The following is a 72,089-nucleotide window of genomic DNA, read 5'->3' as shown; positions in this document are numbered from 1 at the left end:
CTAGAAAACCTTAAGATAAGAATGAATTGAACGAATTATTGATAGATTGTGTATATGCTATATGATGTGTGGTTTGGTTTTTGTAAATAATTTTCTATTGGAGTTAGTTGGTTTTGTGAAAAGATTTAATGTTGGAAGTGGTTTGATTTTGAAATGATTTGATACTGAAAATAATTTGAATGATTGAGAGGTGTTTGGTTTGGTGGTTGGGACCCTTGAAGGGAGTCCAAGTTTTAGAAAATATGCTGCCGAAGTTTTTATGAAAAATTAGAGGCTTCATTTGAAGTATTTATTTAGAAGGATTTGGGTTTAAGGATTTTATGATTTGATTTTAAATTTGATTTATTTAGAAAAGAATGAATTAAGTTTTGAGTATGAATTTTTTATGAATGATGATGACATCGAGACTAATTGTTGACCCTCTGTCGCAAGATGTGATCGGACACTTTAACTCCCCGGGTTCTCCCATGGGCATGCATATATATATGGATTTTGAATATTATATTATATTTGAGATTGGAGTTTGACTCCATGGAATATTATATTTGAGCTTGGAGTTTGACTCTATGGAATATTATATTATTGAGCTTGGAGTTTGACTCAATGGATATTATTTTTGAGCTTAGGGATGCGCGCACAGAGGGACTGTCCAATGGTTAACTACCAGGACATGTCGGGTTGGCTGTATAACTGACAGATGAGACTCATCAGCCATAGGACAGGCATACATCATATGCATTTCTTTGTTTTTCTTGATTGTGCATCGTTTTGGTTTGCTTAACTATTTAACTCTGCTTATCTGCTACTTGTTCTACTTGCTGTAATTGCTCCTCTATCTGTGTTTTTCTTGCTTGAATTGTATGTGTATGTTTTCTGAGAAACCCTCTTAGCGGAGGTGTGAGGGGGGTTGTTCCACCGGTGATTCGGAGGATTGGAGGAAATAGAAAGTGAAGTGTTAAGTTAAAGTTAGATTTAGAACTTGAATACCTTAGATAACTTACTTAATTTATGCTTTAGTTGGGTCTTTAAGCTGAAATTTGAGTGTCGAAGTTCTAGGAACGCCTCTAGCTTTTCCGAAACCTCTTATATTAACTACGTGGGTACCTTTACCATGCTGAGAAGCTCCGGTTCTCATTCCATATATATTCTGTTGTTTTTCATATGCAGGTCGAGAAGCACCTCGCTGAGCGTCTGGAGTTTCCTATGCAAGCAAAGTGTGGTTATTATGGGATGTTGTATTTTGTTTTAATGCTATGTATATATGTATATAGATTCTCCTTTGTATATATTTTATGTTTGTCCCTCCTAGAGGTTGACTTGGAGAAACAGGTATTTATTCTGTAGTTTGAGTTAATATTTGGGTTGTGTATATATATATATACTCTGGCTGGCCTTAGCTTTGCAGGTCGAGTCTGGAGCTTGATATCTGTGTTTTGGAACTCTGATCTATATATTATGTTTATAGCCTTCTTTTCATCTTACCTATCCATTTTACGATTATCCACGCGAGCGTGAGACGATTTTCTGTTTTCGCTTTTGTTTAGCTTATTCTTCAAGGCTCCTAGATATAATTTCTTTTAACTATATTTATATAAGTCTTTTCTTTTAAAGGTCGTAATATCTCGTCACCTCTGCTTTATGACTTAAGCGTAAGGCTCTGTGTGGTAGGGTGTTACATTATGGTATCAGAGCAGTTCGTTCCTATAGAGCCTGAGAGACTGACTCACTATGCTTCTGGGCATACTTTGGGTGTATATATATATGCTAATTTGGATATCTAATTGATATATGTGGCATATTTGTTTATGCGCATGCATTTGGAACTTTGAAGTATTAGACTTGAGATATTGAGACTGATCACCTTGATATCACTTGTTTGGTGTGAACAGGAACTAAATGAAGACTCGTGGACGCACAGGCAGTCGAGGCAGAGGCCGAAATAGTAATGCGAAACCTGAAACCACAATGAATAATCCTTTGAACTTTACGAATGCCCTGGAGAACATGGCGGCTGCTATGCAGACAACGGCTGAGGCCCTTGGTCAGCAAGTTAATAACGGAAATAGGGGTAATGGTGGAAATGGGCCTATGACTTTAGCAACTTTTTTGAAGATAAACCCACTAACATTTAGAGGAACCACAAATTCCACAGAGGCTGATAATTGGTTTCAAGTGATGGAATGAGCCTTGTGAGCGCAACAAGTGCCTGAAGATCAATGTGTTGAGTTTACTACTTTTCAGCTGATGGGTGAAGCTCAGTATTGGTGGCAGGAGACCTGACGCCTTCTGCAGCGAGATAATGTTGCAATCCCTTGGGATGTATTTCAATCCGAGTTTTATAAGAAGTATTTCCTAAAATCAGTAAAGACGGTGAAGGAGCTTGAGTTGCTACAGCTGAAGAAGGGTCCATGTCAGTGACAGAGTATACCAGTCGATTTGAGGAACTATGCCAGTTCTCTAGGATTTGTCAGGGTGCTCCGGAGGATTTTGAAGAATGGAAATGCATAAAATATGAAGGTGATCTGCGGAATGACATCCTGAGTACAGTGGGCCCGATGGAGATCAGAGTTTTCTTTGAACTGGTAAATAAGAGTTGAGTTACTAAGGATTGTGTGAGATGTAAGAACCAGATTTTTAGTAAATAGACTTTTCTGGATAGAAAAAAATGAAAAATAAAAAGAAAAAGAGAATTACGAGGTCAAACTTGGCTTTATGAGGGTTATTAATCCCTCTAAGTCAAATTTGACTAATGGATATTAAATACTATCTTATCATTGGCTTAGTTACCACACCAGAAACTTTTGAGCTACAAAAATGCTTTTAGTGACGATTGTGCGCACACCGAAAAAAAAATTCTAGTAACCGAAAACCTCAGAACTAGTGATAAAAGTAATTTCTATTCAAGTAAATGTGTCTCTAGCTTTATAATAGCTATCTCTTCATGATTTACTTCTTTAAGAATAGTTATTAGTCATTAATTGTTTTACTGTCTAGTAAAAGTTATCCGAACTGAATTTCTGTCTAGTATTCCACAAATGACTTCTAAAGGCCCCGAATCCTCTTGCTTGCTACCCTAGTAACTCGGCCCCACTCTCTTAGCCTCTAGGCCAAGATTATCTCAGCCTCTCACCCCTCTCTGCTGTGTTTTTAACCACAAATAATTAACCACGGTTAACTGCAGATAAACACATCATTATGATGTTGAATGTGTTTCCTCGAAATCACGTCCCTTCTCTCTTGCTATCAGCCCATTTATGTCTAATTTTTCCAGCCCTCTTTTACCACATTTAATTAGGATAGTCTTCATATTTTTATTTAAGAAAATTACCAAGCAAAAATTCAATAACATTTTACCATAAAGAGAGAGATAAGAACCGTAAGTGAGAGAGGAGGAACAGAGAAATTCTACACATCCTACCTGCATTTTCAGCACCTTATATCACCATTCATACACTATTCTTCAAGTGTTCTTCAAGGACTCAAACCATACAAGTACAAACTATTGTCCGTTTTCACCAATCTTTGCGTTTATACCGAATTTGGCTAGGTAAACTCTTGTTCTTTCTCTTTTTCTTTTCCTTTTAAAAATAAATAGTAACCATGATGAATCCTTACTCTCCTCTATGTATATAGAACTCCTCTTGAAGCACCCATGGAGCACGCCTAAGGAATTAAGGAGTTTCGAGCTCACCGTAGTTCAATTTTGACGTTTTGCGACACTTTAGGCCCAAAAACGAAGCTCACCACCACCAGCTGTGTTTCTGCCCGTATATGCACGTTTTCTAGTGTGAGAAATGTTTACTAACTGAATTACATAAGAGGTAAGGGTTAGGATTAGTTAGAGTATGGTTGTGCTTATTTTCAATGCTTATATGAGTCGCTTTGTGGTGAATTTTATGCTTATTTTGAATTTCTAGAAATTTTGTGAGTTACCACTATTTTGGCTTGATAAATATGTGTAAAATACTGTTATATTACCTCTGGATTTCATGTGAAAACAGCTGGAAACATGGAAGCGCTTGGGGTTTAGGTTTCAAGTTTAAAACATCACAAAAAGTGAAGAAAAACATAAAAACTGCACCTCTGAAATTTCAGTCACTAAGAGCACGAAAATTATGGTAAAAAAGAGTTAAAAAGTAGTTACAAAAATAGTTTTAATCCTATGGAACAAAGGAGGAAAGGTAAAAAGGGTGTTATGGTCATTTTTGGGTAAAAAGAGAGTCAAAAATATAATTTAAATGAAAAATAAGTAAAATTGTGAATTTAGTGTCATTAAGGGTAAAATAGTAATTATATAAATTAGTTGGGTCAAGATTATAATTATAAAAAAGTTTCGGGCCTAAATAAAAGCTTTAGTAAAAGTTAGAAGTAAAACAGTAAAAAGTAGTAACTGGAATAAGTAAATAAAATTAATAAAGGGTAAATTTGGTTTTAGATCCCTTAGGGTGAAAATTAGCATTTAATAAAATTATTAGGAATAATTTTAATCATAGGCAACTAATAGGATTAATCCAGTAAAATTTTGATGCTAAATAAGGTTAAACGGTAAAAACTAGAGTACTTAGGGGCATATTAGTAATTTCAGGCATAAAGTCAAATTAAAAATGAATAATTAATTTAATCAAGGAGAAAAGGTATGTTAGAAAAATATGAAGATACAATGATAAAATAATAACATTAGGGGTGAAAGCATCATTAAAAACCTAATGAAAATGGTAAAAAGAAAAGTTAAATAAAAGAGGGCAAAATGGAAAAATGTGACAAGGCTGAGATATTTTAAGGAAGATCCGGGAACAAGTTTTTATAAAAGAAGGGAGGAGAAGTCTCTTAGAAAGAAATTCTGTTGAGATGTGCCGCGGAAGAAGAAACTGTACACCCCAAGGTGTTGAGAAGTACCTGGCAGAGCGGACTTCCATACCGCCTGGTCAGAGACTATATGAACGTGGGGACGCCCGCCATATGGACTGCTACTCACTGGGAGCACCTTATATTTTTGGACCATTCTTTATTAGTGCCGCAATTGTATTACGGGCACCAGTGCGCGACCGACCCAGTGGAGTAGCCATATCCGGACTTGGGCCGGGTAACGTCGGGCTGCAGGTAGCCAACCGACGCATGAGATCATGACCTATGTAGGACCAGACATGCATCATACTTGTTTGCTGCATTCCTTTGCTTGTGTCTGCTTATTTGTATATGTGACTGTTATACTGTTATATACTTGTGATTACATCTGTTTGTATGATTGATTACTGTTGTGACCTTATAAACGATTCGACTTAGACTGCGGATCCCCTTAGGTTTTTCGTATAGTACCCTACTGGGAACCTTAGGTTCTCACCTCCTTTTTTCCATGTCCGCAGATAGGGACCGGCGTGATCTTCTTTGAGTACCCAGCGTATGGCAGATACGTGGACTCCGCGACGGGGAGTGCGGTGTTTTGGGGTAGTTCGCGTACATGCACCTACTATCTTCCCGACCGTCCTTTCTCTCACCCTCTACTTAGCCAGGAGTTTGACCCTGACACGCCTTATGATACACTGCTATCCGAGCTTCACCCGGGTAGAGGCCAGTATCCTTTTCCGCCTTACCCTCTGAATATGACAGAGCCAATACCGCAGTCTCCGATCATTGACATACCTGAGTATCCACCATGGTTCAACCCCGATGAGGATCAAGTAGTTCCTGACATACCTATGCCCGACACTCCACCACCATCCCCTATAGCTGAGCTAGGATTCGACGGGCCAGGAGTTCTTGAAAGCTCTAGTTCTGCACCTTCAACCGAGTTTAGCTCAGAGGCATGGATTGACCATATGATGGCAGATCTATACTCTAGTTCTTTTGAGACCGGGGAAGAGGACTCCACAGAGGATGCGAGCAGCAACAACATCACCGGTGCGTCAGAGTGATTCCCTCACTTTAGCATACTGTGATAGTAGTTTCTGTAGACCCAGTATCAGCAGCAGTGTAACAGCCCAGATCACCTGCTAGCACGATATTGTCCGCTTTGGCACACAAGACCTCACGGTTTTGTCTTTGACGATAGGGATGATAGCCAAAGTCCCCCACACTCACTCGTCAAAATGCGTCACGCTAGGGAGAGGTATCCACACCCTTATAAGGCATGCTTCGTTCCCCTCTCCAACCGATGTGGGCCTTACAATCCACCCCTAAGGGAGTCCAGTGCCCTCGCTGGCACATCGATCTGGGTTCCACCTCTGATACCATCTGTAATAGCCCAGACCACCCGCTAGCACGATATTGGCCGCTTTGGCACACAAGGCCTCACGGTTTTGCCTTTGACGATAGGGATGATAGCCAAAGCCCCCACACTCACTCGTCAAAATGCATCACGCTAGGGAGAGGTATCCACACCCTTATAAGGCATGCTTCGTTCCCCTCCCCAACCGATGTAGGCCTTACAAGCAGCAGTAGTAGTAGTAATGGTAGTAGTTTTAATAATAGTGGTCCTTGCCCTCGCTCTTGAATATTCTTTTTAGAGGGCTATCTCTTTTCATTTATTTAATAATGTAGAACGGGTCCTAGTCTAGGGTGGCTCTTGTGAGTCGGGGCCTGTAAGCATTAAAGATGGAGTACGTACATAATATAATAAGTAATTAAGTATGAACTTGTCTTTTGTGATGAATTAAGCCTCTGGGCGTCTCATGTATGATATGAGTATGCTATGCTATGCTTTTCCGTTTCTTGTATTAACTGCTTAATTTACAATTATTCCGATATGCGTGACTAAATACACGATTCTCGACTAGCGCTACAGGCTCATATGTATACACCTAATATATGGTCTAAAATATCTAAAGTTAGCTAAATAGTAGTACCTAGCTACTAGCCTTGGTCATGACAGGCTAGAAGTTAGGTTGTTACACGAGAAAGGCAGTATTGGACAAGGGTGATCACCGAGCTTTTGTTAGGAGAGATCAGGGAAGGAACTTCGCGCCTAGAGGACAAAATTTTAAGCAAGGAGGCTATGTTCCACAACTACGTCAGGGCCATAACACCTTCCAGAGATTTAACAATAACAAAAATCAAGGAAGAGGCAAAGAAAAGTAGATTCAGAATCCTCCCAACAACTTGACATGTAAGAGATGTGGGGCATATCATCCGAACACTTTGTGCAGAGTTGGACTGGGTGTATGCTACTACTGTGGTGGAGCCGGACATCTGGCCTAGAATTGTCCAGAGAGGAAGAGACAGGAAGCTGAGAGAGTTCAGCAGCAGGGACATGTGTTTACCATGATGGCGGATGGTGCTGAGAGATCAGACACTTTGATTAAAGGTAATTGTGAAATTGGTGGTAAAATCTTAATTGCTTTATTTGATACTAGGGCATCATATTCGTTTATATCGTTTGAGAAAGCTAGTGAGTTAGCATTGAAAATAACCATGTTAGCTGATAAACCCCATTTTTAGGGTTTATCTTGTACTTAATTTAGGGGATTTTATCAACTTTTCTCACATTTATTCAACGAAATGGCATGGTTTCATGACTTTCTCCTAATTTGTGCTTAAGAGTGAAAACATACTTTTTAGGCATTTAATTTGCTAATTTTAATTCACCTTTGATTCCACTAGATGCCTTGATGAGTTTGTTAGTGAATTCAGGTTTAAGAGGCAAGGAATGGATCAAGGGAGTGAGGAGAAAAGCATGCAAGATGGAGAATTCATGGAAAAACAAGGATTTGGAGTGCATACATTGGCGCGCACGCGTGACATGATGCGTACACGTGGGAAGTAAAATGCCAAGCGACGCGTACGCGTGACCCATGCGTACGCGTCGCAACTCGCACGTGACCTCATTAAAGTGAAAACACTGGGGGCAATTTCTGAGCTTCTCAGGCCCAAATCCAACTGATTCCAGAGACTAAGAGGGGTCAAAGGGGAAAGCAATTAGGAGTTTTTGCCATGCTTTAGTTAGTTTCTAGAGAGAGAAGCTCTCTCTTCTCTCTAGAATTAGGTTTGATGTAGATTAGGATTTCTTTAGATCTAGGTTTAATTTATGCTTTGATTTACTTTTCTTTTACAATTTCTTGTTCCTTTTCCTTTGCTTCTCTAGTTTAGTATTTTACTCTTTGTATTTGTTTACCTTGTTGTTGATGCACTCTTGTTTCTTTCATTTTCCTTTTAATGCAAATTATGTTTTATGTTCCTTTATTGTTGATTTGAACTGTTGTTGTTAATTTCCTTGCAATTGATAGTTGTAGATTTACATTTCTTGCAATTTTATCTTGCTTTCCTTTTATGCCTTCCAAGTGTTTGATAAAATAATTGGGAGGATGTTAGGATAGATTTTTGTGTTCTTGGCTTGGGATGGTAACTTAGGTGAACTTGAATTGCTAATGTCTAAGCGATTGATAATTGATGTCTATTGACTTCAAAAAAAAAGTACCTCGCTAACTAACTATGCTTTTAACAACGAATAAGGCTCATATAATAAATAATAGATAATAATTAGGATCACAAATTGGTAGCACTCAGTTTCTGGTATGTCCTAGGCGTACTGAAAATTGGGTCGTTACAATTTCTCTAGCTTCCACTATGTTAATTAGTGAGGTGGCTAGGACTTATGGATTAGGATTGATGTAGCTCTTTGACTTTCCTTCACTTGTTAGAGGATGACTTAATGGGATTGATCCTTGCAATTATCATATTGTGGTTAGTAACAAGGATAAAGATCCTTAACCATCAACCCTTTCCAAGACCTTTTTATCATTTGAATTTCATTTACTTTCTTGCTATTTATTTCTCTTGTCCCTTATTCAAAACCACAAAACACCTTGCCATAACCAATAATTGAGCACACTTCCCTGCAATTCCTTGAGAGACGACCCGAGGTTTAAATACTTCGGTTATTTTTATTGGGGTTTATACTTGTGACAAACAAAATTTTTATTGAGGATTGTTTGTTGGTTTAGAACTATACTTGCAACGAGAATTTAATAGTGAAATTCTAAACCATACAAAAAATTCTCTTCATCATTAGCCCATGACTTGCAAGTACATACTCCTGCCTTTGAGGCTGTCGTAACTAGATTAGGTTGTCAACAAGTTCCGTTCCGAATTAAGCACCGAACTTTTGTCCATGATTTAATTTGTCTGCCAATGACTACCCTTGATCTCATTCTGGGATTACACTGGTTATCAAAGAATCATGTTCTGCTCGATTGCTTTGAAAGATCACTATAGTTTATGTCGGGAGGTTCAGAAGGACCGGTGGTGGCGAATGGATATTACTTGAATCCTGTCATGGTGAATTGTAATGGAAGTAAGTGTTCGGGATTCATACTGTTGGCTGCCAGTGTATCAAGTGATGAACAAAGTTTGAACCAGATTCCAGTTGTGAATGAATTTCCAGAAGTATTTCCTGAGGATATACCTGAATTTCCTCCCTCCCGAGAAATTGAACTTGCGATTGAGCTGGTTCCTGGAGCAAGACCAATTTCAATTGCGCCTTACCGAATGTCACCTTTGAAGCAGGCTGAACTTAAGGTTCAGCTGGAGGAGTTAATGAATAAGAACTTCATTTGTTCGAGCGTTTCTCCGTGGGGAGCACGGGTGTTGTTGGTGAAGAAGAAGGATGGAAGTATGCGGCTATGTGTAGATTACAGACAACTGAACAAAGTAACTGTAAAGAACAAATACCCATTGCTGAGAATTGATGATCTAATGGACCAATTGCATGGAGCTGGTGCCTTTTCTAAGATCGACTTAAGGTCTGGTTATCACCAGATAAGAATGAGAGATCAAGATATCCTGAAAACCGCTTTCAGAACTTGATATAGTCACTATGAATACACTGTGATGTCATTTGGGTTAACCAATGCCCCTGCTGTGTTCATGGACTATATGAACCGGATATTCCGTCCTTTCCTGGATAGATTCGTCATCGTCTTCATTGATGATATTCTAATCTACTCTAAGACTAAGGAGGAGCACATGGAGAACTTGCGGATCGTGCTGCAGATTCTGAAAGAGATGAAGTTGTATGCAAAACTTTCTAAATGTGAATTCTGAAAGATTGAGTTGAAGTTTCTGGGTCAAGTAGTGAGTAAGCAGGGAATAGCTGTAGATCCTTCTAAGGTTGAGGCAGTAATGGATTGGGAACGACCTACATCAGTGACGGAGATTAGAAGCTTCTTAGGTTTGGTAGGATATTATCGAAGGTTTATCGAGGACTTTTCACAAATTGCATTGTCTTTGACAAAGTTAACTCGAAAGGATGCGCCATTTGTTTGGACATCGGAATATGAGGAGAGCTTTCAAGCTTTGAAGCAAAAACTAACTACAATGCCTGTGCTTGTGTTACCTGAACCTAATGAGCCTTTTGAAGTGTATTGCAATGCTTCATTGAAAAGTTTGGGGTGTGTGTTGATGCAACACCAGAACGTGGTAGCTTATGCATTGCGTCAGCTAAGACCTCATGAGATGAATTATCCATCGTGTTTTATTGTCTCTGAATCCTAGTGCATCCTTATACGTAACCATATTTTCTACTGTATTCTAGTGAGAGTGGCTGAATTGGTGGCTGAAAAGTGGTGTATAAATAGCATTTTTGAAGAAAAATAAAGTCATAACTTTACTTTCTTGTTTGATTCCTATATTATCAATTTACTTTATCACTCTTAACATAAATAAAGTTTAAAATTACTACTTTAAAAAGTGTTATATATATAAAAGTTGGTAAATAATATTTAAGAAAATGTCTTTATTGCAACCACAAGTTATAATAAACATAAATAAGATTATTAAATTTTTTTTATTCTCTAATCAGTTTTTTCGTTGTGTGAATGCTTTAAAAATACTCTAATTTTGTTCGCAACAAAAACTACAAATTTGGCAAAAAAAAATAGATAACCAACTTTTGCAAATTTGGCACTTTAGAGCCACAAAAGAAACAATATATTACAATCATAATTTACAAATAAAGGATGAAAGACAAATCTCAATAAAAAATTACCTATTATTATTGTGCTTTGTTCATGTTTTGCAGCTTGCATTTCAAAATCTTGTTCGATATTCTTAAATATTTTTATTTCACTTGTCAACTTAAATTTTATGTCAAGATCACCATATACATATTTAATTTATATCTAGTAGGCTAGATGTTATCGGTTTACGTTTTTCAAATTTATCAATATTGAACTGAAAAGTTAGATTTAATAAATATTTAATGTCATAAAGATTTTTGCGAAGCTGTAAATCTTAACGAATACCTAAAATCTTTAAGTAAGGCTCCATAATCTTCTTTCTTCTTTAAAATATTTTGGTCATGTATTCTCTAGCCTTATGACTAATTTGATAAAAAAAATCAACTGCAATTTTATTTTCACTATCCACAATATACATCATACAAACAATAAATTATAGTCTAACAAGTTTAGTTCAACTGTTAAAGCAAGATAAGTAATTAAGCCTATCAACACAATCAAAATTTGTTAAACTTCAGCCAATTTATGCACAATCGACCTTATCCAGGTCAACTTTTAATATGGAAGGAGTACTACCAACTACTAAAAAATGGCTAGGACAGAGCTCAAACTTGAACCCCCATCATGTGATGTATTAGAATTGAAATCATGTCTCCTAAATTAATTTTAAAAATATTATCTTAAAAAATGTGGAACTTGTAATACATTTTCTTTATGTCTAGGAATGCGTGAACATTTGGAGATGAGTGATCCAACAACATTGGATTAGAAAAGGAGAACGGATCTTCTCCGGTGGAAAAAAAATTGACACTGTCCAGTATTTGATCTCAACCCTTGATAAAATCAACCGTCCTAATTATAATTATAATTATGACTTTATTTTATTTTTCTAGCATTCTCACGTACTAGCTTCTTTTACTTTTATTATCTTCCCGTGCTTATTTTCTTTTCACCATCTTCTCTGGAAAATTAAATTTCTGAACTTCTATTATATTCTTCTTTTCAAGCAGTTGATTTTTAATGATGTCTTGTGATGCTAATAGAAGGCCATTACAGACTCAGGTTGAGGATAACGCTTCTTCTCCTTCGACATTGAGGTTTTGTGCTTTCATTATCATTCTCATTTTTTTATCTAATTCCCTAACTCAAGTCTTCTTTCCCAATAATTTGATAATATGTTCAGTTTGACATTACTTTTTTTTTCAAGCTATAATTTTTCTGATTGAAAATTAATAAACTGTGCTCTATGAGTACTTTTTTTTAATGTTTATGTTCTTATAATTGAATCTTTAAATTAGTTTTTTTGTTACAATTAAAAAAAGTAATTTTTAATATTTTTTAGTTTTTTTTATTTTAGGATGTCCAATAATTCTACTATTTTTTTGAATGCCCAAAATATGGATGTAGAATTTTATTGGCTACCTAAATTGGAAAAAATCTTTAACATTGTAGAAGAGACATGGCAATTTTGGATTGATTATGGTGGCAGGATGGGATTTGGTGGACGCAAGCAATGTTCTAAAAAAAATGCAGATAAAAAAAATTCTAAGTCTTAGGTTCGTCTGTGTCAAAGAAGGTATTCGTAAATCAGACAAAAGAGATTTTTTGACGGTCATTCCTAGACTTGAAACAAGGACTAATTGTTTTATAAAATTAGGAATCAAATATATTAAAGACATTGAAAAGCATGTGATTCATGATTTCTTTTTAGTGAGCATAATCATCCTTTACATCTTCCACATGCAACTCACATGTTAGCATGTGAACGAAAAATATCTTAGGTTCAAGTTCGAGAAATTGAATTGGAAAATGACTCGAAAATCACACAACAGGCTTCATTTGAATTGATGAGTAGACAAGTTGGTGGAAGAGAAAACATTGGTTATACACGTTTAGACCAAAAAAATTACCTTTGTAGCCAAAGAATGAGAAGCATGACATATAGGAAGGCAGGTAGCTTGTTAGCATATTTTCAATAAGAATCTCTAGAAAATCTATCATTTAGTCATGCTATTTAGTCAGATCTGGAAGAACAAATAACAAATATTTTTTGGGCTGATACAAAAATGATTATAGATTATGAATATTTTGCTGATGTGGTTACTCTTGACACCACATATAATACGAATCATGCTTGTAGGCCTTTGGGTGTGTTTGCAGGATTTAATTATTTTAGAGGGGTAGTAATATTTGGAGCTGCACTTCTTTATGATGAGAGTTCAGATTCATTTGAATGATTGTTTAGAAAATTTTTGAAGACACACAAAGACAAGAAGCCTCAAACTATTTTCACAGATCAAGCTCCTGCAATGGCTAGTGGTTTGGCTAAGGTAATGCCTGAAACATATCATGCTTTATGTTCTTGGCATTTGATGCAAAATAGCATAAAACATCTTGATAATTTGATGAAGAATAGTTTTTATTTTCTGCAAGACTTTAAAGCATGTATGTATGAATATGTTGATGGTTTCAGTGGCTAAGAGAAGGGGGGTTGAATCTTAGCCCCCTTTTTTATGTTGCTAACGCTTGCTGAACTCAGAGGAGACTTTTCTGTTTTAGCTCGTCTCTGAACACGAGACTTTTTGTTTTTGCTCGTCACTTGCCACGAGACTTTTTGTTTTGTCTCGTCACTTGGCACGAGACATTTTAGTTTTTGCTCCTGTGCAGTAGAAAACAGAAATGGAGTTGGAGAGAAGAAAGATTACACCCAGATATATCCTGGTTCAGCTGCTAAGTGCAGTGCAGCCTACATCCAGTCTCCATCACAAACATGATGGAATTTCACTATAATCAATCTGATTACAACTTGTAAAGTGCTAACCCAACTTACAAGGGGATTCCCACAGAATCATGAAACACAACATAGATGAACAAAGGAACTCTAAGACATCTATGGCTTTTTCTTTTAATTTTGCACTCTCTGCCTTTTTCCGCTCTATGGCTTTTTCATTACAAACCTCACTGTTTGCCTTTTTCCATGAGACTCAAGACATGACAAAATTAAACAGAAAAATACAAAACAGAATACATTGAAGGAGAAGATAAAACTGTTAGCTCAGGTAGCTCTGAGAACACTGTGCATTGCACTCTCAAATTTTCTCCTTGCTTCAAACAGTGACTGTCCACCCTTATTATAGAAGAGGGAGCCTCCACTTATTGAAGCTAAAACCGAACCAACTTCTTCCTCCTTCAACAAACAGAAACCGGTTCGGCCACATAGAGAGAGAAGAGATAACCATGCAAGACCCAACATGCAATTACCTCTGGACCTTTCTTGATCATCACCCTTCATCAATCCGAGCTCTCCATTCTTGGCTTGCTCTCCAAGATGGATTTCTGGCCCTTGATGCTTCATGATGATAATGACTTCATCTGCTTCAATCTCTGCCTCAACCATCACTTCGCCACTCTAGCTACTCCCTGTGGTGGTTAAACAGAATCAAAGACAAGCCATGCTTCAAGAATCTCCTCCATGCTGGCCGAATCTTCTTCGTCCATTTTTGAGCATGAAAGGCTCAAGATACATCACCAAATCTAACCAAATATAGTGAATATCTCAGCCACAGCTCATTTTTATTTTAGTATGTTTTCTTGCCATCATTAGCTTGATGGTCTTGATGCATGCAACTTCTTCTTTTTGATAGTTGATGAACATTGCTTCCATTGTTTCCTGGACAAGGACCGAAAGAAGAAGAAGAAAGAGATGAGAGAGAATGTGAAGTTAAAGTAAAAGCAATTAAATGAAGATGAAACATATTGATAGATTGCTTTTACTTCCCTTGATTTGAGTAGCGTATAGCATTAATCATAATGATTCCCATCAAATCAAAGTCAAGTTCTCTCTCATGTTTCCAAAGCTAACATATTAGGATTTGAAATCCATTCTTAACAAGAGATGGAATCCGTTGGAGAGTATGAAGCCATTTAGCTTTCATTTAAACTTGGTTTCGGACCAAGCTTGGAAACTTTCATCAAAATAATGTTGGGCTTGGTAGCATTAGGATTTAATCTGGCCCAAATGGTTAACATTTGCTTTCTTGATGAATTTGATTTCGGATCAAGCATAGGAAGCATTCATCAAAATTAAATATGGGCTTGGCTATAATAACATTGAGCTTGGCCCATCAGTAAAAATTCAGCCACTAAATATAACACATGCAGCAAGGCTGATTTTTAATTTGAGCTAGCAACATTTTTATTTTCTGGCCCAAGGTAAAATCTGCACCACAAAATTATTAATTAACATATGTTAAGTGAAATCAAATTAATAATTTTGTAATTAAATATTTCAATAATGTTTGTTCATCATCAAAATTAAATAGGAGTTTTCCAAACTCATCAATCTCCTCCTTGATGACAAACATTATTAAAATTGAAATGGAAAGAAATTTAAAGATTGAGTAAAAAAATACTCCCTTTGATTTTGAATTTCTCCCCCTTTCTAAATGTCACATTGCTCTCCCTTGATGTGTGCTTATTTTACCAAGGGAAACATTAACCTGTAACATTTGAATCAAGCTTCAAGTAACAATGTTATTTAGCATATTTTATGATGCTAAATGCTTGATTTATGAGCAGTTTTAATTGATAATCAAAACTCATTTGATATCATAAACTAATTTACTGCTCAACCTTTTTTCAAACAAAAATTTATCAAATATTTTCCAAACATTTCCTGTTAGTATATCAGAGCAAAACAAAATGATGGAAAAATATTTGAAGTACACATGATCAAAACAAGGCAGTTTTAATACATTACACAATTTAAAGGAACTGCCAAAAATAAGTTTTCCAAACCAACCAGCTTATCAATGCTGAAACAATAGCCAGGCATCAAAGATAACTCAAACATCATTATAAACCAAATGCCAAATGAGTATTAACTAATCATGATAAACCAAATGCTTCATGCAGTTCAAACAGCAGTGACCATAGTAAAACAGATGCTATAACAACATTCATTCTTTGAACAAGGGTGATCATGAATTTTCCATTTTGAAAATTTCATCCCCTGTTCCCCTATTTCTCCAGCCCCTATTTCGTTCCAATTTCAATTTTGGAAACACATAAATTTCCTCCCCCTTTTGTCATCATGGGGGCACCTGCACAAAACATGATCAACACAGCAAAATATTCAAGAAAAAGTAGCAAGAGTATATGACAATATCCTAGAGATTATCCTAGAGCAGGGAGTATCAAGTCATGCTCATACAAAAAACAGATTGAGCCTAATGGAGCCAATATCAAACAGAGTAAAGAAACAGTCACTAATCATCAGAAAAATTAATTTGTTCTTCAGCATTTCCGTCACTATCATCTCCCAAATCTTCTTTAAAACGTTCCATCATCAGATTAACCCTTTCTTTGCAATTGTTCCAAGCTTTCTCACTTTCATAAGCTTGTTTGCGGGCTTCTTTGTGGGATTTATACATCAGATCTGCCATGTTCGAAAGTTCTCCCAAAATCTGTTTGATGGACTTAATTGTTTTGGAAGATTCTGGCCTGCCTTCATACTCACTATCCGATGCAGCAGATTTTCGCCCTTTGGTGTCCTTAGTTGCTCCTCCTCCTCTAATTGAAGACACCTTGTTTTCTACAGCCTCATTCAACAAATCAACTTTAAAGTACTAAATATTCTAGTTAAAAACATACCATAAGGCAGGTTAGCCTTTCTGGTGCTTCTAACAGAATCCCACATGTGCCTAATCATAATATAACCAAAGGATATAGGAGTAGAAGTAACCAAAGCAAATAAGATGAAACAGTCAGAAAATATTACTCGGTTGTGTGAGCCACTTTGGGGAGTCAGAATATGAGTGATGATCCGGTGAAGCAGGGAATTGACCGGTCCTAGAGCTTTATGTGTTGGAATGGTGCCATGCAATCCAGAAAGGTTCTCGCAAATGTGCTTGAGAACAGTTTTGTATGGAACGCCAACTTGTGTGTCCCATTTTTCCACCATGTACGCTCGCGGTCCTTCATCTTTGAACCCAAGGGCCGCTCCAATTGTCTCAGCATCAAGGGCTATTTGAACCCTTTTGACATAGAAATGAAGGGTGCCGTCAATGAGCCGCATATTGGCATAAAACTCTCGAACAAGACCAGGGTAGACTGGTTTCTGGATGAGAAGCAGAGGCTTCTAGTTGAGGAGTTCAAATAGAGAGGAGATATTGATACCCTTGTTGGTGAGATTTTCAAGGCTAACAAGATAGGTTGTGCACAAATGACGCTTCTCCATAACCTCTTTATGAAACTCAAAAGAGGTGCAAGAGTTAAATCTGCTTGGATCAAAGTGGGAGTGAGTCTTGCCATACTTGTCTCTGAATTCCATGGATTCCAAGTTTGGAGGTTCAGTAGTGTCATTGAGTGCAAACCCCTGATTCTTTTGAGAGCTTTTTCCAGGAGTAGTCCGTTTCGGTGATGAGAGTGGAGGTGAAGGAATGGGAAAAGTATGAGATTCTTGCTCTTCTTCCTCTTGGGGGGTCCTTGTTCTTCCTGTTTCGTCCTCTTCCGGAACTCTTTTGGGCCACTACCTTTCTTCTCATGGCTTCGGTTTGTTTGGTTGGAGGTGAGGGAGAGGATGAGGAAGTAGAATGTATGTGGATGTGAGTGTGAGTTTGGGGTGTTGATGGTTTTTGAGAAAGAAGAATTCTTTCACTCTTTCTTGGCGCGGTTTTCTTTTTCATGGTAATGGGGGAATGAAATATGAAAGGTTGGGGGTGATAACCGAATTGAGAGGGAGAGAGAGACAAGGTGGGTGAACACATTTAATGGGGTTCGAAAAGAGAATATGGAGAGTAATGACCATTAGTGGACGGTTAATGACCATAATGGGTGGTTATTATCCAAAAATGATTTCCCTTTTAACTTTTGAAATCTAAAACTGAAAAGTTGTTGCCTTAAATCAAGGGATTAGATGGATATAGGGATTTGATTTGACAATAACCACTTCCAAGGAGATTTGATGATACAAGAGGAAGTTTCTTATTTGTAGAAAGATAACTGATAAACCCCATTTGTAGGGTTTATCTTGTGCTTGATTTAGGGGATTTTATACCCTTTTTACCCACATTTATCCATTGAAATAGCATGGTTTTATAACTTCTCCTTTAATTGTGCTTAAGAGTGAAAACATGCTTTTTAGGACTTAAAATAGCTAAATCTAATTCTCCTTGATTCCATTAGATGCCTTGATATGTTTTGCTAAGTGATTTAGATTTAGGAGGCGAGGATTGGACCAAGGGAATGTAGGAAAAGCATGTAGAAATGGAGAACTCATGGAGAAATAAAGGAAACGCAAAAGCTGTCAACCCGACCTCTTCGCACTTAATCGGCCATAACTTGAGCTACAGAGATCCAAATGATGCGGTTTTAGTTGAATTGGAAAGCTAACATTCGGGGCTTCGAAACGATATAAGATTTGCTATGGTTGAACCACGCATGGTGACGCGTACGCGCATAGTACGCGCACGCGCCGTTGCTGCCACCTGGTTCACTTAAAGCAAAACGTGGCCAGCGAATTCTAAAGCCTTGTGGGCCCAATCCAACTCATTTCTGATGCTATTTAAGCCAAGGATTGAAGGGGGAATGAAGATACTTTTCATACTATAGAAGTTAGTTACCATTAGTTTAGTTTTAGCTTAGTTTAGTAGTGAGAGTTAGTTTCTAGAGAGAGAAGCTCTCACTTCTCTCTAGAATTAGGATTAGGTTTAGTGCAATAATCTTAGATCTAGATTTTAATTCATGCTTTCATCTCCTTCTACCTCTCAATTCTTTGTTGCTACATTCATCTTCTTCTATTCTTTTGTTGTAATTTCCTTTATGTTGTTCTTATATTTTGTTGTAGATCTAGTATTGTTCCTTCTACATTCTTCCAATTCAATAAGAGGTAATTCATAATAAATGTGTCTTCTTTGCTTTTCTATTGTTGATCTCTTATTTTTGTAGTTGTAGATTCCTTTAATTCTTGCAATTAATAATGTTTACTTCTATTGCACTTTATGTGTTTGTTGAAATGTCTCTTTTAGTTTTAGTGTAGATTTTGTTCCTCTTGGCCTAGGTAGAGTAATTAGTGACACTTGAGTTATCTAATTCCTTTGTTGATTGATAATTGGAGAGATTGCTAATTGGTTTGGAGTGCACTAAAGCTAGTCTTTCCTTGGGAGTTGGCTAGAACTTGTGGCTCAAGTCAATTCATCCACTTGACTTTCCTTTATTTAGTAAGGGTTAACTAAGTGGTAGCAATGAACAATTCTCATCACAATTGAGAAGGATAACTAGGATAGGACTTCTAGTTCTCACACCTTACCAAGAGCCTTTTATAGTTGTTAGTTTACTTTTCTTGCCATTTATAATTCTTGTCTAAAAATCCTAAAAACCCCAAATATAACTCACAACCGATAACAAGACACTTCATTACAATTCCTAGGGAGGACGACCCGAGGTTTGAATACTTCGGTTATTAATTTTAGGGGTTTGTTACTTATGACAAACAATCTTTTGTATGAAAGGATTATTGTTGGTTTAGAAACTATACTTGCAACGAGAATTCATTTGTGAAATTCTAAACCGTCAAAAATCCGTTCATCAAAATGGCGCCGTTGCCGGGGAATTGCAATGGTGTTATGTTATTGGTTATTGTATATATGTGAATAGTGTGAATATGTTTGCTTTTGTTAGCTCTTGCTAGTTTTAGGATTTAATTTTCTTGCTTCTTATTTGATTTTGTTTTCATTTTTCTTCTTGCTATCATGAATTCTCACCTTGGCTATGAGTGTGATTACAACTATGTTGTAGGTGATGGGAGCTACAATGAAGATGTGTATCAAGGATGGGACAACCAAAGGTGGGAGGAGCCATATGCATATGATCAATCCCCATGGCAACAACCTCCACCAATGCACTATGAAGAAGAGCCATTCTATGATGCATACCAATCAAATGGCTATGGTGAATCTCCTTGTGATTTTCAAGAACCACCACCATATGCCTATGAGTCATATCCTCAACATGAACCTCAACCACACTCACAAGCCTATTTTCAACAAACACCTCCATATGACCATGATCCTTACCCACCATACCAACCTCCTTTTGAACCATATGAGCCATACATGGAATCACAATTTCAAGATTACTACTCCCAAGAACCACCTCAATACACACCACCACCGTACCAAGAAGAACCACCTTCCTATAATGAACCCTTTCTCCAATATGATGAACCCTCCCATCCACCCCAACCTCTAATGGATGAAACCCTCGATGTTCTTCTTCAAGGACAAGAGGAGATGACAAGGGATGTGCAACAATTCATGACCGCCTTGGATGAGATGGTAAACCGGCTAGCATCCCAACTTTTGGACACTCAAAGAACTCCCATGGCTACATGTGGAGAATCTAAAGAGGAACATAGCATGAAGGAGAGATTGAAAACTCCGGTGGAAAAGGAGGAATGCCACTTTGTATTAGAACAATTGGAGGAGCCTATGATCATTAAAGAAGAGGAAGAAGTGGTTGAAGACCTAGGAGATGCAGAACCTCCATGGGAAGCTAAAATCATAGAAAATCCATCCAAGAAGATTGAATTTGATGTCGAGGAGGAAAGTGCACAACCTCCAAAACAATTTTTGAATGAAGACTTGGAAGGAATGAAGCAAGAATTGAGTTCCCTTGGTGATGAAGATCATGCATCCAACCATCTTGGTGGTGAATCCTTTGAATTTGAAGAACCTTCTCCCAATGAGATAGAAAGCAATGTGGAGGTAGATTTCTCTCAACCTCCCATTTATGATTTGAGTGATGGGGAAGAGTCAGATGAAATTGATGAACAAAGGATTGGAAGTGAAGAAGCTTATGAAGAGGTGGAGATTAACAAGGAAGAACACAAGGGAGTAAAGCTTGCTAGCACGTTGGAGATACCTCTCCCCAAGCCACCACCATCCATTCTTTCATTCAAGTGGGTAAATTCCTTATACTCAAGCTTTATTATTCCCCTTGAATATGGTTTGCTTGAGACGGATGGTCAACTTAGACATATTTGTGGCTTTAAAAGCAAAAAGGAAATGGCTAGTGGTTGGAAACATTATTCTAGGCTCATTATGGTTGCATGTTCAAAGCTTAATTGCAAGGTTTGGTGTAGAGCTAGATTGTTTGGGTCTAGAAGAATGTTTGGTCACTTTATTGAGAATTCTAAGGTCATGCATTTTGGGAATAAGATATGGGATCCGAGAATACATGAGGATCAATTTTGGGAGCCCATGGTTTGTGAAGAACTCCATCAAGGCTTGAAGATATTAAAATTGAAGAATGGAGCTTATTGGAGATTCAAGCATTGGTGGATGTTCAAGGATAGCTTCAAGCACAAGCCACCTTGAGAGGAGCGCCCCATAAGTCCAACTTAAGGACAATAAACAAAAGTGCTAGGTGGGAGACACCCCACCATGGTAAAATCCTTTCATTTTCTCTTTTGTATATATTGGTAGAATTAGTTTAATTTCATGTTTTGTTTAGTTAGTTGAGTATGTTTGGTAGTTTAAGTATGTTAAATAAGGTTTTATGGTGTTTTGGTAGCTGTTTGGAGGTTTGGAATGCTTGGATTGGTGCAAAAACATAGAAAAAAATTTTTGAAAAACAAAGCACCATCCACGCGTACGCGTACATGGCGCGTACGCGCACTTCCAGCATTTTCGACCATCCACGCGCGCGCGCCATGCGTGCGTACGCGCGGATTGAGAAGTTCCAACCTCCATACATTTTCCAGAGAGTTGTGCCTGCGTCGCGCCAACGTTGTGCCTCTGGCACAAACCCCACTTGCGCACACGCGCACACGTCGCGTACGCGCCACTATCGAAATAAGCCAACAACGCGCGCGCGCCATGTGTGCGTACGCGCGGATTTCTTTCTCCCATCCACTTTTCTTTTCTTCTCCTCTTTCCAATTCTTTCCTTCTCCTTTCTTCTTCCCTTCTCCTACCCCTCATCCAACACTTCCAAACACCATGGATAACCATTTATTTTAGTTAGTTAATTAGTTAGTTAGTTAGTTGATTAGCTAGTTTTAGTTTAGTTTTCATTTTATTTTCTATCTTTTCATCATAAGTGTTGGAGTATTGACTTTGTTTACTATACATTGCTATATCCCTTATTGCCTAAATGCTATTTTAGCATGAATATTTTTAGATAATCTTTGTTGGATTCTATGATTGAGGTTATATTTTGCTACTTGGTTTTGAGTTCTTCATGCTTACCTTTTGAAAAATACTAAGTGATGAGAATTGTCTTCGAGCTTATAACTCTTTTGAATTGCATGTTGTAGCTAGCCATCATGTGATTTGAACAGTATTCTTTGATTAGGCAATCTCTTGATGGATGATGTTGAGCATTTACCTTAATGCATTATATTTCATGATTATATCCATCCATATGTTTGACTTGAATGCTTTCATGCTTCTCTAATGCTTGTCTTACCTTACAAGCTTACTTAAAGCATCTCAAGCACACTAGGATAAGTGAAGTGCATACTTCTTTTGTGACATAGCTTTTATGCTAATGTGTGTTCTAAACCGCGCAATTTAGAATTCACACACCTAATAGTTCTTAATGTCACACTAATTCACTCACCTCATTCCAACAATGTATGCTTCCTTGCTTTTATATCTTCTCATCTTATGGTGTTGTATTTTTGTTTTTCATAACGAATGCACCACAAGCAACCATGGAAACGGAAGAAAGAACACATAGCAATCCGGAGAGTCGTCGTACCCCCTTCCTCATCTTTAAGTGCACCGAGGACGGTGCAAACTTTTAAGTGTGGGGAGGTCGTCCGACCGATCGGCGATCTTGGGTGACAAATTTCTAATTCCAATACTTTTGCATTTCATTTTAGGTTTTTAGGATTTTTTTTTTACTTTCATTTTCTTATTTTTGCATATGTATACACAATAAGCTTAGTCAAAATAATGAAATTTTTCAAGGATTTCTATCTATAGGGCACCTCAATTGATTTGAGTGAAAACTTTTCATAGAACTTGCTTGAATTATATATATTGTGGATCATGTTTTTGAGCTAAGAACATAAACAAATGAGATTTGAGCCTAATAGCGTGGTTACATCTTATAACCACTTATTTTTCCTTCTTGTGTGCATTATTCTCTTTCTATGATTGTAATCTTTGATTTGTTTGATTCTTTATGTCCATTATTTTGTGTATTCATGCATTTATATGATTGAGGCCATCATTTCATTAGCTCACTTACCCAAATGGCCTTACCTTTTATCTTCCTTTGTTAGCCAAATTTGAGCCTACGCTTAACCCACTTGTTCTTATTTTAGCACATTACAAGCCTTTAAGTGAAAAACAATAATTGTTCCTTATTTGGATCTTTGATTAGCTTAGGCTAGTGTGTGTGAGTATCATTCAAGTGTGGGAACCTTGGGACATTGGGTGAATAAAAGGGTGTATTTTGTATTGCTATTAAAAATATTGGAGATTGGGTACATACACATGTATTGCTCAAGTGTAAAACCTTATGCATTGATGCTCTTGTATATAGAAAGAAAAAAATGAGAAAAATAAAAGAAAAAGAAATAAAAGTGAAAAAGAAAAAACAATATGGAAAAGAAAAGAAAAGAATAGAAAAAAAAAGAAGAAGAAAAAAATAATAAAAAGGGGACAAAATGCCCCAAAGTGAAGCTCAATAAGATCAATGCATAAGTGTTGCGAAATGAAAAAGAAAATGCATGAGTATGTGAAAAAGTGAAGAATGGGTAGTTAAGTTAGAACTTAATTGTATAGGTTATTATATGGGTTAAGTGGAAAGATTAAGCTTATCAAAGATTCAAATTCCAAGCTCACTTAACCAAATATGCATCCTACCTTGACCCTAACCCCATTACAACCTATGAAAAGACCTCATAATATATGTATGCATGCATGAAATATTTGTTGATTGTTAGAAGAAAAACAAATCTTATAAAGCATGATTAGGAGAGAATTGAGAGAATCAACCCTAAACACTTGAGTAAATAGAGTGCAAACACTACCGGTGAGGGTTTGATGCTCAATTACATGTTTTCACCTATGATCATAATTTTCATGCAAGTTTGTAAAAATATTTAATAACTCAATTCAATTGTGGATTAGACTTGCTAGTCCTTAGCCCTTGTGCATATATGTTTCTTGGGAATTGATTTATTTTGACCAAGCACTTGCATTCATTTAGATAGTTGCATATAGGTAGATTGCATTTAGTTAGTTTCCATTGAATAAATGCCATACCCTTACTTCATTCTTGGTTTAAGCATGAGGACATGCTTGGTTTAAGTGTGGGGAGGTTGATAAACCCCATTTGTAGGGTTTATCTTGTGCTTGATTTAGGGGATTTTATACCCTTTTTACCCACATTTATCCATTGAAATAGCATGGTTTTATAACTTCTCCTTTAATTGTGCTTAAGAGTGAAAACATGCTTTTTAGGACTTAAAATAGCTAAATCTAATTCTCCTTGATTCCATTAGATGTCTTGATATGTTTGCTAAGTGATTTAGATTTAGGAGGCGAGGATTGGACCAAGGGAATGTAGGAAAAGCATGTAGAAATGGAGAACTCATGGAGAAATAAAAGAAACGCAAAAGCTGTCAACCCGACCTCTTCGCACTTAATCGGCCATAACTTGAGCTACAGAGGTCCAAATGATGCGGTTCCAGTTGGGTTGAAAATCTAACATCCGGGGCTTCGAAACGATATAAGATTTGCTATGGTTGAACCGCGCATGGTGACGCGTACGCGCATAGTACGCGCACGCGCCGTTGCTGCCACCTGGTTCACTTAAAGCAAAACATGGCCAGCGAATTCTAAAGCCTTGTGGGCCCAATCCAACTCATTTCTGATGCTATTTAAGCCAAGGATTGAAGGGGGAATAAAGATACTTTTCATACTATAGAAGTTAGTTACCATTAGTTTAGTTTTAGCTTAGTTTAGTAGTGAGAGTTAGTTTCTAGAGAGAGAAGCTCTCACTTCTCTCTAGAATTAGGATTAGGTTTAGTGCAATAATCTTAGATCTAGATTTTAATTCATGCTTTCATCTCCTTCTACCTCTCAATTCTTTGTTGCTACATTCATCTTCTTCTATTCTTTTGTTGTAATTTCCTTTATGTTGTTCTTATATTTTGTTGTAGATCTAGTATTGTTCCTTCTACATTCTTCCAATTCAATAAGAGGTAATTCATAATAAATGTGTCTTCTTTGCTTTTCTATTGTTGATCTCTTGTTTTTGTAGTTGTAGATTCCTTTAATTCTTGCAATTAATAATGTTTACTTCTATTGCACTTTATGTGTTTGTTGAAATGTCTCTTTTAGTTTTAGTGTAGATTTTGTTCCTATTGGCCTAGGTAGAGTAATTAGTGACACTTGAGTTATCTAATTCCTTTGTTGATTGATAATTGGAGAGATTGCTAATTGGTTTGGAGTGCACTAAAGCTAGTCTTTCCTTGGGAGTTGGCTAGAACTTGTGGCTCAAGTCAATTCATCCACTTGACTTTCCTTTATTTAGTAAGGGTTAACTAAGTGGTAGCAATGAACAATTCTCATCACAATTGAGAAGGATAACTAGGATAGGACTTCTAGTTCTCACACCTTACCAAGAGCCTTTTATAGTTGTTAGTTTACTTTTCTTGCCATTTATAATTCTTGTCTAAAAATCCTAAAAACCCCAAATATAACTCACAACCGATAACAAGACACTTCATTACAATTCCTAGGGAGGACGACCCGAGGTTTGAATACTTCGGTTATTAATTTTAGGGGTTTGTTACGTATGACAAACAATCTTTTGTATGAAAGGATTATTGTTGGTTTAGAAACTATACTTGCAACGAGAATTCATTTGTGAAATTCTAAACCGTCAAAAATCCGTTCATCAATAACTACCATAACTGTTAAGGTGGGGTCAACGAATTTTTGGTGGGGCCCATAAAATTTTGAATTCTGCGCTGCCTCCCCCTTGACCACAGCTCTTCCATCATGCCATTATTTTTATCTCGTCCAAACCTACGAGCAAAAACTGAACAGAATCACAAATTCACAGATTTTCAATAAAATTTAAATCAAATATTCCCAAACTTTTTCTCAAGCTACAGAATCTGTCTTCACAGAGGGGTTTTGTAAAAATATCAGCAATTTGGTCTTCAGATTTTACAAATTGAATATCAATAGTTCTCTTTTGTACATGTTCTCTAATGAAATGATATTTAATTTCAATGTGCTTTGTTCTTGAGTGCAAAACAGAATTTTTTGAAATATTTATTGCACTCATATTATCACAAAATAGGGGTATACTATTGATTTTTAATTTGTAATCTTCCAATTTGTGTTTTTAACCAAATTAATTGAGTGCAACATGCAGATGCGGAAATGTATTCTGCTTCAGCTGTGGATAAAGCCACTGTGGCTTGTTTCTTGCTTGATCACATGTTGAGTGAGCTTCCAAGGAAGCAACACATGCCGGACGTGCTTCTTCTATCCACTCTATCTCCCGCATAATCTGCATCACAAAACCCTACTTCACAAAATTCATCAGATTTAGGATACCACAAGCCATAATCACAAGTTCCCTTAATGTATCTAATGATGCGTTTAACAGCCGTAAGATGGAATTCTTTTGGGTGAGATTGAAATCTTGAACATACACCCACACTTTGAACAATATCCGGTCTAGAGGAGGTAAGGTACATGAGTGAACCTATCATTCCTCTATACTTTGTTTCATCCACATCTCGACCATCATCATCCTTTTCAAGTTTTGTGTTGGGATGCATTGGTATACCCATTGCTTTGGAATTTTCTAGGCCAAACTTTTTAATAAGTTCTTTTGTATACTTTCCTTGGTAAATAAAAGTACCACTAGGAGTTTGTTTAATTTGGAGGCCAAGAAAGAAAGTGAGCTCTCCAATTAAACTCATTTCAAACTCACTAGTCATGAGTTTTCCAAACTCTTCACACAAGGAAATGTTGGCCGATCCAAATACAATATCATCAACATAAACTTGAACAAGAAGTATATCATCATTAGATGCTTTAATGAACAAAGTAGTGTCGGTGGTACCCCTTTGAAATTTATTTTCCAACAAGAAGGTACTAAACCTTTCATACCAAGCTCTTGGAGCTTGTCTAAGACCATAAAGAGCCTTAGTTAATTTGAAAACATGATTTGGAAACTCTTTATGTTCAAAACCGGGGGGTTGTGCCACATACACTTCTCTATCAATAAATCCATTAAGGAAAGCACATTTAACATCAATTTGAAACATTTTGAAACCTTTATGGGCGGCATAGGCAAGAAGCAACCGAATTGCTTCCATTCTAGCTACCAGAGCAAAAGACTCATCAAAATCTATACCCTCTTCTTGATCGTAACCTTGGGCCACTAATCTAGCCTTGTTACGAACAACTTGTCCATCCTCACCAAGTTTATTTTTAAAGACCCACTTAGTACCCGTTACCTTTATACCATCCGAATAAGGTACTAATGTCCAAACCTCATTCTTGTCAAATTGAGCTAGCTCCTCTTGCATGGCCTTGACCCATGATGGATCTTCAAGAGCTTGTTTGACATTGTTGGGCTCCATTTGTGACAAGAAAGCAAAGTTGCTAGGTTCGGTTTGCCTTTTGGTGGAGGATCTTGTTGTTACGCCATGAGAAGGATCACCAATGATGAAATCATGAGGATAACCCCTCATAGACTTCCATTCTCTAGGCTTTCGGACAGGTGTAGAACTTTGATGAACTTCTGGTGGTCTCACTGTTTCAGTTGCTCATGCCTGTTCAGGAGACAAAATGGAAGTGTCTCCTCCAATCTGACGAGACAGAACCGGGCTGACAGATTCTTCATTCTAGACAGATTTGGGATTTTCTTTGCTTGTTCCATCCTCTTCACAATCTGAATCAATATCCTTCACAATACTGGGAATTAAGTTAGAATCACAAAAAGTAACATGTATGGATTCCTCTATTGTCCTATGTTCCTTGAGATAAACTCTATAGGCCTTGCTTGTGGTGGAATATCCAACAAACATTCCTTCATATGATTTTGGATCAAATTTTCTAAGATTTTCCTTATTGTTAAGCACAAAACATTTGCATCCAAAAACATGAAAGTACTTAAGATTTGGAGGGGTTCCTTTCCATAGCTCATAAGGCGTTTTCTTTAACCCTTTTCTAATGATTGTTCTATTCAAAATATAACATGTTGTGTTCACAGCCTCAGCCCATAAGAATTTAGGAATTTCACTCTCACATAACATAGCCCTAGTCATTTCTTGAAGGCTTATATTCCTTCTTTCAACCACCCCATTTTGTTGGGGGGTTCTAGGGCATGAAAAATTATGAGAAATCCCTAAGTCATCACAGAATTTTTCAAAATCTTGATTTTCAAATTCTCTTCCAAGATCACTTCTCAAATGGGCAATTTTCAAATCTTTTTCATTTTGAATTTTCTTACAAAGGGTGGAAAAAGCATGAAAGGCATCATTCTTATGAGTAAGGAAAAGTACCCAACCAAATCTAGAGTAATCATCTACCACCACAAGACCATAATGTTTACCTCCTAAACTTTGAGTTCTAGTAGGACCAAAAAGATCAATATGTAACATTTCCAATGGCCTTTTGGTTGAGATTCCATCTTTTGATTTAAAAGAGGATTTTACTTGTTTGCCTAATTGACAAGCGTCACAAGTAAGATCCTTATCAAACTTGATGTTTGGGATTCCTCTAACCAAATTTCTTTTGACTAGCTTAGAAATTTGATACATGCTAGCATGTCCCAACTTTCTATGCCAAAGCCATTTTTCAGATTCAAAAGATGTAAAGCATGTTACATTTTGTTCCTTTAAATCCTCAAGAGTTAATCCATACACATTGTTACATCTTTTATCTTCAAGAAGAACATTTCCAGTTTTTTCACACACAACTAAACAAACAAATTTCTTAAAGATAACTTCAAAACCCAAATCACAAAGTTAACTAACACTAAGCAAATTATGTTTCAAGCCATGTACAAGGAGAACATCATTTATACAAGAAGAAAAGTTTTTACCAACTTTCCCAACAGCCACAATTTTTTCTTTTGCATCATCACCGAAAGTGACAAGTCCTCCATCATAGTCATCAAGCTTTATGAAGAAGGTTGCCTTTCCGGTCATATGCCTAGAGCATCCGCTGTCCATATACCACGTATTTTTCTTCCTTTTGGATGCTAGGCACACCTGATCTATGTGGTCTGCCATGAGACATGTTTGTGACTTGGTCTCAGTTTCTTCATCATCATCATCAGAGTCATTCTCCAAGTCTTCCCATGTGGCCATCAGTCCTTTCTTCTTTCCTCTTTTCGGCTTTTCCTCCTTCTTCAGCTTGGGACAATCAGATTTGAAATGCCCCATTTCCTTGCAATTATAGCAAGTTACCTTGCTAAGGTCTTTCTTTACTCTCCTTGTGCTGCTGCCTTTGCCTTTGAGCTTAGCCATTTTCCTGAATTTTTTTGCAAATAAAACAAACTCATTTTCAGAAGAGTTATCACTGGATTCATCATCCAGAGGGTTAGTCACAGAAGAAAATGCAATTCCTTTCTTTTTTTGTATCCTTTTTCAAATAGGTATTTTCAAAATCAAGAAGATTTCCTCTCAAATCATCAAGTGTCATGGAGTCTAAGCTACTGCTCTCAGAAATAATTAAAGCTTTAGTTTCCCACTCTTTTGTGAGACATCTCAACACTCTTCTCACTAGCACAGAATCAGAATGTGTAATTCCCAGAGCATCTAAGCCAACAATGATAGCATTGAACCGTTCGAACAGTTCATCAATGGACTCTCCTTCCTTCGTTGCAAACATTTCATATTCTCTATTTAGCATATCTGTCTGAGTCTTCTTGACAATGGTGGTTCCTTCATGGGTGATTTGTAATTTGTCCCAGATTTCCTTTGCCGTTGTGCATCTTGATACCCGTCGGTACTCCTCGAAGCTGATAGCATAATTGAGCAGATTTATTGCCTTGGCATTTAACTCCACCTTCTTCCTATCTTTCTCGGTCCATCTTGCTTCTGGTTTGAGAGAAACAACTCCTTCTGCACTTGTGATAGTTGGAAATTGAGGCCCTTCGAGAATAATCTTCTAAAGTCTGTAATCCACTGCTTGTACAAATATCTTCATCCACTCCTTCCAATAGGTATAGTTTTTCCCATTGAAAAGAGGAGGTCTATTGCTTGATTGACCTTCAGTCAGATTGTAGGACACCACATTTGTGCCACTGTTTTCTGCCATGAGAATCTTTACTCCAAGCTGCAAAGCTTGATCTCTTTGAGACCAAGCTCTGATACCAATTGATGGTTTCAGTGGCTAAGAGAAGGGGGGTTGAATCTTAGCCCCTTTTTTATGTTGCTAACGCTTGCTGAACTCAGAGGAGACTTTTCTGTTTTAGCTCGTCTCTGAACACGAGACTTTTTGTTTTTGCTCGTCACTTGCCACGAGACTTTTTGTTTTGTCTCGTCACTTGGCACGAGACATTTTAGTTTTTGCTCTTGTGCAGTAGAAAACAGAAATGGAGTTGGAGAGAAGAAAGATTACACCCAGATATATCCTGGTTCAGCTGCTAAGTGCAGTGCAGCCTACATCCAGTCTCCATCACAAACATGATGGAATTTCACTATAATCAATCTGATTACAACTTGTAAAGTGCTAACCCAACTTACAAGGGGATTCCCACAGAATCATGAAACACAACATAGATGAACAAAGGAACTCTAAGACATCTATGGCTTTTTCTTTTAATTTTGCACTCTCTGCCTTTTTCCGCTCTATGGCTTTTTCATTACAAACCTCACTGTTTGCCTTTTTCCATGAGACTCAAGACATGACAAAATTAAACAGAAAAATACAAAACAGAATACATTGAAGGAGAAGATAAAACTGTTAGCTCAGGTAGCTCTGAGAACACTGTGCCTTGCACTCTCAAATTTTCTCCTTGCTTCAAACAGTGGCTGTCCACCCTTATTATAGAAGAGGGGAGCCTCCACTTATTGAAGCCAAAACCAAACCAACTTCTTCCTCCTTCAACAAACAGAAACCGGTTCGGCCACATAGAGAGAGAAGAGATAACCATGCAAGACCCAACATGCAATTACCTCTGGACCTTTCTTGATCATCACCCTTCATCAATTCGAGCTCTCCATTCTTGGCTTGCTCTCCAAGATGGATTTCTGGCCCTTGATACTTCATGATGATAATGACTTCATCTGCTTCAATCTCTACCTCAACCATCACTTCGCCACTCTAGCTACTCCCTGTGGTGGTTAAACAGAATCAAAGACAAGCCATGCTTCAAGAATCTCCTCCATGCTGGCCGAATCTTCTTCGTCCATTTTTAAGCATGAAAGGCTCAAGATACATCACCAAATCTAACCAAATATAGTGAATATCTCAGCCACAGCTCATTTTTATTTTAGTATGTTTTCTTGCCATCATTAGCTTGATGGTCTTGATGCATGCAACTTCTTCTTTTTGATAGTTGATGAACATTGCTTCCATTATTTCCTGGACAAGGACCGAAAGAAGAAGAAGAAAGAGATGAGAGAGAATGTGAAGTTAAAGTAAAAGCAATTAAATGAAGATGAAACATATTGATAGATTGCTTTTACTTCCCTTGCTTTGAGTAGCGTATAGCATTAATCATAATGATTCCCATCAAATCAAAGTCAAGTTCTCTCTCATATTTCCAATGCTAACATATTAGGATTTAAAATCCATTCTTAACAAGAGATGGAATCCGTTGGAGACCATGAAGCCATTTAGCTTTCATTTAAACTTGGTTTCGGACCAAGCTTGGAAACTTTCATCAAAATAATGTTGGGCTTGGTAGCATTAGGATTTAATCTGGCCCAAATGGTTAACATTTGCTTTCTTGATGAATTTGATTTCGGATCAAGCATAGGAAGCATTCATCAAAATTAAATATAGGCTTGGCTATAATAACATTGAGCTTGGCCCATCAGTAAAAATTCAGCCACTAAATATAACACATGCAGCAAGGCTGATTTTTAATTTGGGCTAGCAACATTTTTATTTTCTGGCCCAAGGTAAAATCTGCACCACAAAATTATTAATTAACATATGTTAAGTGAAATCAAATTAATAATTTTGTAATTAAATATTTCAATAATGTTTGTTCATCATCAAAATTAAATAGGAGTTTTCCAAACTCATCATATGTAGATGAAACTAATTTCAAAGGAGCATGAGATAAATTATTAGATGGCTATGATCTTAAGAAAAATAAGTGGTTGATGAGCTTGTATAAATTATTATATAAACAATGCATTTACTATTGGCATGCGAAGTACATAGCTTAGTGAAAGTTTGAATGCATACCTCAAAAATTGTACGAACCAAACTTAAACATAATTTAATTTTTCAATCACTTTAAAAGAGTTGTCAATGATAAGAAATACAATGAGCTACAAGGTGAATTTTAATCCAAATAAAAATTATCCAGGTTGAAAATGGTAAATTCACCATTATTGCAACAAATTTCAGAAGTATATACCTTGTCATTGTTTGATCTTTTTCAAGAGGAGTATGACAAATATTCTGCAGCTTGCATAAAAGAAGTAAATGAGAGAGGTTTTGTTTATGAATATTTGGTTACATTGTGCAATCAGAATAAAAAGTTTAAAGTAACATTTGATTCTTTTTTGAGTTCAATTTCATGTAATTGTAGAAAGTTTGAGACTTTTGACATTTTGTGGTGTCACGCAATCAAAGTTAAATTACTGCTTAATCAGTATATTTTGAAAAGGTGGACAAGAGGAGCAATGAGTGGATTAGTAAAAGATATGCATGGAAGAATAGTTGAAAAAGATACTTGTCTTACTTACTAGCACACAATGGTTTAAGCAAATCCATCCTAAGTTAGTAAGAAAAGTCACACAAACCTCTGATTGTAAAGAAGCATGTATCTTTATGGAAAAAGTTGTGGAGGAGTTAAGTAAAAATGTTGATAATATCTACAAACTAATTTGGGATTAAAAGTCAACAAGGCTGCTTCTTCCCTTCCAATTCAATGTACAAACCTTCAACCCTTGGAAGTAGAGGTGTCAAAAATTTCCAGGAGGCAGGGATCCCTGCGGGGACTGCCCCGAATGGGGTCCTAATAGTAGGGAATTTTCTCCGTGGGGATGGGGATGGGGAGCGAAATTTCTCCGAGATAGGCGCGGGGACCCGAGTGGGGATCCCCGCCCCATCTCCGATAATTCCCCGAATTTTTGAACTTACTGAATAACCCTTACTTTATTTATAATATAGGATTTTTTTTTTAGTAATTTCACTCATTGAAAAATCCTAACCCTATTGTTCAAGATTTTATTTTATGGACTATGATTTGCTATGTTATATTTCTGGACTTATAATCTTGGATAAGATATGTTTGTGTGTTTGTAATAATATTTTGTAGTTTGTTTTTTGGTTTTTTTGATATTTTTTATTATAATTTCCATATGAATGTTAAACATAGGGAGATGGGGAATGGGGTCCCGCGGGAAACGCGGAAAACGGGGATGGGGACAATTATTCCCCCATGGCGAAGAATGGGGTGGGGACGGGAATTAATTCTGGGGCGGGGACGGGAAGCAGGGAGGCATCCCCCGCCCCGTCCCGCCCCTTTGACATCCCTACTTGGAAGTCAAAGGTTTGAAAAGAAAAAATGGTGTGAGAAATTTTAGGTGCCCAAAAAGTTGGATTGAAAAGCAACTAAAAATAAGAAGAAGAGTCAAATTAGCAACACTTCACAATAACAACAAGACAAGGTAGTTTAGTAATTTATTAAACAATGCTACCTGTGAGTGAACAAAAAAATTGGCACAAAAGATATAGAATTATAAATTAAGTAGTAAAATAGCACAAAATATATAGAGTTATAAATTAAGTAGTAAAATAAAGTAGATGGTATGAGTACAATGTTGAGTACTTTAAATTTCTATGTTTTTATATTTATTTTTATTTTATTTTAGATTATTTTAACTCTTATAAATTGTTCTCCTTCTCATGTTATACAGGTCATTAAGCTGTATGATTCAATATCTCAAAAAGATTATCATGGTTTTAATAGGTTATTAATGGCAAGTTTCTTAACTATTTGTAAAATAATACTTATATATTATTTAACATGATTGGATTTTTTTATTGATGTTTAATATTACTATGATTATTTATATCTAATAGAAACCGTTGGATGTATTTCTTCAACCAAATACATTTGTGAACAATTAAGAAAATTTAAATTTAAGATAATTTTTAGTTGCAAAATATCTCAATAAATAATTAGTTACATTATTGTAAATAAATTAGCATAGTAATACTTTATTTACTTCCTTCTCTTAATAATAATTTTATATTTTTTTTTTTTTGTAGAATTTTAGATGCATGCTAAAAGAGCTTTTTGATACCAAATATATTTGGATTGCTATTGATCTTATAAAATATTTGACTGAATTATTGGAATAAAATTATGATAAATCTCACAAAAATAAAATGGTGTAAAAGAGAAGAATCTGTTATTTTTAATTTATTTTTTGGGATATTTATCTTAAATTTTCATATTATAATTTTACTATTTTGATTGATTAGAATTTGTATACAATCTTTTTTCTCTCTTTCAATTGGTATGTTTATAATACCATATCACAAATTATAGAACATATACAATTACTTTGAACAGTAAATTCATGCACAATAAATTTATCTCTACACCAATTCATACTCAATATCCTATTATAATTTTGAACAGATGTTTTCTTCTCATGCTTCTCATCTTCAACATCAGAATTTTCATGAGTCAGACAATTAAGTGTTATCATGTCTTGGCAGAACTCTTCACAAAAGCGTTCGCTTAAACTGATTGGATCTTTGCCTAATTCATTTGCTTTGGCAATGATCTACAGAATTAGCAATTATCTACCAAATTTAAAAATTACAGACTCAAATCCTGTCATACCAATTAAAAGCAGTGGCTACTTTGCATAACAAAATAATATAATTTAAATTCAATCACCACTAAATATTATTAAGGTCTAAATAATGAAAACAGGGTACTATTTGAATGGCCAACATTATAGACAAGTAAAGTCATCGAATTTTATTATAAATTAAATTTTTAAACCATAAGATGATTGCAGGAACAATAAAACTATTTACACAGGCAAAACTTACAGCACATATCCTCTAAAATCTCATTGTTCTCCTATACTTATTTTGAAGTGACACTAAATGCCTAATTCAAAAAACAGAATTTTAAAAATAATTTTATTTGTGGAAAAAAAAGACATCATTTTCAAAACTCAAAAGCAAACACAAATAAAAAAATCAAAAGAATTGAATAAAATATCATAGAATAGCAAACATAACCAAATGAATTTTTTTATCTACTGTTATGTTTCTTTTTCAGTATCTAATCGCAACCAAAGAAAAATATTATATATACCACAACATTATTATCCAAAACTTAGACAACCAAACTATGGCAATTTAAAGAAAAAAAAAAGAACTAATTTTTCTCATCTTGTTATCCACATCAGTAATAAGACACTTCAGGTACCTGCCTAATTGCAAAACCAACCACACAAATTTAAACCAATTATTATCAACAAGGATTATTAACTTAGGAATTTAGTGACTGAGGGAGAGAAAGAGAGAAGTACCTAAAAAGGTCTCAAACCTTAGATTTCACTTTATATTTTAAAAGCTCTCTCTTCTTTTTCGTTGTGTTGTGCAGTCATACCTCGGGAGATGGAGCCTTCATATTCTGGCCCTTTGTTTTCGATGCAAGATTCGTATTCGCCTTCAATGGCTAAGATTCTACTCACAGAGCTGCTGAAGCAGGAGAAAGAAAACGAGGATTGAAGCTTCTTCTTGTTGTTGTTACTACTGAAAAAGAGAATAGGACGAGTGGAGTTTGGAATTGAAGAGAAGAAGAAGGGTTTGAAGAATTTGAGAAGAGAGAGCTTTTTCTTATTGTTGTTACTGCAGCAGAAGAGAATAAGGTTAGTGGAAAGTGGAATCGAAGAGAAGAAGGGTTTGTAAAATTTCGGAAAGTAATATTCATAATTATAATTATAATTAGGACAATTGATTTTATCAAGGGTTGAGATCAAACACTGGACAGTGTCAATTTTTTCTTCCACTGGAGAGGATCCGTTCCCTTAGAAAAGTTTTAATAGTATATTAGAATTGAGATTGAGTAGGTCTAACTCAACCACAGAACTAGTTCATAAGGTGAATAATGCCTCGCATTTATAAATTCTCTCGAAACTTTATTTTTGAGAAATGTGAGACTTGAATTACTCTTTAGAGTCCTTGTCCTATTGGCTTAAACTTTTGAGAGAAGTAGTTTCATGACATAATGATATCAGAACTTTTATGCTTAAAAGTAGAATTCAATCCTTGTTGATTCTAAAAGAAAGAATTTGAGTATAATAAAGAGTAAATGGTCAAATTAGTCCCTAAAAAATCACTCATTCTCTAAATTGGTCCCCAAAAGATTTTTTTAATCAAATTTGTCCTTCAAATATTTTAAATTAATCACGTTAGTTCTTTTATTATTTTAATTGATGGTGCCCTAATTTGTTAATGTGACATGTTATGTGATACTACAACACATACCTAGGAATCTTAATTAACTATTAACATGATAAGTTTATGAAATTAGATCAAATCAAAATCTAATTGAAGAAAGAACTTGAGGCATTGGAATCCCTCAATTTGGAGTTTATTTGATCTAATTTCATATATTTATCATGATAGCTACCAATTAGGACTACTAGGTATGTATTGTGGTATCACTTAACTTGTCACATTAATAAACTTTGATACCGTTAGCAACAGAAGCGATGGAATGACTAAAATGACTAACTTCAAATATTTAAAGGACGAATTTGATTAAAAAAATCTTTCAAAAAATAATTTAGTGAATGAGTGATCTTTCAAAAACTAATTTAACCATTTACTCATATAATAAATAAAAAGAGAAAGAGAGTCTATATAGAAATTAACATAAATCTAAAAGAGACTCTTATATAAGAAGACGTATTAAAAATATAACTATTCACATAAGTCTCTCTTTCACTGGGTCATGTTTTATTCTTTAGTATAAAATATGTACTATATATTTTATTTATATTATAATTGTATATGTTATAATTTATAATTGTCAAAATAAAATTTATTTCATATATTTAAATTTTGATAAATATTAGTATGATTATGAACAATTTTAAAATTTAAATTGTATACCATTTTTTGTATTTTTTTCTTATCTATTTTAAACTTATGAATAAAAAAAGACAATCAGTGCACAAATATTCCGTATTATCATAAAGTCTAGAAAAGACCGCACTTAAAAAGTATAATATATGCATTCTAACCTAATAATTATTTCAGTAGCTATTTTCATAATTTAAATTCGTAACTTAAGTCACATGAAAATAGCTCAATCGTTACTCCAAGGCTCCTTTTTAAACTTACCAATAAGAAGTGGGTTTAAAAATCTTAAGCCCTTCTTGGATCCCTTCTTTTTCTTTGCGCTTATCCCCTTCCCAAGCCTTTTCTTTCTTTTCCCTTACAACTTGCGAACATGCTGTTAGTCTTTAGATATTTAAGGGATATATACATCATGATAGATTTTGAAGTTAATTGAACAAATTTGTTGAAGGAATATATAAATTGAAGAGCAAAATATCCATCCTCATTGCCATGGCATTGGAATATTCTAAAATTAGAAAGATTAAATAGAGGTCAGCTTTTTGGTAGCATATTGTCACAGTCTTGAATACACTTCAATGCTACCATATCGATACTCGAATTTATTCAACCTCTTGAGCTAAACCAAGTCAACCTAAACCTCAATACTTAACAAAAAAGCTAAGAACACAAGAGGACATAAGAGAAAAGAAGTTTTGGTAGAAAGAATACTTTATTTTCTAAGTATTTGTTACAAATGACTCACACCCAAACTCTAACTCTCACCCCTATTTATAGCCATCCACCTCCTCAATAGATGGTTAGGATTAAATCTAATCAACGATCCAGATTAATCATCCAGAACCTTCACTACAAATATCTATTTTATAACATTTCTCTAAATACTTCTAGATTATTCCATACTACTCTTCATACTTCTATATACATCCATATATATATCCACACTCTTTTATAATATGCTATGACCTTCCAGAGACTTCTAGAACCTTCTAGAATATTCTGAGACTTCTAGAACATTCTAGATTATTTTGAAACCATCTAGAGCATTTTCAAAGACTCCAGAAAATTATACAAACACTGTTAAATCTAACCTTCTAAAATTTACCGTGACATTCTCCCCCACCTATTACGCAGACGTCCTCATCACATTCTATTCATAATAGCGCTCTAAGTGTTCTTGGAATTGCCACAGATCTTCACGAGCTTTCCAACTAGCTTCAGTTATCGGGAGTCCTTTCCACTTGATCAAGTATTGGATACTTGGTGATACTCCTCTGCATCTCAAAATGCGATTAGTTAAGATCTCTTCTATTTCCTTATCAAAAGATCTAATCACCACGGGTGGAGCACGATTCGAGTCACCGCTACTCGATTCCTCTCGGTCTCCATGATATAGTTTAAGAATACTCACATGGAAGATGAGATGGATCTTCATAGAGGGAGGGAGTTGTATTTTGTAAGCAATCTTTCCAACACGCCCAATCATCTCAAATGGCCCTTCGTATTTGTGGATCAAGCCCTTATGATCCTTTTGAAAGTTTAATCATTACCTTATCTCCTACTTGATAGCTCGCATTCCTCCTTTTCTTATCTGCCAAATTTTTCATCCTCTTTGCAGCTTTGTCGAGGTAAGAACGAGCGATATCTACTTCTTCTTTCCAAGACTTAATCAGATGATAAGCTCTAGGGCTCTTCCTTGAGTAAGAGGAAGAAAGAGAGTGTGGTGTAAGTGGTTGTTGTCCAGTCACAATATCGAACGGAGTCTTTCCTGTGGACTTACACCTTTGCAGATTGTATGAGAACTGAGCAATGTTTGGGAATTTTATCTAATCTTTCTAATTAGCGCTTACGAAATGCCTCAAGTAACACTCGAGTAAGGCATTCACTCTCTAAGTTTGTCTATCTGTTTGAGGATGGAAGCTTGTCAAGAAGTGAAGCTCCAATCCAAGAAGTTTGAACAGCTTTGTCCATAGTCGTCCTGTGAAGCATGAGTCTCGATCACTGCTGATGATCTTAGGTAATCCCCAGTACTTCGCCACATTTTTTAAGAATAGTGGCACTGCTTCCTCTGCAGTGCAATCAATAGGAGTAGATATAAAGGTATCATACTTCGAAAATTGATCCATTACCACGGATAGATCCAAATTCTTCGAACTTCGGTAAGACAGAGATGAAATCCAAAGATACACTTTTTCACAATCGCTCTGGTAGAGGCAGAGGCTCCAACAACCCACTTGGTATCTTGTTTTCAATCTTATCTTGTTGGCACACAAGACAAGTCTTCACATAACTCTTGACTTCATCTCTCATTTGAAGCCAATAATAGGAAGATTCAATGAGTGTCAAGATTCTTCGCTGACCTTGGTAACCAGCCCACTTGGTATCAAGGTATTCTCTCACCAACTTTTTTCTTATATTTTTTCACTTAGGGATGCATAATCTTCTCCCTTTGGTGTAGAGAAGGTCATCTTCTAGCTAACATCTTTTAGACTTACCTTCTTTAGCCAACTCCATCAAACTGCCACAGCCTTGGACACACTCCAACACTATCGAGCTGACACTTGAACTTACTCAACCTTTTGAGTTAAGACCAAGTCATCCTAACTCTCAATACTTAGCAAGAAATCTAAGAAGGCAAGAGTACACAAGAGAAAGGAAGCTTTGGTGGAAAGAACACTTTATTATCTAAGTAATTGTTACAAATGACTCACACACTCAAATCCTAACTCTCACCTTATTTATAGCCATCCACCTCCTCAATGGATGGTTAGGATTAAATCTAATTAACGGTCCAGATTGATCATCCAAAACCTTCACTGCAAATATCTATCCTACCATATTTCTCTAAATACTTCTAGATTATTTTATACTACTCTTCATACTTTTATATACATCTATATATATTCACACTCTTCTAAAATATTTTATGACATTTCAGAGTCTTTTAGAACTTTCTAGGATATACCGGAACTTTCTAGATTATTCTAGAATGTTCTAAAATCATCTAAAACATTTTAAAACACTCCAAAAACTTATACAAATACCATTAAATTTAACTTTCTAAAATTTATCATGATAATATGTTTTAGATATTGATAAATTATCCTGGATTTTAATACCCTTTTGTGTATTCTATGAGTATATCAATTTCTCGCACATAATCCATATTTATTTTCATGGGGAATAGGAATGTTTATTTATATATTTCAGCCACCACACGCCCTCAATGAAATTTAATTTAACTATTTAAGAAAAGAAAAGAGAAAAGAGAAAAGAGAACAACAATGAAATAATAATACAAACATATATTGAAATATATCTATGCTATTGAGTGTGTCTTACAAGAAAAGAACACTCAACTCTATATATTAATCATAACATATAGTAAAACTCTAATCTAAACAAATAAGGAAACAATCATAAAAAACAGCAGATATACATATCACACTACTAATCCTAAGAGATACCCTTTAATATGCTGAGTATAATAGAGATATCATAAAATATTCTCTTTTATTTCTAAGGATATATAAATATCTTCCTTTCTTAGTCCTCCATGATATAAAAATGTTCCCATGAAAATGCTTTGAAGGTCCGAAAGATAAGATAATGCAAACACTATATACTATCATCATCTATCATTTTTATTTGGAAACACTTATTTTTAGTTATACAGAACTTGTTATTATAATAAGAATCCTGGCATCAAAGGTGATTCACATGCAGCTGCAAGTTGACTCCATGAAAGATTCCATGATTGATCAATGAATTCTGTGGTGGTGGATGATTCTAGTTCAAGTTCAAAGCTTGATGGAAAAACATGCTCATCTATTACTACCCTTTGTCTTTTGGAACATGATTGATGCTCTTCCTCTTCTTCTACTACTACTTCAGGGTGTGTCTCAATAATAGATTCTGATTCCTCAGAGAGAGAAGGGAGATGTTTATTATTATTGTTTGTAGCACAAAATGATGATGGCTTGGAAGATTTTCTAGTGATTGTTGTTCTGCTTTCATGGCTTTGTCCAATTCTATCAAGGTATTTGTCTTGTGCTTCAATTTTTTGCTTCAACCTTCTCTGAACCTTCCAACCAATTTGAAACAAATTTAAATTTGTCAAATAGAGAAAAATGGATGTGCTTACAATATCTCATTGCTTTGGATTCAAACTTTTAAGGGCTAGCAATTTTAGTATTTTTAGTTATTATTGATCAATACAAATATTAAATTATTTTTAATAAATAAATTTTATTAATTTATGTATAAAATTTTAAAAAATATAGATACAAACTGTATTGATTTATGTGTATAAATTACGATAAATATAGATACAAATTATATACTTCTTGTGTGCACAATTTCTATAAATATAATTATAAATTATTACTGACAAAAAAAGATAATATTTACTGATCATATATTATTATTATTATTATTATTATTATTATTATTATTATTATTATGTAGGAGTGATATCTACAAAAATTATTCACCACACAAGAAAATGATAATGAGAAGAAGCATCTCAGGGCTGTTTTTTTTAATAAATGTATAAAATATATTAATCCTCAAAATACTTATTTGGTTAAAGTATTTTAAAATTATATTTCTATTATTTTACATGGGACCATAGATTTTTGGACTATTTACGATTTACGAAGAGTGCCTATAAAATGGGTTAACTTATGAGTGACGCATGCAAAATGAGTTGTTTGATTTCGTGGGACTCTTCATAAAATAATTCAAAAATTAATTTCTCGTGTGCCCATGTAAAATGACACATATTTTAGGAATTAATATATTTTATATATTTATTTTAAAAAAAAATACACATCTCATGGGAACCCTAATAAAAAAAATATATTTAAAACGTGTAACTTTATTTTATTTTATTTTTTTACAAGTTTTTACTCTCTCAGACATCCCCAACTTGAAAAAGAAGTTACAGAGACTCAAAAACAACAACAAAACAAGCATACCAAGAAATAAAAACAACAACCACCACCAACAAAACAACAAGCAACAGACAACAAAGAACACCAAAAAAAGCATACTCTAGACTTACAAAACAACATTTCCTTACACAAAACATGCAACCTTACTTAAATACACTTTCAAGTCATTTAATTTTGGATGGAGTTTAGACTTGCTGTTACAAGATTATCAATTTTATCATCTCACTCGCACCTCAGCTTATAGCGTAGATTTTTCTTCACTCTCTTGACATTTCTGCCTATTTTAAAACTAAATTAGTTTAATTATTTTGTTGGTATCTTTAGTTTCACTAAATTTATAAATAGGTCTCTATACTTTTATTTCTTTTAATTGGATTTTTATAATACTTTTAACTTTGTAATTAGATTATTTTGTATCGAAAACGTTAAAATTAATAGAATATTCCTAACAGAAAATATGTAATCGAAGATCTAATTAGGTTCTTAATTATAAATATTTTTAATTTATAAAAAAATATTTCGTTAATTCTAACATGTTTTACATTAACAAGAACTTAATTATAAAATTAAAAATAGTGTAAGAACCTACTTGAAAGAAAAAACATATAAAGACCTAATTATAAATTTTGTGAAACTATAAGAATCAATAGAGTAATTAAACTTTTTAAATTATATTTGACGACAAATGACTCGCTTTAATTGAACTATGCTTCAAAGTTGTGAACTATTAATTATATAAAGCATATTATCAGATACTCTTAAAAAAATAAAGAAGATAATATCACCTAATATAACTTATTTTTAACTATTTTAAAGAGTTGTAATGTTATATTAATATATGTTATTTAGAAGGTTTAAAGGGTGTAAAAAAGTACCTCTGCTTGATCACTCAAGCGGTTTCGCACCTCCCTCTGAATTTGAAGAATTTCCTTCAGCTGAAGAGCACTGTTTACCCACATAACACCAAAATAGTATGTAACACTATGACTACTATGTCTTGAGGGTTACAAAAAAGGGAAAGAAAAGAAAATTGAATAGCACTTATTAACTCACCATGTAGAACTGAAATTTGGCAGTGTATTTGATATGCTTCTCTTCTCAAGCTTTCCTTCTTCACAATCAAAAGTTAAGTGATAAGGGAGATTTAATTCATAAGTTCAACTAAATTTACGATATATATCATGAATTTTTATTTAGAATCTTACTTGAGGTAGACTCTGGAATCAATTTGGAGATCCGGTATTTCTGAACATATTCAATACAAAGTTTTTAGTTAGTGTATATAAATTATAACCCAATTGGTATATAATTTTTTTTCTTTTGAAATACTTGTTATAAATGTGCATGGTTTTGTGTCGTAATAACTTCTAACCTATAAGATCATATAATAACTACAATGGAAACTTTGTTAGTTTGGTTTACAACTTTACATATATATTCACATTCCTCACATTTTTCAACATGGAAAGATCCCAATCACATAGTCAAAAGTAAAAACTTATGTATTATTAAGAAAATATTAAAAAAAAATTGAAAATCCATCTAGATTAGGTACATGTGCATATATAAATAGTTGAATTAGGATATTTATGCACCAAAAATTTGAGATGTTTATATACACAATGAACAAAATTGAGTAGTAAAAATATATTAAATAAAATTTTTGATGTTAAAAATGGCGCACATACACACACTAAAATTTATAGGTATTATCATTAAATACAAGTACTAAAGTTTTAGGCTTTTCCAAATTAGAAACAAGTGAATAGTTGAAAGAAGTGTTGTGAGAGATAAGAACCTGCAAGTGACTTTTGACGTGATAAATGCTGAGATCAGAAACACCCATGGCCTTCATCCCCTTCAATATACCCTTTGGTGTTGCCCCTAATACACCAACCATTGCAGATCAATCCCTAATTCTTTCTACTACTTCATATGATTAATTGATTGTTTAAATGATCTTATGCTCATGTTCTAATTTATATCCTCGCTATTGCTACCAGCTATAACTAATTCCAACTAATAAGTAATACTTCATGGATATTTTCTTGCGTCTAAATGATTATACATTGGGAAAATGTATAAATCAAAATTAATTAAGTGATTAGTTTCCATGACCCAATAAAACAAAAAAAGAAATTAGAAAAACTATCATGTTGTACTTTTTATCTTATATTATGTACAACATAATTATTAAATCCAAGTTGGATTGGATTGGTTGATTCAAGTGAAAAAATAGATAAACTAACTAGTCTACTTCATCGATCGCAATGAATGTGCAATTTTCTCTGTCAACATTGTTTAAACCTGGTAAAAACCCGTTAAATTAGTACCAAATGTCCAAATCAATATGCCAGTTTGGGCCAAACTCGTTAAACCACATGTAAGGAGTAAATATTCAAATTGGTCCAAATTCTATGAGGCTCAATTTTGTATCTCAAATGTTAATGGATCTAAAATGGTTTTTTTAAATTTGATTTCCTAACTCAATTTGATCTCTCAACTTTCAATAATTCAATTCAGACTTTGAAATTTGATGTCCTAACTCAATTTTGTCCATGAGTCATTATTATGATCATGTGGTGTGTGAGTGCACGTAGGATCAAATTCAGTTATATTATCCAATTTGGGGTGATCAAACAAAGTCATGAAGTCAAATTTAAAGGACTATTTCTGGTCAACTGAAATTAAGAGACAAAATAAAATCATAGAATTAATTTTGAGAATATACTGAAATTTGAGGAACTAAATTAAAAAAAAAATAAACATTTGAAGAAATTCCAAAATTGCAAGTCATTAGCAGTGTTGTTTTTACCACTAGGCCATTGCTAAAGGTGTTATTTAGTGTTAATAATTATTGTAAACAAAATAATTACCAAATTAGGCAGTTAGTTCAACCAAGTGAAGATTGATATGAATGATGAAAGTGACTTACTATCAGGGCCCCCAAGCCTATTTACAGCGTGCACAAAGCGATCATGGAGTTCGTGTGTCCAGCGTAGGCGTTCTTTGCCATTGGCAGAGGCATCTGAGCGAGTGGAACCCATAACTGCTCTTTTCTTTTCTTTTGGGGTCTGAGGCCCAAGACCATGTTCTGACTATCGAGCAGGGGTTATAGTTACATAGGGCCAAAAAATGACAAAAAAACATTGGTTGGAGACAGAGAATTTACCAAGGTGGGTGATGTTTTCCAAGGTACATTCATTTTGCTTAGATTCTTGTTAGTGTCTGTAATTGTCCAAAACAACCCACTATATGCTAGTTGGGTTTTGCTATGTGTATACCAAAATCAGCCACTAAAGTTAGCTATCAATATAAAATACATGTTGAAATATAAATACACATTGAAAATAAATTAAACTACACATATATTTATACATAAATACACTGATAGTTGATTTTAGTGTATAAATAGCATTTCTCATGCTGGTTATAGTTTAGTGTTTATATTCATTTTTGTCTCAACAAATATTTATTTAACGATTATATAGAGTTAAGCTTTAAAGTAATTTTTGAAATTAGTTGTGTGCAATAAAATAATTTTTAAAATTTTAGTTGCACTAATTATATTGTTAAGATAGACAAAAGTATAGTATATTAATTTTTAATGTGAGTCACTTCACGAAAAAAAATTGAGGGACCAATATGACATACTTTTTTCAATTTCAAAAACATAATTAATATAATTAAAATTTTAAAAACTTTTAATATACAGAAACTAATCTAAAAAACTATTTTGGAGTATATCTTGATTAAATGAGAGGTAGAATGCAATTTATTTAAATAGCATTCTGTGTAATAATAAAAGCATGTGTTTTAGTTCGAAGTACGAAATATAATTGAGTATTTAAAATTAAGTTTCTGAAAATTAAATTGGTCATTTAATCGTTTTAACTATTAGTTTACTGATTTATTAGTTCGACCAATTCGAATACAGTTTAACCGAAGTAACCAGTTTATAATAAAATAATAAATAAAATATAAATACACACTAAAACATAATTATAATTATATATCAACAAAATGATATTGATAGCTAAATTTATTGTTTACATTCTCTTGCAAATTATTTAACCTAGTTTATTGAACATAATCAGAAAAATTCAATTCTAAACATATGCACAAAATAACTTAAGGGTAGGATAATGCTAATACAAACTTGAATTCTTGCATTAAAAGACCTCTTCAAACTCACGCATTCAACACATTATTGAAAAACAGCAAATGCCTTGATATAAGTTCACTTTGTCCTAAGAATACATAAGTCAAGCACTTCAATCAAACAAAAAGAAAGAAAGAAATGAGCATATATGCAACAGAGTTAGAGCCTATTTGGTTTTCATTTATAGTTGTAACATATACTATGATAAAATCGTTACAAAAAAGTTCTTCAGAAACATACAAATTTCAACAAATAAAACATAAACCAAAGAAGCCTTTTTACAAAACGGAAATATTTGGTAACCAAAGAAAATCAGCCAAAAACAGCTATAATAGGATAATCACATTGGTGAAACTCGTTACACCTCAAATTCATTGCAATAATATTAAGCAAAAATGAAAACATTACATTAAAGCAAAATAAAAAAAATTGACATAGTCAAATTAAAGAGTGCCAACGTAAAATTTTTTGTATTTTTCAAAGGGTTTGGGACTACATGCAAGAAGGATAGATGTGATTTTGCTGAGGACAAAGAAAGAGTGAGCATGCTGCAGAGAAGGCATTTGACAGAGGACTTAAGGGTCGGAGAAGAGAGGCGTGAATTAAACTTTAAATAGCAGCAAGAAATACAAGGTAGTAAAGAAGAAACCAGTACCAACAAGAACAATGAAGAGAAATTATCTTTCACAGCTGAGGGAGATGGAGCACAAACGAGGGATGGAACTCAAATACGCGAAGAAGAGAGAACACAGATGGGGAACTCGAAGTGGAAGACGAGGGCTAGAGCGCGACAGAATAGAGGATGAACATCGACGGAAGTACGATGGAACAGAAGAGGCTGCAAAGGGGCGGAAGCGCGGCGAGAAGAGGTGGAACATACGCGTTGATGCAACGTTGGAGTAGTTCGGACAACGGCGGAGCAGACGCGACAATGCCGGTGGCTGGACAGCTTGCAGAGATGGAGGCTTAGGGCGGCCTCTCTTCTACGTTTGAAGATTCAGGATGAGAGTAGTGTGAGGTGAGGGAAAATTCAGGAGTTTTGAGGCAAAACGACGTCGTATTGGCAATTTGTCAAAAATCGGTTAGATTCCAGTTCAATTCGACGGATCAATTTTCGACTGGTTTAACGGTTCAACGACGACGGCTTTTAAGGGAGAGGGTTCTGCATATTAGGGGTGCACATGGGTCGGGTGAAGTCGAGTTTGATGTGATCCAGACCCGACCCGAAATATACACCGAATCTATTTATTAGACCCGAACCCGACCTTAGACCCGATGAAACCAATACACTTTCGGGCCACAATTATACCGGGTGAAAATCGGGTGAAAACCGGGCCGTTAACATTACATTATGTTGATACCTTCTTGTAAGCTAGCATGTAAAAATATCCAAATTTCCAATACTCCAACCATTATTTAACATGGTAAAATTTGCTTAGAAAAATATAACAAGAACCAACCCTTCTTTAAAATTAAAGCATAACCACAATCAATACTAAAGCAAAACCACAATCAATACTAATATTGTCTAATAATACCAAATATTTAAATTAATACAAATAACACAATATTATGCATTAGTCTAAAGTCTTATGTATTCTAAACATAAAACATTAACTTATAGTCTTATAATGACTAATAACACAAAATATTAAAGTTTACAATATTTAAATTCTACATAAGAATAGTCATGATCCATCACTAATAACACAAAATATTAATTGTGTATGATGACCGGGCCACCGGGCCGACTTCGGGTGACCCGAGCTATGACCCGGACCCGATCCGAAATAATGAACGGGTCTATTTTTGAGACCCTTACCCGACCCTAAACCTGATGAAATTACACCAAATTAGCCCCTAAAGTGTTTGAAACCGGGCCGGACCTTCGGACCGGGCCGGACCGGATCTGTGCACCCCTACTGCATATCAGACTAAAATATTTTTGTTTGTGTTGTATATTTTTTTTGTCGGGAATAAGGCAAGGATTTGTTTTCTCTGTCTTTTTTTTTTTTTTTCTTTTTTTGGCGAGAATGTCTATGATTTAGTGTGTGTTTGGATTACAGTTTGTAAATGGAAGTTTGCATAAAATTAATTTTGCAAACTTGATTTTGATAAAAAGTAAATTTGTGTTAAAGTGATTTATGTTTGATAATTTTTCTATCAAAATTGATTATAATAAAATAAATATTGTTTGGCTTATACCATTCAAAATCACTTTTAAATAAAAAATTACTAAAATAGACCTCAACTTAAATAATTTTTTTATATTATCCTATCATTTTAATTTAGATATTTAAATATATCTTATTAGTTAATTTTATAATAAAATTAATATTTACTTACTAAAATAAAAATAATATATAAAAATATATAAAATATATTTTTAAATAAAAATAGAACAATATAAATTATATATATATATATATATATATTTAATCAAATATGTTACATTTTGTTAAGTATTAATTAAAAATGTTACTTTAGTATTTTTTTACATCGTACTCTTATTCTAGTACTCTCAATAATCTTATTCTTAATATTAATTTGAAATCCAACGTTTATGATTTTATTATTATCTATGATTAATTTTTTATTTAATTTATTTTTTTAATAGAATCATAATCTATATTATAAAAAATTACACTAAAACATAGTATATGAGAATTACAATTATAAAAGAGAGTACTAAAAATAATAAAAAAAAATTAAATATTTACTTTATAGTAATTGAAACAAATCTAAAAATTCTTCATGATCTTTTTATATAATATATTTTTAGTATTGTTAGTACTCTTTTTTTAGTATGCTATAATTTTTTATTATTATTATTATTTACAGTTAATTTTTTGTTTAATTTACTTTACCTAATAGAATCAATAAATCATATTATAAAAAGATAATAACAAACATAATACACAAAAATCACAATTATAAAAGTGTATAATATCAGACAAACAGTTGAAAAAAAATAAAAATAATAAATAATAAAAAAATAGAGTTCATATAAATAGAAATAACAAGAATTTTATAAATAATATAATAACATACATGAAGGATAAAGTTGGTAAAAGATAAATAAATAGTTAGTATCCATGACTAAAACCCCGTTAGGAAAAAGCAGAAGTTAAAAAATAGTTGCTTCTTGTAAATGTTGATTTTGGTAGCAAAATTACTTCTGGATTCGTGAAAAAAAAAATTTCCCAAACCAAATGTTGAAGCTTTCAAGAAGTCTAAACGTACTTCTTCCCTTCCAATGAGTTTTCAAACACACCCTTAGTCAATGTCTTTAGGGGCACCATATATGTATTGAAACGTGTTGTTTCCTCATGAAATTCAAATTCAGTAGTAAGTGGATTTGGCTTTCTATAGTTAGTAACATAGGTTTTAGATCCCACACAAAGACATGCCATGCACGTTACCTTGATTACTATGGTTACGTGTGGGTATTCTAAATACATTATACATAGTGAAAGAAAGTGACCTACAATGAAGTAAAAATGGAATGATGTGATTTAGTCAAAGTTGAGTGGAATGAACTGAAAAGTTTAATGAATTTAACGAGGTAATGAAAAAGAAAAAAGAGTAAATGGACAAAAGTATAAATGAAAGATGGTTAGGATCACAAAAGTATGCATAAAAGAATTGAAATTTTAATGTATATATTAAAATTGGATAAAACTAACCTGCCATTAAAAGAATTTTGTTTCTGTTTAGTTTAATATATATGTGGCCAAGAAAACAATAACTTGATACTTTTTATCATTATTTTGGATTAAGATAGAAATTAATACTTTTTTAAAAAAAATAAGAAAAAAAATATTATTAAAGGATGGAGTGTCCTTATTTTAAAAGCATAAGTCTCATATGATGATACATAAGAGTAATGTGAATTGTCATTTTTTGCAAACATAAAAACAAAACCAATCAAAATTCCCCTAAAGTATCCTTCTATTTCAGATTAAAAATAAAAAAAAAAAAATTTCGCTAATAATAACCCAATGTAACAAATATAGTTAATGAGTCTTGGATAATATCAATGGAGATGATGAGAGTGAGTACTTATTTATCTTTGTTATTGCCGAGTCATAAACGAAGCGCTTTCACAAAGACCATACGAAACCCTATTGCTGGAATCACACATCAACAACAATGCCTCACTAACCATGTTGAGTGACACGTTGACTAACACAGACTCCAAATGATTATTGTTTTGATGGAAGGATGAAGGAGGACGATGATAGTGATAGACAATGACGCATCAATTTCTCTATGGTTTTTTTATTCGCTTTTTTTAGACTTATGCTTTAGAATAAGGGCACTCCACCCTTTAATAATAATTTTTTAAATTTTTTTAAAAAATAAAATTTGTTAATTTTCTCCTCAATTACTCAAAATAATGATAAAGAGTGTCAAGTTACCGTTTTTTTGGACAGCACTAAAATAAATAGAAACTAAACTCTTCTAACGGCAGGTTAATTTTGTCCATGTTAGCCATTTTTAGATTGCACATTGAAAATTTGATTGTCATGTATAATTTTGTGACTCCAAAAATTTTTTATGTGTATTTTTGTCTATTTATTTAAAAAAAAAAAAACTGCATTCTTATGAACAATTTCTTGGTGCCAAATAGCAAACATCCCACCTTGCACGTCGAAAAAGGATTACATTCAAAGAGTATGCTAATAAAATACCAACTTAAACTTTGGTCTTCTAGAATGTAATTCACTACTCAAACTTTGATTTCAAGTAAATTTTTTATGGGTTATTATAACAATTCCGGTAACGCTCTCAAAGCACCTAAAAGCTTTTAGATAATTTTGAAGTTTGAAGTACATTTTTATCAATCATGCTAAGTGTATATTAAAATCAGCTATTAAAATCAATCATTAGAATAAAATAGATATTAAAATATAAATACACATTGAAAATAAATTAAACATATATATTTATATATAAATATATTAATAACTGATTGTGGTGATTAATTTTAGTGTATAAATAACATTTTTCTATTAGTGACTAATTTTTAATAAGGTTATTGTTCCGTTTCTATCCTTGGAAATCCAAATTTTTTCTTCGTTCAAATCGGACAATAAAGAGCAAAGGGTATATATATTATTATTTTCCCGTTTCGTCCATGTTTAAAATAATTGAAGAGGTATTACCAAAAAAAAAAAATTGAAGAGGTACAAAAAGAAACTAACACTAAATTCGTTTCACCTTTCATCCTTTGATCTTTTGACTTATCCTATGATTTAGCCACTTCATTTCGTCATATATGGAACTCAAATATTCCAAATGGAATCAAGAATTCGTCAAGCAAATTGATATGCACAACTTCATTTCTGGATGACAGCATGTGGAGATATCTATTTCAAGTTCACAATTGGTTCATCCAGGTAAAATCTACACATTTGATGCAACACATAATTTAAAATATCTCAACAAAATATTAAAATTACACATATCTGCAGATTAAGACAATGCAATATTTTAAACAAGCAACCATGCTTCATGGCACACCATTCATATATAACTTTGGTCAACAAATTAAACAGCATAATAATCAGTGTGTAGTTAGAAGAAACTAGGCACCTTAATTTTATGAAACAGGTTTTGAAAAAGAAAAAAAGCATCATACAATGTATACATTCAAGCAAATTTAAAAATTGATTAAATTAGAGTTTATCTATTCTTTAAAATATGTGACACACTAAGGATCCATGTTGCTGAAACAGACTTAATCCCTGCGACATTACCTCATTAGACACAGATACTATACCCATCTCTCTAAGTCATTAAACATATTACAGTATCCTTGTCAGCCACGACACGAATATTTGCCCCGTGTGCGAATTACCGTTCGGCCTAGGGCCTGCTCCGCCTCATGTTGCATGACGGGCATTTGTATTGCTTTATGCTCTCAGCCTTTGCCGGGGTAATCTTCACACATTTCCCATGGAACCATCTCTCACAAATATCACAGCCAATCCAGAATTCATCTGCGTTGTAATTTCCGCCACAGCTACCACAGAGGGTTTCGCTGTGCTCATCTTCATCCTCCTCATAACCCTCATCTGCAAACTTTGGGTTGCTTTTAACTTGCCCGTCACTTGACCTCTGTGAACATAGATACAAGAAAGCATCATATAGGGAATACAATATGCTGTGGAATGACTATGCACCTCTTAAAGCCTTAAATCTGTCTTAACAGTTTTTCAATAATGCTGCAAATCATATGCAAAAACAAAGATCGTCTACCAACAGGTTTCTAACATCTAGTCCATACATACTCTTTGATTTCAATTTTTCTTTCATATATATATAAGCTTAGGGTAGTAATAAAGTATAACAATGATATGGAGCATAGCTAGCTCAAGAAAATCACCCCATCTCTATGATTTTGAGATCTTGTTCAGCATCCCCAAGTCCTAGTTACACATTGAAATTGGGATTGGAGCAGCCGATAAAAGATCGTAAAATCATAGTCATACAAAACAGGTTAACAGGATGTGTCGACCTTTATTGGGAGATTAGTTTAGAAGTTATCTGCTCCTTTGTCTAGCATAAATTGAATATTTTAATTATATAACAATACAGTGATAATGAATTAATGATATTAGCATATTCACTTTCATTACAAGATTTTGGGAGCAAATTTTATAATGAACAAGCAATACAAAGAATCTCAACAAGAAACAATCCAGAGAGAGTGACACTAACCTTGGTGCTTCCCCGAGATTTGCTCCCACTATCCACAGTGGGTTTGTCCTTGCTTGGTTTTCTGTCAGTCACAACCTCAAAAACAGTGGGAAGATCATTGATCAAGCTAAATAAACGCTTCCTGTCATAAATAAGCAGGTAACCTTCAATGAAGACAATGATACAAAAAGTTGCATAACATTTTCGTTAACAATGCTACAACATTTAAAAGATTCTGATAGTTGTATCTATTTTCAATTTTTCATCTCTTCAACTGCAGCAATTTCTAATTCAATAGAGCAGCATTTTCAGAGCTTCATGCTACATCAAAAGGTAAATCCAAATTGCCAATGCTTATCAAATTTCTCAGGATGATGGTTGATTACACATGTAAATCTTCACACAAAGGCAATCTATACTTACATTGCCAGCTTCAAATTAACATTTTGTTTTTTTCAAATACTTCCCATCTAAGGGATGCATGTATATAGGGTTATAGCATCACCAATGAGCAAAGAGAGGAAGACACCATTTCCAGTTTATATAAAAATATAATTCCATTAAAGACATGAAGCTTGTTATGCACGCACATGCTGTGAGATACTACACCGGCTCATATTTCATCAACCATTGAATGGGATGCAGACTTGTTAGAATTAGAGATAAAGTCCCTGAAGTTTGGGTATTGATCAATACCAGAATATGATAGAGATCATGGAAGTCATGTGGGCCGATGAGGCCTAACCTAACTAATTAGCAGAAGAGTGAAGGAAAGATTACTGCTATGCTGGAAGCAGAGGGCCCATGTGCAATGTGTTAGAGGAAAGAATCATATATGTAGTGATTCTTTAAAAAAAAAAAATCATATATGTAGTGTAGGGAGTGAGGACAGAGGCTTCCCATAATTCAGGATTGTGCTAGGAGTATGAGCTGCTACAAGTCGCAGGATCTCTATTTTGCTAATTTTCCTCGTAGTTTTCTCTCCATACAAGCTGAGTTCATCATCTTGCTCTCAGTGGTGATAATATCATTACTTTTCTTGCTATTCTGTTTTTTTTTTCTTGTATTCTCCATCAGGACACAATTTAAGTGGGCACCATATCCTACTCAATGGTGGATGGAATGTCAACTAACATGGTGTCCACATACAAGATGTACGAGAAGTTCTTAGGTGTTCTTGGAGCAAATTGATTCTCTTGCTCTAAGCCTTTCATGTTTTCACATGTCAGCCAACTGTGGGCCAGCCATGTTTCTTTAAATTATATTTTAAAAAATTACTAAAACAAACTAACCTTAGTGAAGTATACATATAAACTAACCCATAAAAACTATATGTATCCCCCATTTTTAACCCCTTAGGCCCTTACCCCCTCTCTCCTGCATTCATTTATGCCCCCCTCATCGCTCTCTTCCCTATCTTTGTTTATCCCTCTTCATTTCATTCTTTTTCCTTTTTTTTTCTTTTTAGAATCATTTAAGTAAAGTTTAAAAGTCCAAAACTTGTCAGTCTTTAAGATCAGTACATAGAAATATATAAGCTTTAATGCATTATGCACCGCCATTACCTTTATGACATTCTACCAAATATAATCATAAAATTGGCCCTCATCCTAATATAGTTATATTAAACCAAAAAGGTACAAATTCAATACAAATAGAAACAAAGATCAGAACCTTCATTTAAATCACAAAAATCAGTGGCTTAGTCTTAATATTATAAAAAACTATATTTGCAGTGGAACTGTTTTTCATCATTTTATTGATATGCACGTTCAATTCTTAATGTATAAGAAAAAGTTGGTAACCACTGCAGCAAAGATACCGATGATGACACCATCAACAATTACGAGAAGTTCTGGATGTTTATGAGTGGTAGAAATTTTAGTCATATTTTTAGTCAATTTAACCATGGTTAGTTCATTTTAGTAATTAATTTAATTTGAATAAACAAGGCTGGTCTGCATTTGTTTACGTGTGAAAATATGAATGGCTCAGAGTAAGAGAATCAGTTTGCTGTAGGAGTACCTAAGTATTTCTCCAAGTTGTACATATAACACTTTTCTTGAGACACTCATCAACCATGACAAGTTAGACCAATGTTAAGCAATAAAGCCAAATTTATTATGTATATTTCTCAACATTGTACGACATACTTAAACATGTCACAGTGAATCACAACATGCATGCACCTCTCCACTAAAGCCAGATTTTACCTCTCATTGCGGTTAAGACGAGCTCCAAGATAGAAGGCCACAGAAAGCAGCCATGAGTCACTGTGAACCGCAACCAAAGAAAGCCAGTCCCTGCGGTTCATGCCATCTCTAGCAAAATTGATTCCAAGTGCTGGCTCAGGAAGCTCCGGTGGAACCTCCTCTGCTGGCAGAGTTACTTCCCATGATTCATTTGGATGTCCATAAAGGCACAAGTTCTCCTTGTCTTAAACAATCACACAGAATTACTTGAGAACTAAATACAATACACATAATTTGATTGAATATCCTTGCAAGACATTTATATTCTTAGTGCATCACCAAAATTAAAACTCATAACATTAACCAAACTCAAACAATACTAATCAAATGTAGCATACTGACATTTTGTATCTTCTCAATTTTGCACACCAATTTTGTTTCACTCTAAATTCTCCAGAGTGTCACAATTAAAGTCAACTTTGACTAACTCCAACAAGCATGCATAATTCACAATTCACACATTACATAAACAAATCCAGAACCGAAATTCCATTATATACACATAACGTAAATTAAAACACAACAAAATTTAACAGATCACAGAAAAAAATCAGATCCGTTATTAATTACACTTTACCTGGATCACAGAGGCCGTAAAATTCATCAACATCTGAAACAACAACAAAAAAATACTAAACAAATAAATAAGGAGAAAATTAACGACTTTGAGCTAAAAATTGCGAAGAGAGAGAGAGAGAGAGAGAGAGAGAAGCGTAATTTAGGAACCTTGAGTGAGTGCACGAACAACAGCGGTTCTACGAGCGCTGTAGTCCTTGAAGATCTCTTCAACGGTGCGAGGGCTCGAAGACATTTCCATGAACACAATTTGAGATCTGAGGGAAGAAGAAAGAAGAGGAAATAGGGTTCAACAGGAAGGGGAAAGTAGAGTGTAGAGTGTAGAGGGAACTGAATTGGGTACGAGGGTTGTAAGTGAAGAGCATCAATAAGATCAAAAGGGTAGATAGAATAGAACAAGAGAGTGAGAGAGAAACAAAGAATGTGGAGGAGGAGTATCAAAAATTATACCAGAGTAAAAGGGTATGCGTGTATAAATATTTTTTTTAAAGGGTTAACACCAAAAACTCTCTCCAATCACAAAAATACTCTCTCCAATCACAAAAATATACTCGAATTTTATTATTAAAAAAATATTTTTAAATAATTTAAAAATATAATAATAATATTTAACAATAAATATATATTTTTTAAAAAATAAATTAAAAATTAAATTTTAATGTGATTTTTTATAATAATAATTAAAAAAATGAGATATTATTATTCTTAAAATTTGGTAATTATTTTTAAGTATATATTTTTTTATGATTTTTTAAAAGTATTATTATTTGTTAACAAAAAAATTACAAAAAAAAAATACATGCTCAACAAAAAATCACCAAATTTTAAGAATACTAATATCTCATTTTTTAATCATTCTTGTAAAAAATTGTATGAAAATTCAATCTCTAATATATTTTTTGAGAAATACATATTTAATGTTATCTAACATTAAATATGTATTTCTCAAAAAATACATTAGAAATTGAATTTTGATTCAATTTTTTGCAAGCATAATTAGAAAAATGATATATTATTATTCTTAAAATTTGGTAATTTTTTGTTAAGTATATATTATTTTATGATTTTTTAAAAGTATTATTGGTTATTAACAAAAACAATTATAAAAAAATTATATACTTAACAAAAAATTACCAATTTTTATGTATAATAATATATTATTTTTATAATCATGCTTGCAAAAAATTGCATCAAAATTCAATCTCTAAAATATTTTTTGAAAAAATATATTTATTGTTGGGTATTATTGTTATATTTTTAAATTATTTGAAAGCATTTTTGTCAATAATAAAATTCGAGTGTATTTTTGTCGAGCATTTTTGATAGTAAACCATTTAAAAAAAAAAAAGAAAAGAAATATCTCTAACTAACAGGGGTTAAAAATAAAATTTTAAACCAATCCAAACAAGGTAGCTCGTCTAATAAGTAATAACTCCAATTCAATTCAATTCCAATTTCATTTAAACTAAAAAAATTAAGATAACAATCATTTATATTAGATGCTAAACTATAACTCAAATGGCATAATCTTCTCGTACTCATTTATAGGTTGCGCGTTTGAGTCTCTATCTTTAATAATAATAATAATAATAATTTGTATTAGATTCCAATTTGAATTCATCTAATTTAAACTCCATAACATTATTATTTTATTTCCAAAATTTGATCATAACAGGTTTAATTTATTATATATTTTATTTTATTCAATTGTATTATAATTATTATTTAATTAATTGATTAATTTTCTCAAATTAAAATGACTTTACTTTTTTTAAACTGAAATCTCAAAATAAATTGCACTTGTTTGAATTTAATTAAAATATAAAATCAAATTGATTCAATCTAAATAACAATAAAGTATATAATTTGGGTAGTATTAGTTTTGCTTTAAAACTGGTATAATTCAAAATTCCATGCTATGAACACCCGTTCTATAATCACTTCCTAAAAAAAGAAAAAAACCAAACAACAGCAACAACAACAAGGTGAATTATAGTGTACAGATGATTATTTACAGATATGTCTGACGCATTCGTAGATGGCTGAAATGTGGTAGTATAAGAAACAGCGCTTCAGCTGGCTGTGCGTGTGTCTGGAATATGTAGCTGAAGTTATGTTTTCAAAACGGAATTGTGATAGGTGGGATCCGTTTTACCTAATATAATAGACTTACGAATGAAGTTGTGAAAAATAGTTTCGGGCTTTGCAGTGGTGTATACCTTTGATGCACAAAGTGAAAAAGACAAGAGTAACAAGTCCCAAAAAAAAGGGAGACAAGAGTAAAAAAAGAATTATGAATGGGTTATGTTGCATGTATGAGAAGCTTCTTATTTCTGAAAAAAAAAAAAAAAAAAACTCTTGTAAAAAAGTTCAACCCCAGGCTTATCAAATTTATGTTGAAATAAATTGCTTTAATAATGAATAAAATTTTGCAAATGAATAGAGAATAATAAATAAGAGGCCTGCTACACATACAAGTCTTTTTGACTTACAAGTCTTACAAGTTGCTACACACGGACCTTTTAATGCGTTATTCAACCGTTTTCAGTTTTCAAAGCGTTACACTCACCATATATTATGAACGACTCTTCTTCTTCTTCCTCTTCCTCTTCCTCTTCCTCTTCCTCTTCCTCTTCGTTTTTTTTTTCGATTTTCATGGTTTCTGAAATAAAGCTTTGAAATCGTTTTGAAGATAATGGAACTTTAGAAATACACCGAAACGATTATAGAAATACACCGAAACGATTACAGAAATACACCTAAATGGTTACAGGAATTCACCCAAACGATTATAGAAATACACCCAAAAGATTATAGAAATACACCCAAAGAATTACAAAACTACACCCAAAGGATTTAAGACATACACCCAAAATTCGTTGAAGTACACCTTATGCATAATTCAGAACTCTTTCTCTTTCTCCTCCTCATCTTCTACTGCTTCTTCTTCTTCTTCAAAAACGATTTCAGAGTCTGATGTCAAAAAACAATGGAAATCGAGAATAACAAAGAAAAAAACAGAGAGAAAAGCACGTACGTAAATGAAGAAGAAGAAGAAGAGGAAGACGAGGAAGAAGAACGTGCAGCAAGAAGAAGAAGAAGGAGAAAGAGAAGGCAAGAAACGAAAGAAAAGAAGAAGAAGAAGAGGAAGAGGAAGAAGAACGTGCAGCAAGAAGAAGAAGGAGGAGAAAGAGAAGGGAAGAAACGAAAGAAAAGAAGAAGAAGAAGAAGAAGAAGAAGAAGAAGAAGAAGAAAAAGACAAAGAGGAAGAAGAAGAAGAAGCGCGTTTTGAGCGTTAGTTTTAATTGGACTTGTAAGACTTACAAGCCTTAATCGCTTGTATGCGAAGAATTTCTGAATAAATAATTCAAACTTATTTAAAAATACATAGAGAATTAAAATATTTAGTTATGGTGAAAATAAAAAGAGAACAATTATAAATTATTTTTTGTTATTTAAGATTAATATACCTATTTTCTAGATAATTAATTATTAGAAATTTAAATTTAATTTATAAGAAGAGATATTTGTGTGGATTTAAATTAATAAATTATTTCAAAACTCAAAAATATATCTATTATAAAGAGAATTGTGGGTTGTAAATGTATCTAGCCATTCTAACATATTTGGTGTTTATTTGAATTGGTTTTTTTGTTTTTTTTTTTAAAAATTAAAGTATTTTTATTGGATTTTAAGGAGTAATAGTCAAATTCCTCCTTGAAAGATCACTTATTTTTCAAATTGGTTTTTAAATGATTTTTTTAGTCATTAGTCTCTGAAAGGTAAAATGTAAGTCAACTTGGTACTTCTATCAGTTAGATGATAATGTGTCACATTAAGTGTCGCATGTCACAAGATGATTGGTTGACGTGTCAGATCAGTAACACGTAGCATGTCACATGTTATTTGATATGTAATAAATTTGTTTATGATGATTATTAGTGGCTAAGATAAGGGGGGGTTGAATCTTAGTTTATCTTTTTCCAGAAATATCTTTTTGCTTTTTCAAAGAACTCAGGAGATATTTTTTTTGCCTCGTGACGAGTTAAAAGACATTTTATTTTTATCTCCTGAGTAACAGAACCACAATCAAAGTAGAGAAGAAGAAGTAACACACACATGTATCCTGGTTCAATTATCCAGTGCAATGTAACCTACATCCAATCTCCATTACAATTATGATGAAATTTCACTATCTCTTTTACAAGATTACAAACATCAATGCTTCCCTAGGATCTACCCAATTCTATCTGGGACAAATCCAGATTCTAACCCAATCTGAATTTGACTAGGACTCAACCTAGCTTTTAACAGTCAAGTGCTAACCCAACTTGTAAGAAAATTTTCACAGGATCATGAAACAAAACAGAAAGATGTACAAAGGACCTCTGAGACATCCTATGGCTTTTTCTCACAGTTTAACTCACTGTCTTTTAACTCTCATTAGCTTTTTCTTACAAATCTCACCATGTTTGCTTTTTTCAATGAGACTCAGACAAACTAAACTGAGAAAAAGAAAATACTAGATGAACAACATGAAGGAGAAGAACTCAATCAGCTTAGATAGCTATGAGAATCAAGGTTCTGAAAACCAAACCGGTCAATGAACCAATAAAATAATTGGTTTAACGGATTAATAATTCAACCGAAATTCAATCAAAATTCAATCGATTTAATTAAATATAAAATAAAATTATTAAAAATTCTATTTTCAAAAATAAAAATTTATAATTACTTAATTAGCAACCATCACCAACACAAACTTGCACAAATCAAATACAATTAACAACACCACCAACACATCAACGGAAATAGTTTCTGGATTTATACAATCTCTAGTTACATCAACAAACTAACAACACATGCAACATCATAACACAATCAACAATTACATTCAGAAGTTCAGAAGACAAACTCAGAAATGAAATTCCATTACAATTTGACAATAAAATCAGAAATCAACACACAATTAACAAAATACATCTAGAAGTTCAGAACACAATCAACAATTACATTCAGAAGTTCAGAAGGCAAACTTAGAAATTAAAATCCATTACAATTAGACAATAAAATCAGAAATCAACACAAAATTAACAAAATATCATCAACCAAACAATTGAAAATTATATAATAATGTTTGTTCATCATTTGGGTTAATTTTCTAAACTTAACGGTTTATAATCAAAATAGTCTCTGAAAATATACACCTAAGTCATTTTTATCCCTAAAATTTTAAAAATAGATCAAATTAGTTCTTATATAATTTTTTTTCATAATATTAAATTTTAAATATATTTTTTATACTACTAATTTTAATATTTTTTTTAGACTGTAATAAACAAAATTTTTTTACATAAAATAATAAAAATAATTAAATTATTTACTAGTAGCTTAACAGACATCAGTCGCTTTTTGTTATTTTTAAGAGATTAATTTTTATGTATTCTTAAAAAATTTTAAATTTAATAAAATAATTTAAAAATTAAGAATAAAATATTTAAAAATAAACATAAAAATTTTATAAATTATTTTTTATAACTATGAAATTTATAAATGTAAAATTATATAAAATATTAAAAAAATTATTATGTTGTTATTATATATAACAAATTCAATTTAAAAAAAATTATATGTTATTATATATTGTTATTCTTCCTTATTATTCTATTGTTTCTCTTAAATTGATATTTTATCTTAGTAATATTACATGATAAAGTCGTTTGACAATTAAATATAATTAAATTAGTTTAATAATTGATAGGTACATACAAAAAGGAGGAGACACATAAAAAAATAGAAAAATAATCATATTTAGGTATATACTAAAATTAACTATTAAAATTAGTTATAAAGGTAGAATATATATTAAAATATAAAATACACTTTTAAAATAAATTTAACTATACATATATTTATACACTAATTCTATGATGACTAATTTTAATAATTGATTTTGATATGCAAATAATATTTTTGAAAAAAAAAAAAGACTTGGGTAGACTTTTAGTTACCTAAAATAACTTGTTTAGCTGATTTTTTTTTTAATCTTTGGCATATTCTTTTGCTTATTTTAAATATCAATTAGTGTGTTTCTCTCCAAAAGTAAACATTTTAAAGTCTAAAGATCTCCTGTTATAATGATTCCAGCAACTAGGGCTGGAAGTGAGTCTTAGTTCATGAGCCAGCTTGAGCTCGACTCGTTAATAGTTCGATAAGCTAAACTCGTGAGTTGGAGAGTTAAGCTTGAGCTCATAAATTAAATGAGCCGAGCTTGAGTTTGGATAAGCTCAGCTCGTGAATTAGCTCGATTATATATATATATATATATATATATTTGTATTTAATTTATACTTTTAATATTATATATATACATATGAAATAGTAATATATAATTATATATATTAATGATCTTAATTATTTAAAATTTTATATTTATTTTTTATATATAACTTTGATGTAGGATATAAATAAAAAATTCATAATTTATTGATAGATAAAAAATATATAAAATTGATCTTTTTAAATAATTTTTAAAATATATAAGTTATAATTTATTGATATAGAATTATAGATTATGTTCCTATTATTTGAGTCAGTTCGTGAGCTCGAGCCAACTCGTGAGCTTTTGGTGAGTCGAGCTTGAGTTTAAAAAATAGATTCGATTGTTAATGAGTCGAGTCGTTAGCCAAGCTCAATTTTTGTGAGTCGAACTTGAGCTTGGTCTAACTCGACTCAACTCGACTCACTTCCAGTCCTACCAGCAACTATATATTCAAGAGATACCCCAAAAAAAAACATAATACCTTTTAACATTAATTTTCAACTTTTAAAATAAATGAAAAAGTATTTTTTTTTACCATTCTTTGAAATTTAATACCAAACTGCTACTTTTTGAAATTATTTAGCTAAACATTACTTTTTTATATTACTATAGTTGATTATAATTAAAAATAAAAACTTTTTAATTATTTATTAAAATTAGGTTTAATTACTCTGCAGGTCCCTATAGTTTCACCAAATTTTCAATTAGGTCCCTATAGTTTTTTTCTTTTCAATTGGGTCCCTATACGTTAAATTTTTTTTCAATTAAGTCCCTACCGTCAGAATAACGTTAAAGATAACAGAATATTCTTGGTAAAAAACGAATATTCTAATGATTTAGTTGAATAACTAGTTAAACAAGCATGTATTTTTCTAAAATACCAAAAGAGCCCCTGCATCTTATCCCAAAGAAAAAAAAAACCTAACTAGCCCTCAGTTGCTCTGTGGAGATCGCGTTCACTGTCATCTCCTGCGTCTGTCCGTCATTTTCATCCTTCTGTGGCGTCGTCTGCAACAGACGCTTGGTGGTCGGCCGTCCGTCGCCTCCTTCTCTCTGCGTTGGTCTGTTCTGCGTTATTTTGTTCGGAAGTATTCTGCGCTATTTTCCCATCCAAGCCGTCGCCGTCCCTCGCGGTGCTTCGCCTCGCCTGACGTCGCTGCGCCGCACCGCACCACGCCGCGCCTCGCCGCGCCTGACCTCTCGTCTGGCCTTTCGTCCCCGCGCTGCGCCTCTCCTTGATCTCCCTGTACTCGATCTGTCACAAAACAGGTAACATATAAAAAATTGATTTTTTTTTCAGTTTTTAAAACTTGATGTAACATGTTTATGCTAATTTTAATTTTCAAAAAATATGGCATTGGTTGAGTATCTATTTTTTGAATTGATTTCTGGATTGTTTTGATATAGTAATTTAGAATTTACAATATGAATATTTATGTAAAGAAATTTTGTTAATTAGTGAATTGACATATAAATTAATTTTTTGCTAAATTTGGGTTTGGTTGGTGATGGAAAAACTGTCGTGGATACTCTGAATAAGGAGATTAAGGATGATCCTTTTTATTTGGCCAAGAACCACCTTGGGTGGAAGTTGTATGAATGAAGTCTAAGGATAATGTGGTAAAGATGGAGGCTCATATTGTCTAGGTTGGATGCAGGACTTGCGGTTGCAGTGGCTTGTTTGGATTGAATTATTGCAGTTGAAGAAAATTTTGAATTCGAATTTAGTACCATGGATCTTTATCTTTACCATAGTGATGCAAAGATGATAGAATTATGCTTCTTTATCAAATTTCAGTCACAGGCATTGACTGTGTACATAGGTATTTATAAATATCTATGTTGGGTGTAGTAGTAACTACTATTTGGATTCATATTTCAGAAATAAGGGAACATTATTTGGTTATGTTGTGATGTAGTATTTGTATTCTCAAAGTTTCAATCAAACAAAGGACTACTTGATTAATGCACTTTCCAACTTTGCAATTTGTTAGATTATATAGCGATAATTGGGAAATTTCTTTTTATTTGCATCTGATTAGTAATTCTGAGAGTGATTTTTTTGGTTTTAAGATCTATATGTGGTTTCATTTTGTGATTTTGATCACATCATCTAAGATTTAACACAAGGTATATACTGCTGAACCCATACTTATATTTATCTATTTAATTGTTTTTCTATTGTGTTATGTGGATTGATATTTTTATCTTTAGTTATATTTTTATCATCATATAATGGAATGATTTTTATTTTAGTCTATACATTATTGTTAACTAACAACTAGAATTAAGATCTTATATGAGTGTCTTACCATGTCGGAATGTTCTTTCACTATGAGTGTCTTGCTAGGATCCATCCAAAGGAGGTGGAACTTGTAGATTTGATACCCAGACAGAGAGTTTCATGTGCCTTTGTGAGAATGAAAATTTCACTACTCATTGCAAAGGTATCTTACAACCTCAATAATATAATTCTGCCCTTTTAGTAAAGTAATGATCATGAATTGAATTTTGTATGTTATTTTATAGATTATAATATTGCACTGCACAATACAAGGGCACATGTAATTGCAGGTAATTACTGCTAATTGAAGTAGTGTATTGATTATTATTCATAGCAAACTTTTCAAGTTGAAGATGAGGGTAATGTGTTGTGTTTGCAGGAACAGTAACTGGCATTTTAGTTGCTGGGACATTTGGAATTGGAGCAGGTATTTGGTACTTGAAGAAAGTGAGAGCTAAAGCATCACTAATATGTGGAGTCCAAAGCATTGAGAACAGACTCTTTTGTCTGCTATATAATTCTTTCTTTAGAAAAAGTTACGTTAATAAATTCTTTATCTTGTTGTATTGTATAAAATTTGATTTGTTATATTTTTGGGGAATAATTTTGACAATTCATTTCACATATACTTATTACTATTATTTCTATTTCATTTTATCTGATCCTTTTTTTTTGTATATTTTTAATATAAGATATTTTAAAAGTTAAAAAAAAGGAGGTATTTTTGTTACAATTTATATATAAATAAGCAAAAGAATAATAGTGACAAAATAAAAAGGATTATAGGAATATCTTTTATGTTGTAGAATCATTGAATAAGAATTATAGAAATATCTTTCATTGAATATTTATAATTTTATCGAATTTTTAATTAGTTTCCTATACTTTTTTTCTTTTCAATTGGGTCCCTAAGGGTATACAAGTAATTTCACAATTCACTAATATTTTTTTGACGTTTAACGTTAACAGGAACTAAATTGAAAAAAAAATTAATGTATAGGGACCCAATTGAAAAGAAAAAAGTATAGAGATCTAATTGAAAATTTGGTGAAACTATAGGGACTTGCAGAATAATTAAAATTATGTATGAAGATAAAGAGAAGTGTAAATATAAATCTTTAAATAAACTGCAAGTTACATAGTGTTGGAAAATATAGATAAATCAAGTTAAATCTCTTGATTTTTATAGGGCTACAATATATTTTTTTTCATTTTGTGGTCATGGGGGCTAAAGTGATACAAACCATTTTGCAGCAGTAAAGGTATTGAGTACCCATACCCAACAATGGAGTTGCATGTTCAAGGTTTTTGCTAACAATAAATAAAAATTACATGTGAGTTCAAAATGCAAACAAATCCATACACATTCAATCCAACCCAACATAGAGAGAGTACCGTTTCACAATTTCAGCCAAGCCAAGCCGTTCGTTTTCTTGAAAACAACTATCTACAAAGCTGCTTGCTCCAAGGGGGATCCAATGCACACGTGTCAAAATAATATGAATCTTTGTAAATTTGAATATATGTACGCTAGTGCGACCCCAACAACAAACTTAATTTTTATAAATTGGATGTTGGTGTTGCCCATACCAGTAAACTTTCGGAAAAAATTACTAAATAGTGTTGTAGAATAAATAAAGAAAACTATAGTATTAATATTCACTACAATTATTATCTCAATATAATAAGAATGATTAATATATATACTAATATTATTATTATAGCTTAAGACTACAGAAAGTAGAAAGAATTTATATTATAATGTAAGGAGAGAGAAATATTTTTGCTTTATTGCTTGTGTGTAACATCAACGGAGGTTAACTTCCTATTTATAAGCATATAGAAAAGATATTTTTCTCCTTCATTAATTTCATTCTCTCTTGAGAATGCAAGTCTCATATAGGAAATGGACATCCACGTCCCATTCCTATCACAACACTCCCCCTTGGATGACTATTTATGATTATTGTCTCGTTAAAACCTTACTAAAGAAAAACCCAATGGGAAAAACCTTAGTGAAGGAAAAAGAGTACAATATCCTTTGTGAAGAGGACTGCCTCATTAAAAACCTTGTCAAGAAAAACCCAATGGAAAAAACCTTACCAAGGGAAAAAGAGTACAGTCTCCCCCTTTTGTCGACATCATTTAATGTCTCGAAATCGGCGCATCCCAATCTCATGTACCAATCTTTCAAAGAAGGATTTTGGGAGTGACTTTGTGAACAAATCTGCCAGATTGTCACTTGAGCGGATCTGTTGGACATCAATTGTCCCCTGATTTTGAAGATCATGAGTGAAAAAGAATTTGGGAGAAATATGCTTTGTTCTGTCGCCTTTGATGTATCCACCTTTAAGTTGAGCAATGCATGCTGTATTATCTTCAAACAGGACAGTTGGAGCTATCTTGTGATCAATCAGTCCACATGATGACAGAATATATTGAATCAGACTCCTAAGCCAAAAACACTCGCGACTAGCTTCATGAATTGCCAGTATTTCAGCATGATTAGAGGAGGTTGCTGCTATCGTCTGTTTCGTGGACCTCCATGATATAGCTGTACCACCATATGTGAACAGGTATCCTGTTTGAGATCTCCCTTTATGTAGATCAGACAAGTATCCGGCATCTGCATAGCTGGTGCACGAATTGTGACTCTCTTACAATTTCGCACATATGACCAGCAAGTGCACTGGGTCGTCCAAGTACTACCTTACGTGAGTAAGGGTCGAATCCCACAGAGATTGTTGGTTTGAAGCAATCTATGGTTATCTTGTAAATCTTAGTCAGGAAGTCAATTATGTTTATCAGTTGAATTGCAATTAAACAATAGAGCATGGATTAAAGGTTACTTGTTGTGCAGTAATGGAGAATATGTTGGAGTTTTGGAGATGCTTTGTCTTCTGAATCTCTGCTTTCCTCTGTCTTCTTGTTCACGCACGCACGTCCTCCTATGGCAAGCTGTATGTTGGTGGATCACCGTTGTCAATGGCTACCGTCCATCCTTCCAGTGAAAACTACGCTCACGCGCTCTGTCACAGCACGGCTAATCACCGGTTGGTTCTCGATCCGGTTGGAATAGGATTTACTATCCTTTTGCGTCTGTCACTAACGCCCAGCCTTCAGGAGTTTGAAGCTCGTCACAGTCATTCAATCCTTGAATCCTACTCGGAATACCACAGACAAGGTTTAGACTTTCCGGATTCTCATGAATGCCGCCATCAATTCTAGCTTATACCACGGAGATTCTGATTAAGGAATCTAAGAGATACTCATTCAATCGGATATAGAACGGAGGTGGTTGTCAGGCACGCGTTCATGGTTTGAGGAAGGTGATGAATGTCACTGATCATCACCTTCATCACAGTTAAGCGCGAATGAACATCTTAGATAGGAACAAGCGTGTTTGAATGGAAAACAGAAATACTTACATTAATTCATTGAGACACAGCAGAGCTCCTCACCCCCAACAATGGGGTTTAGAGACTCATGCCGTCAGAGAATACAAAGTTTAGATCTGAAATGTCATGAGATGCAAAATAAGTCTCTAAAAGTTGTTTAAATACTAAACTAGTAGCCTAGGGTTACAAAATATGAGTGGTCTATGATGGATGATGCAGAGATCCACTTCTGGGGCCCACTTGGTGTGTACTGGGGCTGAGATTTAAGTGAGTCACGTGCAGATGCCATTTGTGGAGTTGAATGCCAGTTTTTATGCCAGTTTGGGCGTTCAACTCTAGTTTTTGATCCTTTTCTGGCGCTGGACGCCAGAATTGGGCAGAGAACTGGCGTTGAACGCCAGTTTACGTCGTCTATCCTTGTGCAAATTATGGACTATTATATATTGCTGGAAAGCCCTGGATGTCTACTTTCCAACGCAATTGGAAGCATGCCATTTCGAGTTCTGTAGCTCCAGAAAATCCACTTTGAGTGCAGGGAGGTCAGAATCCAACAACATCAGCAGTCCTTTTTCAGCCTGAATCAGATTTTTGCTCAGCTCCTTCAATTTCAGCCAGAAAAATACCTGAAATTACAGAAAAACACACAGCTCATAGTAAAGTCCAGAAATATGAATTTTTCCTAAAAACTAATAAAAATAGACTAAAAACTAACTAAAACATACTCTAAACTATATGAAATTATCCCCAAAAAGCGTATAAAATATCCGCTCATCACAACACCAAACTTAAACTGTTGCTTGTCCTCAAGAAACTAGACAAATAAAATAGAAGACTAATAGGTTGAGAGGCAATAATATCTCAGAGTTTTTGAATGAAGCTCAGATTCTACTTAGATGAGCGGGACTAGTAGCTTTTTGCTTCTGAACAGTTTTGGCATCTCACTTTATCCATTGAAGCTCAGAGTGATTGGCATCTATAGGAACTTAGAATTCAGATAATGTTATTGATTCTCTTAGTTCAGTGTGATGATTCTTGAACACAGCTTCTTTATGAGTCTTGGCCGTGGCCCTAAGCACTTTGTTTTCCAGTATTACCACCGGATACATAAATGCCACAGACACATAATTGGGTGAACCTTTTCAGATTGTGACTCAGCTTTGCTAAAGTTCCCAATTAGAGGTGTCCAGAGTTCTTAAGCACACTCTTTTTTTTGCTTTGGACTTTGACTTTAACCGCTCAGTCTCAAGTTTTCACTTGACACCTTCACGCCACAAGCACATGGTCAGGGACAGCTTGGTTTAGCCGCTTAGACCAGGATTTCATTCCTTTAGGCCCTCCTATCCACTAATGCTCAAAGCCTTGGGATCCCTTTTAATTGCCCTTGCCTTTTGGTTTTAAGGGTTATTGGCTTTTTCTGCTTGCTTCTTCTTTTTTTTTTTTTTTTTTGCAAGCTTTGTTCTTTGCTGCTTTTTCTTGCTTCAAGAATCATTTTTATGATTTTTCAGATTATCAATAACATGTCTCATGTTCATCATTCTTTCAAGAGCCAACATATTTAACAGTCTTAAACAACAAATTCAAAAGACATATGCACTGTTCAAGCATTCATTCAGAAGATAGAAAGCATTGCCACCACATTTAACTAATTAGAATTTCTCTTATTAAAACTCGAAATTTTATTGCTTCTTATTCAAAAGATCTACTACTTTATTCATGTTTAATGATGATGAGAAAAATAAACTATAGCTTAATTGGAGATAAAATCAAAATAGATACTAATTACTACTATATGACTTCTAAGGTACTTTTATAAGGACACTGTCACAGAGTTAAGGCAGAAATTGGAAATTAACAACCTTTATTCTGGGGGTATGGGGGTTCCTCTGATCCTTGGGAGGCTTGGTATTACAGAAGACTTTTGGCGCTTCAGTTCCCTTAAGTCACGTCCCTGCTCCTCTTGTTCTTTAAGCATATGAGTCAGCATTTGACTGTGTTCCTTCTGTTGTTTTATTATTTGCTCCATAGCTTCCTGTATCCTGGTGACAGACGTCTCAAGATATTCCCAATATTCCGCTTGAGGAATCTCTGGGAGGAATTCCTGTGCTCTCTTCTTGATATGCTCCTCCTGTGCTTGTTGTCTCTCCATTGATGCTTTGGTGATTGACTTTTCAATTAGGATAAATTCAGTTATTCCCATCTTGACTCCAGCGTCCTTGCAGAGCAGAGAAATCACGCTTGGATAAGCCAACCTGGCCTCTCTTGAATTTTTGTTAGCAATCTTATAGAGCTCTGTTGAAATCAGCTGATGAACCTCCACTTCCTTTCCCATCATGATGCAATGAATCATCACTGCTCTTTTAACTGTGACTTCAGAACGGTTGCTGGTGGGCAACAGAGAATGCCCAATGAAGTCCAGCCATCCTCTGGCAACTGGTTTGAGATCCTCCCTCTTGAGTTGATTTGGGACGCCCTTTGTGTTGGTGGTCCACCTGGCTCCAGGGATACAGATGTCCTCTAGAATCTTATCCAGGCCAATGTCTGCTCTCATCATCCTCCTGTTGAAGGAGTCTGGATCATCCTTTAGCTGAGGTAGCTTTAGTATCTCTCTGATCTTGTCAGGGGTGGTATGAACAATTTTTCCCCTGACCATGGTCCGAAATTCGTAGCAGGCAGTTCCAGATAGTCTTTGCTTGTCAGTCTGCCACATATTAGCATAGAACTCCTGGACCATGTTCCTTCCTACTTTCGTTTCAGGATTAGCTAGGACTTCCCAGTTCCTGATTCGAATTTGCTCCTGGATCTCCGGATATTCGTCTTCTTTCAGATCGAATCTAACTTCCGGGATCACTGATCTCAGACTCATTACTTTAAGATAATGGTCTAAATGTTCTTTAGATAAGAACTTCCCTTGATTCCAAAGTGGTTTTGGAACGCTCTCTTTCTTGCCTCTAGGAGTGTATTGTTTCCCTTTGGGAGCCATGATCTTAGTGATCTCGGAAAAACACACCAAACTTAGAGGTTTGCTTGTCCTCAAGCAAAAGAAAAGAAAGGAGAGGGATAGAAGGAGATCGAGGTGCACTTGTTGATGGAGGAGGGGGGAGGCCGAACCCAATTTTAAAGGGGTGGGGGGTGGCTTTTCGAAAAAAAAAAAATATGGAAGAGATAAGATAAAAAGATTGAGTTGAAAAAGATAAGATAGAAGATAGAGTTTAATTTTGAAAAGATATGATAGATTTTTGAAAAAGATAACTCTGAATTTTGAAAAAGATAATATGGATATTTGAAAAAGATATGGATTAGTTGAAAAGATTTTTGAGTGAAAAAGATAGATTTGTTTTCAGAAAAGATTTTGAAAAGAGTTGGATTGAATTTGGAAAGATGGATTTTTAGAAATTAGGGATTTTAGAAACCAGTGTTCTTGATATGTTTATGTAAAAATCATGCATTGAAGCATAAAATTTGAAATTAAAATGGAAATACGTGTGGGATAACTGGATTTGGTTCCTCCCTGTCTTCCTGGCGTTTGAACGCCCAAACACTGCTTGTTTTGGGCGTTCAGCGCCCAAATGCTGATCTCCTGGGCGTTCAGCGCCCAAATGCTGATCTCCTGGGCGTTCAGCGCCCAGTTGCTGCCATTACTGGCGTTCAACGCCCAGTGGGTGGCCATTTCTGGCGTTGAACGCCCAGATGCTACCATTACTGGCGTTCAGCGCCCAGTGGATGCCCATTTTGGGCGCTGAACGCCCAAAATGCCCCTTTACTGGTGTTTTCTTGCCATTGAGCTCTTTTACTCTGTTTTGTGTGCCGATTCCTTCTGTAACCCTGTAAACTTATACAAATGATTCTGTACCTTAGTGTCCGTGAACTTTATATAAACAAATAAAAATAAAAATAGGGCAAAAATGCTTAGAGGATTGATGCCCCATGGCTGGGTTGCCTCCCAGCAAGCGCTTCTTTATTGTCTTTAGCTGGACCTTGCTGAGCTTTTAATCTAGCTTCAGCCTTGAGCATTCTTGCTCAATGTTGCCTTCAAGATAATGCTTGATTCTCTGTCCATTGACAATGAACTTCTTATCAGAATCAATATCTTGAAGCTCCACATAACCATATGGTGACACACTTGTAATCACGTATGGTCCCCTCCACCGGGATTTCAGTTTCCCGGGGAATAGCCTGAGTCTAGAGTTAAA

The 72,089-nt window shown here is 33.9% G+C and overlaps 2 protein-coding genes across 4 annotated transcripts; both read right to left on the bottom strand.

Moving 5' to 3' along the window:
- Positions 1-40,722: 40,722 nt before the first annotated feature.
- Positions 40,723-47,372, bottom strand: LOC112740498 (uncharacterized). Of its 3 annotated transcripts, XM_072214495.1 has the most exons (8): positions 47,018-47,372; positions 45,373-45,472; positions 45,136-45,298; positions 43,999-44,084; positions 43,406-43,445; positions 43,254-43,311; positions 43,076-43,145; positions 40,723-41,329 (listed from the first exon to the last, which is right to left on the bottom strand). In XM_072214495.1, exons 2-8 carry the CDS (start codon positions 45,403-45,405, stop codon positions 40,931-40,933), a joined length of 849 nt encoding a protein of 282 aa, XP_072070596.1. In that variant the 5' UTR covers positions 45,406-45,472; positions 47,018-47,372; the 3' UTR covers positions 40,723-40,930. The 3 variants fall into 3 exon arrangements, with proteins under 3 accessions (XP_072070596.1, XP_025644965.2, XP_029148417.2); XM_025789180.3 differs by lacking the exon at positions 47,018-47,372 and having other exon boundaries at positions 45,373-46,612; XM_029292584.2 differs by lacking the exon at positions 47,018-47,372 and having other exon boundaries at positions 40,723-41,323; positions 45,373-46,612.
- A 4,644-nt stretch (positions 47,373-52,016) lies between these two features.
- On the bottom strand, positions 52,017-56,415 carry LOC112743653 (PHD finger protein ALFIN-LIKE 2). Its single transcript, XM_025792942.3, has 5 exons — positions 56,046-56,415; positions 55,897-55,929; positions 55,281-55,503; positions 53,089-53,209; positions 52,017-52,485 (listed from the first exon to the last, which is right to left on the bottom strand). Exons 1-5 carry the CDS (start codon positions 56,134-56,136, stop codon positions 52,234-52,236), a joined length of 720 nt encoding a protein of 239 aa, XP_025648727.1. The 5' UTR covers positions 56,137-56,415; the 3' UTR covers positions 52,017-52,233.
- Between the last annotated feature and the right edge of the window lie 15,674 nt (positions 56,416-72,089).

This window comes from Arachis hypogaea, chromosome 14 (assembly GCF_003086295.3).
Source record: "Arachis hypogaea cultivar Tifrunner chromosome 14, arahy.Tifrunner.gnm2.J5K5, whole genome shotgun sequence".
Classification (NCBI taxonomy): Eukaryota; Viridiplantae; Streptophyta; class Magnoliopsida; order Fabales; family Fabaceae; genus Arachis; species Arachis hypogaea.
Note: the sequence above shows the minus strand (reverse complement) of the source record. Positions and strands in the feature narration are given on the sequence as shown.

Excerpts from the sequence above, each read along its gene's own strand:
- LOC112743653 (XM_025792942.3), bottom strand. The coding sequence starts at position 56,136 with ATGGAAATGTCTTCGAGCCCTCGCACCGTTGAAGAGATCTTCAAGGAC. Across the intron at positions 55,930-56,045 it reads TGTTCGTGCACTCACTCAAG|ATGTTGATGAATTTTACGGC; the intron begins GTTCCTAAATTA and ends TTGTTGTTTCAG. Across the intron at positions 53,210-55,280 it reads CGTCTTAACCGCAATGAGAG|GAAGCGTTTATTTAGCTTGA; the intron begins GTAAAATCTGGC and ends TATTTATGACAG.
- LOC112740498 (XM_072214495.1), bottom strand. The coding sequence starts at position 45,405 with ATGAATGTACCTTGGAAAACATCACCCACCTTG. Across the intron at positions 45,299-45,372 it reads GGAAAACATCACCCACCTTG|TCAGAACATGGTCTTGGGCC; the intron begins GTAAATTCTCTG and ends CCTGCTCGATAG. Across the intron at positions 43,146-43,253 it reads CCAAATTTCAGTTCTACATG|TGCTCTTCAGCTGAAGGAAA; the intron begins GTGAGTTAATAA and ends GTGGGTAAACAG.